Source organism: Trematomus bernacchii, unplaced genomic scaffold (genome assembly GCF_902827165.1).
Source record: "Trematomus bernacchii unplaced genomic scaffold, fTreBer1.1, whole genome shotgun sequence".
NCBI classification, from domain to species: Eukaryota; Metazoa; Chordata; class Actinopteri; order Perciformes; family Nototheniidae; genus Trematomus; species Trematomus bernacchii.
Window position 1 is genome coordinate 2,191,628 of NW_022987370.1, and position 72,089 is coordinate 2,263,716.

General features: G+C 42.3%; 3 protein-coding genes and 1 long non-coding RNA gene across 9 annotated transcripts; 1 reads left to right on the top strand and 3 right to left on the bottom strand.

The window, feature by feature from the left end:
- The first annotated feature begins 2,588 nt into the window (after positions 1-2,588).
- On the top strand, positions 2,589-3,978 carry LOC117484253. Its single transcript, XR_004556096.1, has 2 exons — positions 2,589-2,953; positions 3,084-3,978. It is a non-coding gene; the product is annotated as an uncharacterized LOC117484253 (long non-coding RNA).
- Positions 3,979-5,619: 1,641 nt separating this feature from the next.
- On the bottom strand, positions 5,620-45,210 carry LOC117484088 (myelin-oligodendrocyte glycoprotein-like). 4 transcript variants are annotated; one of them, XM_034132544.1, is made up of 5 exons: positions 45,116-45,210; positions 14,935-14,990; positions 13,249-13,419; positions 6,981-7,172; positions 5,620-6,765 (listed from the first exon to the last, which is right to left on the bottom strand). In XM_034132544.1, the coding sequence occupies exons 1-5, from the start codon at positions 45,148-45,150 to the stop codon at positions 6,542-6,544; spliced, it is 678 nt and encodes a 225-aa protein (XP_033988435.1). In that variant the 5' UTR covers positions 45,151-45,210; the 3' UTR covers positions 5,620-6,541. The 4 variants fall into 4 exon arrangements, with proteins under 4 accessions (XP_033988435.1, XP_033988426.1, XP_033988443.1 ...); XM_034132535.1 differs by lacking the exons at positions 14,935-14,990; positions 45,116-45,210 and adding exons at positions 40,538-40,593; positions 41,543-41,746; XM_034132552.1 differs by lacking the exon at positions 45,116-45,210 and adding an exon at positions 18,073-18,230.
- LOC117484186 (myelin-oligodendrocyte glycoprotein-like) lies at positions 41,925-45,487 on the bottom strand. The gene is made up of 4 exons (XM_034132663.1): positions 45,394-45,487; positions 44,190-44,245; positions 43,511-43,873; positions 41,925-42,508 (listed from the first exon to the last, which is right to left on the bottom strand). Exons 2-4 carry the CDS (start codon positions 44,236-44,238, stop codon positions 42,255-42,257), a joined length of 666 nt encoding a protein of 221 aa, XP_033988554.1. The 5' UTR covers positions 44,239-44,245; positions 45,394-45,487; the 3' UTR covers positions 41,925-42,254.
- A 5,824-nt stretch (positions 45,488-51,311) lies between these two features.
- On the bottom strand, positions 51,312-59,449 carry LOC117484152 (butyrophilin-like protein 8). 3 transcript variants are annotated; one of them, XM_034132646.1, is made up of 6 exons: positions 59,270-59,449; positions 55,676-55,731; positions 53,984-54,346; positions 53,592-53,799; positions 53,430-53,513; positions 51,312-51,349 (listed from the first exon to the last, which is right to left on the bottom strand). In XM_034132646.1, the coding sequence occupies exons 2-5, from the start codon at positions 55,722-55,724 to the stop codon at positions 53,462-53,464; spliced, it is 672 nt and encodes a 223-aa protein (XP_033988537.1). In that variant the 5' UTR covers positions 55,725-55,731; positions 59,270-59,449; the 3' UTR covers positions 51,312-51,349; positions 53,430-53,461. The 3 variants fall into 3 exon arrangements, with proteins under 3 accessions (XP_033988537.1, XP_033988547.1, XP_033988531.1); XM_034132656.1 differs by lacking the exon at positions 51,312-51,349 and having other exon boundaries at positions 53,027-53,513; positions 55,676-55,724; XM_034132640.1 differs by lacking the exon at positions 51,312-51,349 and having other exon boundaries at positions 53,027-53,513.
- Positions 59,450-72,089: the final 12,640 nt, after the last annotated feature.

The following is a 72,089-nucleotide window of genomic DNA, read 5'->3' on the forward strand; positions in this document are numbered from 1 at the left end:
TCAAATCTGTTTCAGCTCTGTTGCAGCCCCGTTTTTAGAGATTTGGGTATGGAGGAAAAGAGAGAGGGTTGTGTTTTCTGACACTTGGCGAGTTCCCTGACACACCGGGGACACATATTCATGCAGTGCTTGAATTGGGCCGGTACTCACCGGTACGTAGTACCGGCACTTCAGATTTTTACCCATGTGGTTGCCGGTACTCAGTAAGATGCCGGTACTTAGCCGCCGGCATGACGCATGACAACAAATATGCCCAGCGTAGATGCACCTAGATGCGCCATGCGTCATGAGATGCCGCCGGTTGTCGCCGGACAAGGAGCCGACTGCTAATACAGAAATGCTGTACCTGTGTTAGAAATGTTGTCTGACGGGGAGCCTTCTCTGGTCGAGCCTCCTGCTCCAAGTTCTGTAGCACTAGCTCCCACAGAGCCTTCTCTCCCGTCTCTCATTGATTCCCTCTCTCCTTTCCTGCTGAAAGATGAGTGTACTCAGGGACGAGGAGTCATTTAACCAGCCGCCTGTAGGAGTCAGGCTTTACTTCTTTTATATCCATAAAGAAAAAGTAAATCTGTTTACAGTTCTGTTTCATGTGGATGTTGAGAGGTATCCATATATCTCTTAATTTTGCTCTCAAAGTGCACCAGATTGATGCATTTAACTTCAATATTTAAAACAAATCTTCCCGGGGGAGCATGCCCCCGAACCCCCCTAGAGGATGTCAGGTCCACTCCCCACTTATAAATGTAGCACTTTACCACTGCACCCCTCTAATCTCAGATGCACACTGAGTCATTTTGTTTAAGTACAGTGAGCCTTTCTAAAATATACCAGTAAAGAGACAAACCCACCAGCATTAGGATATACTATGACTTTGAGCCAAATACTTGTTTTTGGGCTGTATAAATAAATTGACTTGAAACAGTTGCTGATTTGGCACCTTTTTTTATTCCAATTCAAGCACTTGTATTCATGTATAAAAGACGTTACAAAGTGCATTTTGCAGATAGGTCCCCTTTAAGTATTTATCCCCATAGTTGCTTAGGTTTCTTTTTGTAACCAGATGTCCCTCTGTTGTTCTCGTCTTCTATAACCCTGAACAATGTGTACATATTATCTCAGGCTTTTATTTAAAACTGCAGCTACTTGCACACGTTATATGTTTACATGCTGTTTTTAGTAGTGTGTTTGTTAATTATAGTGTTTTCTAAATAATTCTGTATATTAGGACGTTGTGTAATTTTTATATGTATAAAATATAAGTTTATCTTTTAGTGTGTATATAAATATACTTTATTTTTGTTATTTATTAGTCATGTGCAATGTCGTTTTTTTTTTACTAGATGCTGCAACGAAAAAGTTTCCCAATTTGGAATTAATAAGTAATCTAATCTAAGTTTAAAATGGTTGTTGTTAGTTTGACAACATGAGGTTGTTTGTCTTCACTGTTTTCATATTGAGATGTCTACCCCTGAACAGCGCTGAAACAAAACTGAAGGGGGTTCAGTTCACAGAAATTAGCTGCAGTTTAAAGAGTCCCTCTGTGTCTCCTCCATCAGAGAACATAGCTGCAGTTTAAAGAGTCCCTCTGTGTCTCTTCCACAGGAACGTAGCTGCAGTTTAAAGAGTCCCTCTGTATCTCCTCCACAGGAACATAGCTGCAGTTTAAAGAGTCCCTCAGTGTCTCCTCCACAGGAACATAGCTGCAGTTTAAAGAGTCCCTCTGTATCTCCTCCACAGGAACATAGCTGCAGTTTAAAGAGTCCCTCTGTGTCTCCTCCACAGGAACATAGCTGCAGTTTAAAGAGTCCCTCTGTGTCTCCTCCACAGGAACATAGCTGCAGTTTAAAGAGTACCTCTGTGTCTCCTCCACAGGACCATAGCTGTAGTTTAAAGAGTCCCTCTGTGTCTCCTCCACAGGAACATAGCTGCAGTTTAAAGAGTACCTCTGTGTCTCCTCCACAGGAACATAGCTGTAGTTTAAAGAGTCCCTCTGTGTCTCCTCCACAGGAACATAGCTGCAGTTTAAAGAGTCCCTCTGTATCTCCTCCACAGGAACATAGCTGCAGTTTAAAGAGTACCTCTGTGTCTCCTCCACAGGAACATAGCTGTAGTTTAAAGAGTCCCTCTGTGTCTCCTCCACAGGAACATAGCTGCAGTTTAAAGAGTCCCTCTGTATCTCCTCCACAGGAACATAGCTGCAGTTTAAAGAGTCCCTCTGTATCTCCTCCACAGGAACATAGCTGCAGTTTAAAGAGTCCCTCTGTATCTCCTCCACAGGAACGTAGCTGCAGTTTAAAGAGTCCCTCTGTGTTTCCTCCACAGGAACATAGCTGCAGTTTAAAGAGTCCCTCTGTGTCTCCTCCACAGGAACATAGCTGCAGTTTAAAGAGTCCCTCTGTGTCTCCTCCACAGGAACATAGCTGCAGTTTAAAGAGTCCCTCTGTGTCTCCTCCACAGGAACATAGCTGCAGTTTAAAGAGTCCCTCTGTGTCTGCTCCACAGAAACATAGCTGCAGTTTAAAGAGTACCTCTGTGTCTCCTCCACAGGAACATAGCTGCAGTTTAAAGAGTCCCTGTTTCTCCTCCACAGGAACATTTGTAGTGAATGTGACTCAGACTTCCTATCAGGCAGAGGAGAACCAGAACATCACCCTGGAGTGGACCTTCAGCACCAGAACAGAAACTTCCCTCAGATCCATCTCTACCATCTGTCAGCTGTTAACTGAGACCAGACTCTACGTCCTGTTTCATCTAAATGAAGGCGTTGAATCCCCAGAGTCTCAGGATCCACAGTTTGCAGGACGAGTCCAGTGGGACAAAGACGTCCTCACAGAAGGACGCCTCACACTTCATGTCTCCAGACTCAGGACCAGTGACTCTGGGTTTTATGTGTGTGCCATACTCGTCAGACCTGATGGGACTAACTCTAGGAGATGCTGGCTCAACGTCACTGGTGAGTAACCCCCATTCATCTTTGTTATAATGTTAAACTCTCAGGGTGAGAACCTGAGAAATGTTGTAGATGTTTAGTTTTCTTTTTCAGGGAAATGTTTTTAAAACAGAGTTGTTTGGTGTTTTCACAGCAGCGACACATTGGAACAAACCTGAGACCCCCAACACAGGAAGAAGAGGAAGGATTGGCCTCTACTTTGTGTTAGCACTATTTGCTCTGTGTGGCTGTGTGCTTCTTAACTTCAGACGACAACCAGCCAGTGAAGAAGGTTCAGACTCAGGGACAGGTAACAGTTCAGCAGGTGGACCAATAGAAACAGTTTGACACTATCTGTTACATTAATGCTCATCTATAGACATTTTCACACTCCTGCACAATACTGACTCTTTAGATCTGCAGCGCTCTGACACTTTACTTCAGGTATACTGTACATCTTATCTTTCTTTCGTTGAGAGATAAACTAAAATGACCAAATGTGATTTCTGAGAGAATCTGTACCAACCAAAATTATTTATAATGTGATTTATTTATAGGCTGGAATCTCTGCTGCATTCTGACACATATTTAACAAATATTGCACCTCCTTTGATTTGGATAAGTCCATATTGCAGTTGTGTTGGATTGATCAGCCTTAGCCTCCATATGTATGTTTGTATAACGCTGTAGCTGTGAGGTCTAGAATCTATAAACAGCATTTGTTACGTTATACAGTATTTATCATTTACTGTAATCTTTCCTATCGGAGTTGCTCTCGGTCTCCGTTACGTTGCTTCAGTCCTGATGAAATATTTGTTCTGTTTTCTTGCACTTTGTATTGAAGTTAGACACCGTGACATGTTTTGCATAGTAAATATGTGAAGTTGTAGAAGAATGAGACAAAGAAATGTTGTTTTTAATAAGCTTTATTAGACGTCTGCAGGCAGACCTACCTGATGTTGTTTTCATTCTGAATGCCTATTTGTTTATTGTGAGATGTTTGAAAGCCATGTTGTTTTGTACATTTACAAATAAATATTTTGAATGTAGAGTGGTGTAATGTAACTTAGAACATAATAAGTACTGTACTTAAGTAAGAAATGTAGGTACTTGTACTTTGAGCATTTTCACATTATGCTATTTTATACTTTTACTCCACTACATTAATGTATCAGGCTCTAGAACAAATCGAATGGGGGGGCAATCATTTACCACGGGGGTCACAAACTGCCGTCAACAACCACAACACAAATACCAAGGCAACTTCCATTTCAAAACATGCTGTGAAGTCTCTGGTATTTCACACACAGCCTGTAATGGTTTGTTTGTAGTAATCCAGCAGACCATGCAGAATCAATGAGAGCAGCAGCTACAACATATGTACATTTATTTGATTTAATCAGGAAAAAACATGACAGGATTCCTCAAAATGAACTTACATTCTCACTGGATATACAAGTAAAAAACATTTTAAACATCACATTACATTCATGAAGGATTTATTTATCATTTATTTCAGATCTGTAGATGTTTCTGCTGATGCTTCTCTGTTGTTGTCGTTCTGCACCTGTCCACCAGGTGTCCTCGTTTCACATCCTGCAGTGGAGACAGTGATTGAACACTTTGTAATAATACCTGTCTCTACTGTGAAACTCACACTGCCTCAACAAACACGTGTTTCCAGTTCAATCTGCACCTTAGTCTCTATCTGTCTGTTCATATCTCACTTAAAGCTGAAACTCCTAATGTATGAAAGAAGTGAAACATGTAAAGGTTTGAGTGGAGTATCAATCAGAAGATCAAAGTTGAGTTCATTTCTGAAATCTCTGCTATTAATGAATATAGGAGTCAATGGGGCCGTTGGTTGGTACTCCTGTTACTGCGAGGCTCACAGCTCTGCATGTGTACGTCCCTTTGATTCCACAGAGCCATTGTTGGAGAGAGGACACCTTTTTATACGTTCTTCAGTAAAATGATGTACAAAAACTAACAAATGTGGAAGTTAGAGCAAATTAAAAATAAATGTGTAAGGCTATTTTCCAACCGCTCCACTCTGAACATTCAGCGCAATACACACCAATGTTAAAATCTGAAATGTGGCCTTTTTACTAAGAGTCAAACCAGGCTGAATATTTTGAGAAGCTTTAATGGGATTTGAATATTGTTTAAAAGTCAGAAGGTATGAAAGATGTGGAACGTTTTGAAGCCAGACTGGAGTCTCTACTTGAATGTATGAATGAGTAAAGAACAGCTGAAGATGGATCAAAAACGGTGAAATCGAGTCAGATTCGAACATTCCGTCCATTCATCTCAATGGAAAATGTTCTGAGAAAATATTGAGTATTTCAGAATTTTATGAAAGGTTTGAATTACAAAAGTAGTGAATGTTTAGATGTTTGAATGAAGTCTTACATTGAAAAATAAAAGCATATAACAGGATTAATGACTAGAAAAGCTTCATATATTATGGGATGTGGTCAATAGTACCTCCACAGAAAAGAAAAGAAATCTCAAAATAATGGAAACAAAAACTGCTTTTTATTTATTACAGAACGGGTTGTAACAGATTAAACGCAGTGGGGCTGAAATCCACACACACACACACACACACACACACACACACACACACACACACACACACACACACACACACACACACACACACACACACACACACACACACACACACACACAGTAATGCATCCTTTACTCCACCTTTAGAAACCCGTATGCATACATCGTCCAACAAAAATAGCAAAGTAACATTAGTATTTAACTCAAAATGAATATGTACATACATTTCATATCATTTAGCTGATGCTTTTGTCCAAAGCGACTTCCAATAAGTGCAAAAACCATAAAGAATCAAACTCCGAACAACAAGGAAAGTGCAGATATATTCACTTCAAGCAACAACATACCATAGGAAGTGCTGGTGAATCAGATGCAAGGCCTAAATTAACTCAACAAGCGCTTAGTTTTTTTTGGTTTAACAATCACATTCTCAGAAAATTCAGCTGCTACTGTACTAAACAAAAGAAAACATATATGTCTCTTCAAAATAAGCAGTAATGCACCAAATACAAAAACCCTGTTCTGCTCTGCACTGCAGAGACTTTACAAACCACATTTTGGATAACGGAGGGGAAAAAAAGTAATGTTTTTCTACTTTAACATATATTTATATAACTTCAGCTGCAATTCAGCAACACTTGAATTTCTTCGACTCCTACTAACTAGATGTAATGTTACTACATTCATTTCTTCCTACAAAGCATGTGTTGAAAATATACAATCAGCACGGATAAATCCAGTCAAGGATCAATTAGTTAAAACATGGTGGATACATCTGAATCATTTCCAGTGATCTTTTAAAGTGTCTTTCAAGTTTGTGTAGTGCTCACAGAATGTAATGTGATTACAGCAAACAGTGAATACATCAATAAACACTACGTATTACGCTTTGTGGTTCTTTTCATAATAGCTTCTGCATACAAATATACATTCTTCCATCATCAGTAGTTTTCTGACAGTTAGATCAGAAGATGATGAGAACCTTGAACTTTTCTTGTTTTATAACATTATGCTCCAACGATTCATTTGAAGAGGGTTTCAGACTCTTTGGGTTTGTTTCTCTGAGGAACTCATCGTCTGGAATCTACATTGAACTTTTTTCCTATAAGGAGATTTAGTAAGCCGAGCGTTGAGGACAAAGATAGCAGCAAAGAGAGACAGTAGAAATGCTGTAACTGGCAGTCCAACATAGATCCAGAAGTTTCTCCAGCTCTCTGGTTGTGGACTCTCTGTTGGTCTCTGAGTTTGGAGCTCAGCAGCAGCTGTAGAAAAGACACAGTTAGTAACATCATGTTGACATGGAGAAAACCTCTTTCCAGTGAAAATAAAGAGTTTATATAATACTTTTCTCCATCAGAGGTTGCAATGACCTTGCATCTTTATTTAACCTTAGAATAGACAATAGAGCTACTAGGATCTGCACATTAAAGAACCAAAGTTTTAATTGAACTTCCTGACTTCTACTGAGGTTACTCACCAGTGACGCTGAGCCAGCATCTCCTAGAGTTAATCCCATCAGGTCTGACGAGTATGGCACAAACATAAAACCCAGAGTCACTGGTCCTGAGTCTGGAGACATGAAGTGTGAGGCGTCCTTCTGTGAGGACGTCTTTGTCCCACTGGACTCGTCCTGCAAACTCTGGATCCTGAGACTCTGGGGATTCAACACCTCCAAGGAGATGAAACAGGAGGTAGGGTCTGCCATCAGTTAACAGCTGACAGATGGTAGAAATGGATCTGAGGGAAGTGTCTCTTCTGGAGCTGAAGGTCCACTCCAGGGTGATGTCCTGGTTCTCCTCTGCCTGATAGGAAGTCTGAGTCACATTCACTACAAATGTTCCTGTGGAGGAGACACAGAGGGACTCTTTAAACTGCAGCTATGTTTCTGTGGAGGAGACACAGAGGGACTCTTTAAACTGCAGCTATGTTTCTGTGGAGGAGACACAGAGGGACTCTTTAAACTGCAGCTATGTTCCTGTGGAGGAGACACAGAGGGACTCTTTAAACTGCAGCTATGTTCCTGTGGAGGAGACACAGAGGGACTCTTTAAACTGCAGCTATGTTCCTGTGGAGGAGACACAGAGGGACTCTTTAAACTGCAGCTATGTTTCTGTGGAGGAGACACAGAGGGACTCTTTAAACTGCAGCTATGTTCCTGTGGAGGAGACACAGGGACTCTTTAAACTGCAGCTATGTTCCTGTGGAGGAGACACAGAGGGACTCTTTAAACTGCAGCTATGTTCCTGTGGAGGAGGACAGCTTTAAAGAGACAAACTAACCAGAGACACAGGAGGTGAGGAAGAGGAGCAGCAGGATGAGGAAGATCATCTTCTTCCTGTGAGAGGACACACACACACACACACACACACACACACACACACACACACACACACACACACACATCATTCTATCTTTACCACATTACTTATTACACAGAGGACTGACACCAGGAACAGTAACAAAGGGCCCTCAAGTCCCATCTGTTTGCAAAGGCCCCTAATCGATCTGTTGTTGTGTCTGTCTGACTTTTGTTTTGTTATGTTTGTTCTTGCCCTATTACTTGTAAAGCGACCTTGGGTCCCTTGAAAGGCGCTATATAAATCGAAGCTATTATTATTATTATTATTATTATATGTCTGACACTAGGTGGCGCCAAATATCAACATTATATTTTATTTGAACTGAACCGGGAGATATTTCTGCTTTGAGATCAGACAACACAGCCGGCAGCTTTTGCATTAATGCAGAGTATAATAATATAGTTTTTAGTATTGCTGTGTGTGAGAGAGCTTTGTTCTGTCTCTACTTTCTGCACTATGATAACATTTCATACATCATCATGTTTTTCTGTATCAAAAATGCCCGTGAATGTTAAAACTCATGACCAGTTACAATATAAACAATGCGTCTATGTTTAACAGCCATGTTGTCACTGTTCCTCTTGACTGTGTTTGGTGTAAATAAAGTGGCAAACCGAGTCCAGTCTGCAGTATAGCTTCATATCAGCATCTCTAGAAAAAATAATAAAAACTGAAACTAAAATATGAAGTGGCATGTCTTTTTTGTAAACCTCTTATCATTTAAAAAAGAAATATATATAGGCCTATATATATTTCTTTTTTAAATGATATATATATATAGGATCACATATACCAATATCTAGTGTAGACGTGTTAATTAGTTTTGAACAGTACGTTCACAGGGACTGTAGAAAAAGCTGCATTTCATAAACGGGAGATTGTAATCGGTCCAGACTGAGACTTCCCGCATGACATTGAGGGTTATTATTTATTTCATTATAAATTATGTTATCCCATTATGTGTGTTATAACCAAACACCTTGATGTGTGAGGACATTTTGAACTGAATAGTGTGTTACTTTCACTTTCGACGTCCCCTTCTGTCTCACATACGATAAGACTGTTTTCCCAGCAGACACTACGCGCAGTTGTAGTAAAAAGCAGGCTTGGTTCCATCATGTATGAGTCAATATCTTGTATCATGTATCTTGAGGTATGTTGTGTGCTTGTTGTGTGTGAGTGTTTAAACTCGAGTGTAACAGGAATCAGAAAAAGGAATCAGCAGCGCGAGACATTTCCTCTCTAAAGAAAAAGGTGTGTTCTTCTTACCTTGAAACCTTTGGAAACTGTAGAGAAGTCACTGGACCGATTTTTTTCCACTGGTTAATTATTACCTACAGATGTAGTCACAAAAGTCCGTTATAACTTCGTGAAATGGAGAATGGACCGTCACCACCTTCACCCGTGTTGTCCTACCACGTGATTTATATCCTTATTTCTGATTGGCAAGTATACGTTTTGGGTTTTTCCTATGCGCTAACAAAACATAGAAATAACGGTGACACTGCCTCAACAAACACGTTTTCCAATTCAATCTGAACCTTAGTCTCTATCTGTCTGTTAATATAAAACGTACAGCTGTATAAAACTCCTAATGTATGAAAGGTGTGAAACATTTAAAGGTTTGAGTGGAGTCAGAGCCGGCCCTAGACATTTTGGTGCCCTCGGCGAGATTATGATTTGGTGCCCCCCCCCCCCCCCCCCTCCCAGCAATACACAATAGAATATATAAAGAATAAATGAAAAATCTCTACAAAAGACCAAAACACTACAAAAAATGAAACGTATTGACATGTTGGTTATATACATAAAGAAGGTTTCAAATGTATTCATTAATGTATGAACATGTTTTAATTTGCGGGTGGACGTCACATCCTCTAGGGGGGTCCGGGGGTATGCCCCCCCGGAAAGATTTGTTTTAACATTTTTAAGTAAAATGCTTCAATCTGGTGCACTTTGAGCAGAATTACTAGAGACTAGATCTAGGGGTACAACTCTAAAACACCCATATGAAAAAGATCGGTTTACATTTTAATAACCAAATAAGTATGTGAACATAACCAATAACCCATAGCCAATAACAAATACATGTAACTTATTTTATTTTTGTTGTTCATTCATATCTTATTTTACCTAGTTAACATTTATTTATTCATGCATATTTTTTAATATCTCCAGTTTTAAACGATATTTTTGGTTTACTGTCCTATAGGATACATTGAAATGATTTCAAACCTGTTTCTTTTTTTATCCCAAAAATTATAAAGGTGTGCCTTGGAAATATTTGTTTACATAAATTGTGACCAAACCTTTTGAGACCCACTGAGATAACTTAGACTAAAGTGAACTATCTAAACACTCAAGAGTCCTTTACCTCACTGAGCTGTAGTTATCAGCCTCAATCCAACAACAATCCGCTCGGAGGCTCGCTCGCACTTTGGCTGTGAGCTGCGGGCGTCAGATAAGTCAACATCCCCCACTTTCATCACTTACAGCGCACATCGTACAGGGCAAATGCAAAATGTTGCCGGCCCGGGGTGCAAATGGTGTTTACTTTATTAAATTATTAATGTAAATGTATTACATCAAGGGCAGAAAATTAGGAAGAATAAAAATTAAAAATTATTATTTATTTATTTATTTATTTTCTCGCAGCGCCCCTCCAGATCTGGCGCCCTAGGGCCGGCTCTGAGTGGAGTATCAATCAGTAGATCAAAGTTGAATTCACTTCTGAAATCTCTGCTATTAATGAATATACGTTAGTTGGTACTCCTGTTACTGCGAGGCTCACAGCTCTGCATGTGTACGTCCCTTTGATTCCACAGACACATTGTTGGAAAGAGGACACCTTTTTATACGTTCTTGGGTAAAAAGAAGTACAAAGAGTAACAATTGTGGAAGTTAGTTTTTATATTATTTATAAAATTTATTTAATTTTTATATTATTTATAAAATTTATTTAATTTTTATATTATTTAATTAATTCCCTTTTTAATTTAATTTAATTGTTATTAATAGTTTATTTCCTAATTAATATAAAATAAAAATAATATTGTAAAAAATATATTACATTTTGATTAAATATGTATTATTTAACAGGGACAGTTTACATAAATAAAAAATATCCAACCATCCTTTTACAGTTTGCATCAACATATAAATACACCAAGAATTAAATTATTTATTGTAATAATTATAACCAGAAACGCTGCACGGCTGAAGGAGGCAGCGATCAGTCTGATGAGGAGCGTGCACGAGGCGGGCGTGCACGTACTGTATGGACTACGTGGGGGTGGACCCCAAAAGGACGAAGGCCCTGAGGAGCACCAGAGAAGCATGACACACACACACACACACACACACACACACACACACACACACACACACACACACACACACACACACACACACACACACACACACACACACACACACACACACACACACACACACACACACACACACACACACACACACACACACACACACACACACACACACACACACACACACACACACACACACACACACACACACACACTTTACTCCACCTTTGGAAACACGTATGCATACACCTTGCAACAACAATAGCAAAAAGTAACATTAATATTTTAACTCAAAATGAATATTATCAGAATCCCTTTATTAGTCCCAGAGAGGGGAAATGTACATTGTTACAAAGACAGCTTAATATGACATACATTAAATATAATTTAGCTGATGCTTGTGTCCAAAGCGACTTCCAATAAGTGCAAAAACCGTAAAGAATCAAACTCCAAACAAGGAAAGTGCAGATATATTCACTTCAAACAAGAACATACCATAGGAAGTGCTGGTGAATCAGATACAAGTCCTACAATAAATCATCAAGTGCTTAGGTTTTTGTTTTGGTTTAACAATCAAATTCAGTGAGAGACATCAGTCTTTATCATCGCTGCTAGTGTACAAAAATAATACAAAAAAACATGTCTCTTGAAGATAAGCATCAACGCACCAAATACAAAAATCCTGACTCTTTACAAACCACATTTTGGATAATGGAGGAAAAAGAAAGTAAACTTTTTCTACACCTGTTCCCACATTAACATATTTTACATAACTTCAGCTGCAATTTAGCTACACTTGAATTCCTTCGACTCCACCTAACTAGATTTAATGCAAACATTCATTTCTTCCTACAAAGCATCTTTTCTTATAACGTAGTTTTCTGAGACTTATCTTAGACGATCTTTGACTGGAATTGTACTGGGAGTAGATTTTTAAGTTGCGTACGACTCCTATACTCCAACCCACAAGCTGACATCCTAACAAATGGACTTGTGTCATCTCCCGTTAAACTCAAGTGAGGAACAAGGCAGTCCCCTCTCTCCTCTCCTATTCACACCGGCCATTGAGCCATAGCTCGCACATGGGAGGAACCATCAACCTGTGGACTTTCTCAACGGCTGAAAGGGAGGACTTTCTACCTTGCTCTTGAAAGGATACGTGTTTTCCTTCAAAACAAACTAGCTGGAAAACCTTGTAGGACTTCCTGGAGCATACTGGTCTACAACATGATGGAGGATGAGGACACTTGAATATCATTTGGGCTGTGTTTCTATTTTCTATTCTTCTTACTTTCTTTTTCTGTTTTGTTAGTTTTGCTGATAGTATGTCAAGTCTGTCTTGTTTATGAAGTGTTATTTCTATGCAGAAAAAGTCTATAAAAACAATAAAAGAGAACAGGAACAAAAAAAAGAACAAACAAAGAAACAAACAAACAATATTAGAAACAAAAGGAGAATAAAAATGTGTTAAAGACAAAGAAACAAAGAAATTAAAAAAAACAAAATAAACAGACAAAGAAAAAGAAAATAAATAAACAATAAAACAATAAATTTTTGAAGAAGAAGGAACATAACAATGAATAAAGAAAAAATAAAGAATTACAAAATAAAAAACATATAACAGTATCAGTCCAACGTAGATCCAGAAGTTTCTCCGTCTCTCTGGTTGTGGACTCTCTGTTGTTCTCTGAGTTTGGAGCTCAGCAGCAGCTGTGGAAAATACACAGTTAGTAACATCATGTAGACATGGAGAAAACCTCTTTTCATACAATTCTGTATCAGATATTTTAATAACCTGCATGTTTATTTACCATTTCACATAGAGCTACCATCTGCATATTTAAAATGTTTTAATTTAAATACTCACCAGTGACGTTGAGCCAGCATCTCCTAGAGTTACTCCCATCAGGTCTGACGAGTATGTCACAAACATAAAACCCAGAGTCACTGGTCCTGAGTTTGGAGACATGAAGTGTGAGGCGTCCTTCTGTGAGGACGTCTTTGTCCCACTGGACTCGTCCTGCAAACTCTGGATCCTGAGACTCTGGGGATTCAACACCTTCACGTAGTTCAAACAGAACTGAGGTTCGGTCATTAGTATACAGGAAACAGATGGTAGAAATGGATCTGAAGTTAGTTTCTCTTCTGGTGCTGAAGGTCCACTCCAGGGTGATGTTCTGGTTCTCCTCTGCCTGATAGGAAGTCTGAGTCACATTCACTACAAATGTTCCTGTGGAGGAGACACAGAGGGACTCTTTAAACTGCAGCTATGTTTCTGTGGAGGAGACACAGAGGGACTCTTTAAACTGCAGCTTGGTTTTTGTGGAGGAGACACAGAGGGACTCTTTAAACTGCAGCTATGTTTCTGTGGAGGAAACACAGAGGGACTCTTTAAACTGCAGCTATGTTCCTGTGGAGGAGACACAGAGGGACTCTTTAAACTGCAGCTATGTTCCTGTGGAGGAGACACAGAGGGACTCTTTAAACTGCAGCTATGTTTCTGTGGAGGAGACACAGAGGGACTCTTTAAACTGCAGCTATGTTCCTGTGGAGGAGACACAGAGGGACACTTTAAACTGCAGCTATGTTCCTGTGGAGGAGACACAGAGGGACTCTTTAAACTGCAGCTATGTTGCTGTGGAAGAGACACAGAGGGACTCTTTAAAACTGCAGCTATGTTCCTGTGGAGGAGACACAGAGGGACTCTTTAAAACTGCAACTAAGTTTCTGTGGAGGAGACACAGAGGGACTCTTTAAACTGCAGCTATGTTTCTGTGGAAGAGACACAGAGGGACTCTTTAAAACTGCAGCTATGTTCCTGTGGAGGAGACACAGAGGGACTCTTTAAAACTGCAACTAAGTTTCTGTGGAGGAGACACAGAGGGACTCTTTAAACTGCAGCTATGTTTCTGTAGAGGAGACATAGCGGGACTCTTTAAACTGCAGCTTGGTTTTTGTGGAGGAGACACAGAGGGACTCTTTAAACTGCAGCTATGTTTCTGTGGAGGAAACACAGAGGGACTCTTTAAACTGCAGCTATGTTCCTGTGGAGGAGACACAGAGGGACTCTTTAAACTGCAGCTATGTTTCTTGTGGAGGAGACACAGAGGGACTCTTTAAACTGCAGCTATGTTCTTGTGGAGGAGACACAGAGGGACTCTTTAAACTGCAGCTATGTTCTTGTGGAGGTGTCACAGAGGGACTCTTTAAACTGCAGCTATGTTTCTGTGCTGCTTTACTGAGAACAGCTTTAAAGAGACTAACTGAAGCTAACCAGAGACAGAGGTCTCCTCAGGTGAGGAAGAGTATTAGGGTATGAGGGGAATAAAGAAGAAAAGGACTATTTTACTTTTTTATTTAGCATGTTAAGAAAAAAGCCAAAATGTTGAGTAAAATATCAATCTTTCAATTTGAGTGCAGTTATTAGGAAAAATGTATCAGAAAAAACAGTTAGGCGCTTTAAAAGTTTAATTATTGAGAATAAACATTGAACTTTAAAGAATAAATTACTTGTAATAAACTACTTTTGTTGGAGAATATACTGAAAGCTCCACTTCTTGACATTTTAAAAAAGCTAAATCAAATCAGAATCCCCCTCCTCAGTTTTGACCCTCTTGCCTTGCACTAATAGTGTTCCATACCAAAGAGCTCTAAGATGCTTCTTTGTGAAAAGGTAAAACGTGACACAAAAGATTTTTCAATAATATTCATTCTGTCTGAGTGGGAAATAAAGGAGTAAACTAACCAGAGACACAGGGGGTGAGGAAGAGGAGCAGCAGGATGAGGAAGATCATCTTCTCCCTGTGAGCGCACACACACACACACACACACACACACACACACACACACACACACACACACACACACACACACACACACACACACACACACACACACACACACACACACACACACACACACACACACAACACACACACACACACACACACACACACACACACACACACACACACACACACACACACACACACACACACACACACACACACACACACACACACACACACACACACACACACACACACACACACACAGTCTGTCTTTACCACATTACTTAGTACACAGAGGACTGACACCAGGAACAGTAACATATGTCTGTCACTAGGTGGCGCCAGATATCAACATTATATTTTCTTTAAACTGAATCAGGAAATACTTTCTGCTTTGAGATCAGTGAACACAGACTGAAACAGAGGACCCACTGAACCCCTTCAGTTTTGTTTCAGAATCTCTCTGAACAATAACAGTAATACAAATAATGAGGGCCCGAGCATGTAGCGCTAGGACCCAACCTATTCTTCAACATTCTTCAACAGGTCCCTGCTGCAGTCTGTAGTCCCCACATGTCTTAAACACTCCACCATCATTCCTGTCCCCAAAAAGACAATCATCACCTGCCCCAACGACTACCGCCCAGTAGCACTCACCTCCATCATAATGAAGTGCTTTGAGCGGTTAGTCAAATTATTCATCACCTCCTCCCTCCCTGAATCTCTGGACCCCCTGCAGTTTGCCTACAGAGCAAACAGGTCCACAGACGACGCCATAGCCCTCACCCTCCACACTGCCCTCTCACACCTGGACCCGAAGAAGAGGAACACATATGTGAGAATGCTGTTCATTGACTACAGTTCAGCATTCAACACCATTGTGCCCTCCAAGCTGGCCATCAAGCTCAGAGACCTCGGACTCAACAGCGCCCTCTGCGACTGGATCCTGAACTTCCTGACGGGCAGACCCCAGGCAGTGCGGGTGGGAAATATCACATCCTCCACCCTGATTCTCAACACCGGTGCCCCTCAAGGCTGCGTGCTCAGCCCTCTCCTCTACTCCCTGTTCACCCACGACTGCGTGGCCACACACAGCTCCAACACCATCGTGAAGTTTGCTGATGACACGACCGTCATCGGCCAGATCACAGACGATGACGAGACGGCATACAGAGAGGAGGTCGAAAACCTGACATCTTGGTGCCAGGAGAACAACCTCCATCTCAACATCAGCAAAACAAAGGAGCTGATTGTGGACTACAGGAAGCAGCAGGGAGAGGGACATGCCCCCATCGCCATCAATGGGACTACGGTGGAGAGAGTCAAAAGCTTCAGGTTCCTTGGGGTCCACATCACTGAGGACCTGACATGGTCTCTTCACACCACCACCATCACTAAGAAAGCTCGACAGCGGCTCTTCTTCCTCCGCAGGTTGAGGAGGTTCAAAATGGATTCCAGGATACTCTGCAACTTCTACAGGTGCACGATAGAGAGTATCCTCACTGGCAGCATGACGGCCTGGTACGGCAGCTGCACCGACCTCGATCGTAAGGCTTTACAGAGGGTGGTGAAAACTGCACAGCACATCACCAGGACGGAGCTGCCATCCATGGAGGACCTTTACTCCCAGCGGCTCAGGAAGAAATCACTACGGATTATCAAAGACCCCCATCACCCCAGCCACAAACTGTTCTTTCTGTTGCCGTCTGGCAGACTTTACCGCAGCATCCTGGCAAGGACAAGAAGATTCGGAGACAGTTTCTTCCCGCGGGCAGTGAGACTGTTAAAAAATTGAACTGTCGAAACAACTTCAAACATTCAACTGCTACTCAGTAGTATGTATCTAATACCTAATATATATATATCATTCCAATAACTTGTATATAGACTCATACTGCACTATTCCACATCATAACTTTATTTCATTTTTATAACTATTATTATTTTTGTATTGCTCTTGCTCTTATTGTTATTATGTTATGTTATTATGTTGCATTGTTGGAGAAGCCTGTGACATAAGATTTTCAACTGCATAATTACTCTGTAGCTATGTCAGATTGACAATAAAGAACCTTGAACCTTGAACCTTGATTGTCATTATTGTTATTATAATAGTGAATGTGTGCTTCCTGTGGAGAAAGAGACAGCTTTTGCATTCAGAAAAATTATAGTATAGTATAAGTGGCATGTCTTGTTTTATAAACCTCTTCTCATATTTTAAAATGTTAATTAAAAATGCTATTCGTGCTCATGATATAAAAATAGGAACCAATGTTTGCTTAAATTATAATAATATAATGTAACCTTTAAGTTACTTACATTTGTATGAATATATTCAATGCGCATATTATTCTTCAAACTGTAAACTGTTTAACTAAAATAGACAATTAATATAGTTGTATGTGAATAACCTGAAAATGAAGTAGTATTTGTATGTACATTTCTTATGATCACATACCGGTGTCTGTGTGTAGCAGAGTGTAGACGTGTTTATTAGTTGTGTGCACTTTGTTTACAGAAACGGCAGCAAAAGCAGATTAAACCGGGGGATTTGGAAAGAGCTTAATTTAAAAAAAAGCGAAATCTGGTAATATACGTTAGTCACAAAGTTAGGACATTGCTGTTTCTGGCAGAGACAGATGTTATCCTTCCTGCTGTAGGTACACGGTCGGAGTGTCTCCGGGAGGATTTGGTCATTTGAGCCGCCCACATGAATCTGAAATCTCTTTCCCTCACGAAGCACACATCCAAGTTTCTAGTTGTTTATCCACCAACAGAAAAAGGTCACCCTTGATTTGTAAAGTCCTTTTTGGCATTTAAATGTATAACAAAGCGTTAATTAAATATGTTTGAATTGATCTTTTGTGTCTCATGCGATTCAGACATTAGGCAGAGCTCGTTCTCTTTCTTTCAGGAGTGAATCAGAGGCACAGTTTGAGTTTGAACAAGGTTTCTGAGTCAATATCTTTCCAACTCGTTCTCTTATTTTAGTTTAATGTGGTGCCTGCTCTCTATAAGAGGTTCAACAGGAGAGCAACAGGAAGCAGCTGTAAGAGACATTTAATTAATAAAGTAGAAACATGTGTTCTTACCTGTAAATATTTGAGACTGTAGAGACCTCAGTGCTGACAGCTCTGTCTTCTAGATATCATGGTGAATGTGTCCGATGAAGCTAGTTGGTGTTTCAACGAGGCTGTCTTGATGCAGAATCAGAGAAGGGGAGTTTCTGCTGTCGGTTTTGTTACGACGCTGAAGTTGGCTTCCGATTCAGAGCTTCGGATTCGGCAGTTAAGGGGAAGGTTAAGGGACATTTAATTTACAGCGCTGAGCGAACAATCCTCCGTGTTTGAACCTCTTGAATCGCTGCATTGCCGATTTATTTGGACTGGATTATCCCAAAGAGGCTAAACATTCTTTATAACACAGTTTTAGATTTGTGAAACCTTAATTCTATTTGTGAACATTTAAAAAAGGGAGATTTCAGTGCTTTTTTCGCATCTTGACCACAGAAGACCAGGGGCCTCATTTATAACGCCTTGCGTAGGATTGACGTAGAAAGGTTGCTTACGTAGTACAAAGCACAAAAATAGGTACATACATTTTCCGCCATTTTCCGATTCACAAAACATTGCGTACCGGCGAAGGAAGGGCGTACGGCACTTCCTACGCCTGTTTCCCTTTATAAATCAAAATGTGCCTATACATAGTCAAAGAAACGCCCATTCATTCATTCATTCTGACTGACTGCATGAAGAAGATCGCGTGTCAGATTTTGGTTATTGTGGGGAGGTCGAGATAAATCATATTGTTTGGTGGATGCAGTTTGAACCAGAGTAGCAGCATGGAGGTCGGATCGTCACCAAAATAAATAAATAAGTGGTCCGAAAAAAGTGAATGACAAAAAAAATACACATAACCTTCCTTAGGCAGTGTGTTTGTCCCGGGGACAGGAGACACCCCCTTGATGAGAAACTGTAAGAAATGATGGGGGAATCCCTCCGGAGTGGAGTCATGACGACTGGATCTGAATTATTTTTGTTGTATTTGGTGGTTTGTGTTCCAGCTGTCGATCAGCAACTATATATCCATAATCCACCAGTTAAAGGAAATACAACTAATGTGTTGTGTTATATTAGCTGTACCATTTACCACATATGGTGTTCTTAGTTTCCATACCTCCTGTGTTTTACGAGCGACTTATCAAGTCTTGGCAAACGGCATAAAACACGATTAAACGTGATAGTGTAGTGACCACTATTTGACTAGGGTACATAATTCACGCATGGAACTACAGGTTGGGGGTATTGTAACGTCCGAGGTGTTAAGGCTTCAAGAATACTTCTGTGTAACAAGAACTCAGGAACTTAGTACTTTTTGGAGCGTCACAGATGCCTCCGTTTATTAACGTCGAGTCACACCCATGTCACACACCACTCTAGCCCCGACTGCGCATGCTCACAACACATGACCTCTCAACCCAATGCTTACATGCGTCCCCCCTTACTGAAAGAAATGTCCCCATTTCCACACACATGGTGAAAACACAACAAAACATAAAAAAACAATACAACCACGAAAAACCCCAAAAACATAACAAACCACACACTACCCCGCAGAATAATACATGCAGGCATGACGTACATTCGAAAAAAAATCTTTGAATAAAAACAATGACAAACAAAACACATCCACAGCCCAAATAAAACATCAAACTAGGTATGACATAACTTATTCCCCTGTCCTGCACACTCGAAACATGAAAAAAACCAATTATGCAGCATAGAATACACAGGAGAAAATAATCACACAAGCACGTAACCACCAGTCATTCAGCCCATAACAAAGTCCAAAAATCGGACAGGAGGCCGCGCTAACCTCCCAGCCCGGGACACCGTCGGTGCGGCTTGTTCGAGCTCAGGGGAATCACCAGCCCCAGAACCCGGCCCAAGATCACAGCCACTTTCCCCATCGGAAAACCTCAAGCGTCCAGAGCTCTGTGGGGAGACTGCATCTTGCAACGGAAGAGGCTGAGAAAGGTGTAAGAGAGACCTTGATGGTCCCTCCAAGGGAAAGGCTACCGGCAGGTTGTATCGCCGTAGTCTGTCGTAATGGACAGTTTGGAGAGAGGCTTCATCCCCAAACGGGCTACTTAGTTGGTACGTGACCCCCACTTCATCACCCCTATCCATTCGCCTCTGCACCAGATAAGGCCCCTTCCAGTGGGGAGCCAGTTTACGGCGGCTCTCAGTGGGATCATTTAACCACACCAAATCCCCGACTTCATACGGGTCGTGCCTCACTCTGGCGTCATAGTACGACTTCTGTTTGCTGCTTGCAGCAAAATTGTTATCCCTTGTCTGATCAAACGCCGTGTCCAAGCGTCTGAGAAGGGAACCAGCAAAGTCTTCCCGGGGACCCTGCACCAGATCATCCCGCTTTGGACCCAGTAAAACATCCACAGGAGTCCTGGCCTCCCTGCCATGCGTGAGAAAATACGGCGTGAAGCCTGTGCTGGAATGTACACTGGTATTGTACGCAAATGCGACCTGTGACAGAAAAGAGTCCCACTCCCCCTCACATGATAGAAGAGATTTCGCCAACTGATCGATAAGTGTCCTATTAAACCTCTCTACCATGCCATCAGACTTCGGATTGTAAGGCGTGGTGTGCGTCTTCTTCACACCTAACACGCCGCACAAATGCCTCACAACATCTGATTCGAACTGTCTGCCCATATCAGTGTGCAGAGTTTCCATTACCCCATGCTCCAAGATGTAGTTCTGGAAGAGACACTCCGCGACCGTCGGGGCTTTTTGATCGGGGATGGCATACAGATTTACAAATTTTGTGAAATAGTCCTCAACAACCAACACATACCGGTTGCCTTTTGATGTGACCGGCAACTCCAGTATGTCAGCCGCCACCCGCTGGAAAGGTCTAACTGCATGTGAAGTTCTCATGGGGGCATGGTGTTTAGGCACCGGGGACTTCCTTCTCTGACAGGCATAACATTGGTCACACCACGAACGAATGTCACTGTGCATGGAGGCCCAATAGCACACACTTCTTGCGCGTGCCAAAACGCGATCATACGCCAGGTGAGCAGTCAGTGGAGCACCATGCAAGTGTCCCAGGACCTCTGGAACTAAGACAGCAGGAACAACAACCTGAGTAGACTGCCCTGCCTCAGACAGCCAAACAACTCTACATAAAAGTCCCTCCACAAAAGTCAGCCGGGGAAACTCATGCCAAAGTCTCTTCACACCCCGACTAGCATCTTTTAACCTCCATCTAGGGGGCCGTTGGCCATGCTCCAGCCAGGCCAAAACTTGTCCGATGTCTGCATCCTTTTGCTGGAGCTCCCTAATACCGGAGCCATCATGTGACAGAGTGAAGATTAGGGTCTGGTCCACTGAAGACCCTGAGTCAGGAGAAGGAGGTCCTGAAATCGGTCCCTGGGCTTGGGCCGTGGCAGGAGTGCCCACAGCACACACATCACTAGGACCACTGTCCCCAGCGCCAGGGAGAATTGTACTCAAGGGAGCGGATGTGGCATCGAGACTGCCTGAGTTCTCCAAAGCTTCAGTGGTGTCAGGCCTGCGTGAAAGGGCATCTGCATTTGTGTGTTTGGCCCCACTCTTGTGCACAATCATCCAGTCGTATGGGTCCAGCTCCAGAGCCCAACGGCTACGACGCCCCGTCCTGTCATTGTCAACCTGAAGTCGTCGCAGACCCAACAAAGGTTGATGATCGGTGATAATTGTGAAGGGGAGAAGACCCAAGTAATGCCTGAAATTACGCACTGCCCACACTATCGCCCACAGCTCCCTGTCGTAGGTGGACCAACGCCGTTCAGCTGCTGTGAGGGAGCGACTAGCGTAGGCCACCACTCTCTCCAGGCCATCCACTTCTTGTGACAGCACAGCCCCCACAGCAATCTGCGAAGCATCTGTACCCAGCACGAAACTCTTGGTGAAGTCCGGGTGACACATGATAGGTTCGGCACAAAGACCATCCCGCAAAAACTCAAATGCCCCCTGGCAATCCGCCGTCCACTGAAAAGGGACATCCTTCCCTGTCAGATGGTTGAGGGGGGCAGCACGCTGGGCAAAACTCCTCACAAACCTCCTATAATAAGAGCAGAGACCCAGAAAAGCACGCACCTCTGTAGCGGACCGTGGAACTGGCCAAGTCTTCACCTTATCTGTGTTACGGGGGTCAGGACGAAGCCCCCCGGCGGAGACGACGTGACCAAGGAATACCACATGATCACGGGCAAGATGGCACTTCCTGGCGTTCAATCTAAGCCCAGCTGCCCCAATCCGAATGAAGACCTCCTCCAAAGCAGACATGTGGGCCTCAAACGAACTACTGTAAATTAGTATATCGTCAAGATACACCATGCAGATGTGCCATGGCAGCCCCCTTAACACCAGCTCCATAACCCTCTGGAAGGTAGCGGGTGCATTGGTTAGACCCATAGGCATGGATTTGAACTGGTATAGGCCCTGGCCAGTGGTGAATGCTGTCTTTTCGCGGTCCTCCTCAGCCATTTCCACCTGCCAGTAACCGTCAGAAAAGTCCAAGGTGCTGAACCAGGAGGCCCCCGCCAATGCGTCCAATGTGTCATCCACCCGTGGCAGTGGATGAGAATCCTTTATTGTCACAGAGTTGAGTCCCCTGTAATCCACGCAGAATCGCCATGTGTTGTTCTTTTTCCTGACGAGGACCACTGGGGCGGACCACGGGCTACAACTCTCTTCAATTATGTCATCCTCCAACAGGCGCTGAACCTGTCTGCCTATCTCCTTCCGTTTTTCTGGCGAAGTACGGTAGGCCCGACGCTTGACCGGGGAATGATCACCTGTCTGTATGCGGTGTTTGATCAGACCGGTGTTTCCTGTTCTGCCCTTCCCAGAGCCGAACACCCCTTGGTGTTTCCCCATCAAGGCCTGCAGCTGCAGTCTCTGTTCAGCAGACAACGGGAAACCAGCCACATCCGGCAGAGGGGTAGCCCCCTGCTGAGAGGGGAAAACCTCAGCGGGGGTGAGTAGATCACAGTCCTTAACATGGTGCAACACACCTAAATGGGAACCGGTGTGCAGCTTTAACTCCTTCTCTGTCGGGTTGAGCAGCCTTGCCACAGTGCATCCATTCTTCACCGGTGCAACTGTACGTGCAATCACAAGTCCCACGTTATCACGCACCTCAGGCTCCAGGTAGCCTAAGAAAGAGTCAATGGGCAGACCAGCAGTACGGGGAATATTCACATTAACTGGGACAATCATTTCACTGAAAGGGGGAATAATAGCATCAACAGACATAGAGATGTAACAACATTCTGGTATGAAATCTGTGGCATGCATGAGAGGAATATCAACATCCCCCAGGTGAAGCAGACCACGACCAACATCCATAACAGCTCGAGCCTGCAACATGAAATCAAACCCCAGCAGAATAGCTTGTGTTGCCCCTCGCACTACATGCACAGCCTGCTCCCAATGTTTGCCCCCCAACTGTATGGGAAGAGTCACAGTACCCAGAGTGTCCAACAATTGACCATTTACTGTGCGTGAAAAAGTGTACTGGGTATTTAGCACACGTTTACGTAAGGCAGACGTGGACATTCTGAAGTCCTCAGAAATAAGTGAAACATTGGACCCAGAGTCAATCAAAACAGTAACGTCAACACCCTCAACAAGTCCTCTAACATAGGCTGTGGGCTTAGACTCACCCACAGAACAAGAGTCCAATGCACGAGCAGGCGCTTTCCCAGCAGAATAGTCCATTTGACCCTGTAGTGGTGAAACCGGCATCTGGGTCTCGACGCCAGTCACTGGAAGTTTCCCTGCAGCCGTCCGTGTGAGGATGGAGATGGTGACCGCCGAGAGGGAGACAAAAACCTCACTCCACGCCCTGGCTGACGTTCCCCAGGGCTGTGTGGTCCTTGCGGGACATCGCTGCCCGGTCGTCGCGGTGAGAAGTCCGCAGAGGTGTCTCGGGTTCCCCGCTCACGTGGAGACCATTCCCTGGCACCAAAACCATCCTGCGGTCTGCGCTGAGGAGAACGGCCCCTGCTGCGGTCGTCCCTGTGGGAATCACCGGTGGTAGATCTGCAACCAAACCCGCCACAGTCACAGTGGCAGGCACGCCGGTGCACCCTCTGCTCCACTTGGTCCTGCTGACGATCCCAGGTCAAGGCGGAGCTCCCTCTGCCATTCTCAGCTCCACGGTTATGCGCTCTCAAGCCTTTTACCTCAGTCTGTAAGTTGTCCACCTTCAAGGTGAGGCGTTCAACCACATTTATGAGCTTATCCGTGGTATTAGCCTTACAGTCGAAAACACCAGCCGACGGTGAATTTAGGGCTGCAACAACAGCAGGATGCGGAGGACAGTAGGGCAAACCAGGCGTGTTCGACCTCATTGCCTGCCTGGCCCGCTCACAACGCCCAGCAATTATCAACGCCTCCTCCATATCAGTCGCCCCCTGTTCATGGCATTTTGCTTGAAGTGCAGGATCAAGGCCAGCCAAAAAACGTCTGAATTTCTCACCATTTACTGCAGCGCGGTCATAATCGGGAAACGCCTCAGCCACGAGTCTGGAAATGTCCGCCGCATACACCTCCAAACACTCGTTCGCCTGGCGGGGCCGTGCAGATACACACGTCTGGAAATAAAGCAGGAACTGTCTCTGGCCAAAAGCTGCCGCCAGCTTCTCCTTCACACGTTCGTAATCACCCTGCACATCTGCCGGTAAACTGTCCCACAGTAGGAAAGCTGCACTGTCCAGTCTGGTAGGTAGAATGTTCAGCAAGGTAGCTGCGTAGCTCGTGCCCCTCGCACCCCTCGTCTGAGCACGAACAGCGGCTTCAAACTGTCTTATCCACGTAGCGAACTGCCTCTGGCCGTCGCCCCTAAACATCGGCGGCAGCTCCACTCTAATATCACTACTCACAGAACCAGTCCAAGCAGCAGTACATCCGTTATAATCGTCTTCCATATCGCCGTCTCCCTTCATTCCTCCGAACATGACGCTTCGACGCTAGCACCGTTAGCACAGCTAGCCAGCAGAGCCGACCAGAAAGTCCAGTAAATGTCCACAGAAAAGAAAAATCCAAGAGCAGATAAAACACACTCCGATACCGCTGCCACCAATGTAACGTCCGAGGTGTTAAGGCTTCAAGAATACTTCTGTGTAACAAGAACTCAGGAACTTAGTACTTTTTGGAGCGTCACAGATGCCTCCGTTTATTAACGTCGAGTCACACCCATGTCACACACCACTCTAGCCCCGACTGCGCATGCTCACAACACATGACCTCTCAACCCAATGCTTACAGTATTGTTTCCGCCCGGACATATATGTTGACGGTACCTCCGGGGTACCTACAGTGTGTGTGTCCCTTTCACTTTCTCTTACTCTTCTCCTCTTTCCTGCAACCCGACAGCACGTCGATTTCTGCTCCCCAATAAAGAGAGATTTGCACCTCCGATGCACCGCCTCCGTCTCCCTTCTCTCGGCACCACAGTGGTGACCCCGACATAAGTCTCGCGAAGGATCCGAGACTGAATCGAACACGGCAAAAAGCACAGCTTTTCTCGGAATGCCGGAGATTCTTGGAGACGTCCGTGGCTGCCTCGTGCGCTCGGACTGAGGCTCGGTGCGCCCCACGGAATGGCTGGGAACGTCGCTCACCATTCCCGCTTCGTCTCGGCGCTGGAGGGCAGCAGGCCTTCCTACTACGAGGAGACGATGCACGACCTGCTAGGTATGGAGGGACCCGTCTTCTGCCTCGTGGAGCTGGTTCTTCGGGACATGCTGCATGTCCGGGCTGCGCTAGCTGACTCGGCTAGTGTTGAGCCCCGCGCTTTGGCCGAAGATGCTGGCCGGTTCCTCCTGGCCGCCCGGCGATTTACCCCTGAGGTGCTTGCCACTGCACGCTGCAGCGCCTTCCCTGGTAAGGGCACGCCGCCTAGCAGAGGCTCCGGGGCCGACGACGACGTCAGCGACTACCGGCCGTCGAGACCGGCTGGCCTCGACGGCTAACGACAGCTAGCCACGACAGCTAACGGCTAGCTGCTACCAACGGTTAGCGACGACTGCTAGCAACGGCTGACGATGTCTAGCAGCTACCAGCGGCTATCGACATCCGACTGTTTGTTTTTTTTGTCTTTGTTTTTTTGTGGTGCCGGAGAGGAGGTTCGATCACGTCTGGTCGGCCTCGTGTGGATCCTCTCACAATTTCGCCCACCTGTTTTTGATCGTGGACAGGACGACCTTTTGAGTTTTTTTTCTGGTGCCTGAGAGGAGGTTCGACCATGTCTGGTCGGCCTCGTGTGGACCCTCTCGCTGTTTCACCACCTCGACGGCGGTTTCGGACGTCACACACGCCTTCTTCGGCCCGTGGGTGGCGCGCTTCTGGACCCCGTCTCGCCTCTTCCCTCGCCTCGGCGGTTCCGGACGTCGCCCATGCCTTCATCGGCCCGTGGGTGGCGCGCTTCGGGACCCTGCCTGGCCTCACCTCTAACCGCGGCTCACGGTTCGCCTCGACGGCGCCCCGTCTGGCCTCTCCCCTGTCCACGGCTCCTTCCTCCCGGGGACACGGCTCCTTCCTCCCGAGGACTTTGTGCCCGCCGCCGCTGTGCCTTCGCCTGCGGCCGGGCAGCGCTCCTCCCTGCTGGGGACCACCGGGTTTTTCACGCCTGTCCCCTCGTCGCTACACGGCGACCCTGCTTTCTGCGGCCCCCTGACGTCGGCCCGTTCCGGCCCGCCCCCCACCCTCCGGTGGGGATGCCCTCGCCCTCGTTGGGGCCCCTACCCTCTTCTGCGGCCCCCTGACGACGGCCCGTTCCGGCCCGCCCCCCACCCTCCAGTGGGGATGCCCTCGCCCTCGTTGGGGCCCCTGCCCTCTCCTGCGGCCCCCCGACGATGGCCCGTTCCGGCCCGCCCTCCGGTGGGGCTGCCCTCGCCCTCGTTGGGGCCCCTGCTCTCTCCTGCGGCCCCCTTCCGACGGCCCTTTCCATGGCCCGGCCCTCGCCTGCGGCCCCGCCCTCCTCGGCCCCTGTGGTGCTTCCTCCCGGACGCGAGGATTGTGTCCATGGTTGAATTCTGGGGGGGCTTGTGTAGTGACCACTATTTGACTAGGGTACATAATTCACGCATGGAACTACAGTTTGGGGGTATTGTTTCCGCCTGGACATATATGTTGACGGTACCTCCGGGGTACCTACAGTGTGTGTGTCCCTTTCACTTTCTCTTACTCTTCTCCTCTTTCCTGCAAATGTTAGTTATTCTTGAACCCCAAGAGCAGGAGAGACTGAAAAGAGTCAAGGCAAGCTTATACAAGTTAACAGCATTTAATTACACAAAAGATGCGGTGGTTTACAAAAGAAATGTGCTCGTTGGTGGTTTTTTCCCTGCCAGCTGTTGGTCCCGTGCGTCCGGGTCAGCTGGGGGCAAGGAGAGAGAGAGATCCTTCTTGGGTCTCCCGGGTAAGACCTGTAGTCTTCTCCTATTGGCCGGCGTCGACGGGGGCGTGTCCAATGCAAATCCTGTCGGTTTCTGCTGCTAAATTACATCACTCTGATGTCTGTGGTCATCTAAACATTCCCTAATAAACCTCATTCCAGCGTCAATAAATGAGTGTTAAACTCAGGGTGTTTAGTGTACAACATCACGTTATTTCACCTTCAATTCACGGTTTGAAAACGTAGCATTTCGCCACAAGCTAATGCTAACCGGAAATGACGAAATTCACCAGCGGAAAACCGGAAGTCACATGTGAATCTTCGGTTTTCAGAATAAAACAGATTTAAATGAAATAGTGTATTTCATTCAAATTACGCCACATCAACATTGATTTTAATTTCTAACAATCCCTCCTTTCACACCTTTTAAGGTGTGAACACAATACTGGAATCAATGAGTTCTTCATAAAACTGCTTTTAAACTGACGGTATGTTTTAGACTAAATTATGCCATAAAACATTGATTTTAATTTCTAACAATCCCTCCTTTCACACCTTTTAAGGTGTGAACACAATACTGAAATCAATGAGTTCATCTGAACTTTGCATAGTACATAACTCATATAAAAAACATACTATAAAAATGGAATGGTTCAAATAACAGTCATCAAAAATACAAAAAATACTTCGGTTGGTCTTCAACATAAGTTTTCCTTTGTGCTTAAACTTCTAGTTTTAACATTCAATATCACTTTTCAAAATAGCAGTTAATCTTGTGGATTTTTACTTTCACCCAATCACCTGACCCAACAGAAATATTCGTCATGGACCTGGCATATGCTTCCGCCTCAATTTTCTTAATATCTAACACTGGTTCTCCTCTGTATTGTGAGGGGCTACATTGTGGTGGATATTGCTGAGTGGGGCAATCTCTGGCCAAATGTCTACAATCACCACATATGAAGCAGCCATCATCCCTTCTCCCTCTTGATCGTTGCTTTCCTCTCCATTGTCCCTTTTGTTGTATGGGAGGGTATACCTGTGCTTGCGGCTGTACTTGGGTAAGAGGATATGCAGGTGTTTGCTGTTGAAAATACTGTGGTGCTTGTGGCTGTACTTGGGTAGGAAGATACACAGGTGTTTGCTGTTGAAGATACTGTGGTGTTTGTGGCTGTACTTGGGTAGGAAGATACACAGGTGCTTGCTGTTGAAGATACTGTGGTGCTTGTGGCTGTACTTGGGTAGGAAGATACACAGGTGCTTGCTGTTGCTGGAGTTGTGTGGGACATTCATTGGACCAATGTGACGTCTGACCACATGTGTAGCAGCCACCATTTTGGAGACTTCTTCCTCCGCTTTGTTGGTTCTGCATTTGATTCTCTGGTTCTTCCTGAGTTTGAACTGTTGGAGGTGTTCGCCCTGCCTTCTCTGCTAGTATGGCCATCTGCTTTGTCGATTTCTTGTTTTTATTAGCTTCGGCCTCTTTCTCAGCTTTTGCATTTTTCTCAGCTTCTGCATCTTTCTCAGCTACTTGTATCTTCAAAAGTCTTAGTTTTAGTGCTTTCATCACTTCGTCATTTTCCCTCTGTGTTGCCTGGTATGTCATGTCGTGGTGAATGAGATTTTGTTTCCATTCTTCTGGGAGTTTAGCTTCTAATCCCACCACGGCTTCCAGGCATGCCTGAACTGATCGGGGAAGGGCTTTAATGACCGCGTTCTTCCACAACATTACGACAGCCGGAGAAACGTCATGTCGTTCTCCAGTGCAGTCCTCCCACACTCCTTCACATCTCTTCAGGAAGGTATGCATGTCCTCCCCCGGTTCTTTTCTCAGGCTGTTGAGGGCGTGTAAACTGCGTGTTGTCGGGTAGATGCTACGAATAGCAGCCCAATAGCTCGACCTGATATTGTTGAATGAAGTGTCATCTGGAGAGTTGGTGCATTTGGCCAAGAAATCTACTTCTCTTGCCTCTAGTCTGCCTTCTATCCGTCTAAGCAGTGCCCTCCTGTCTCCCAAGCACAGGTGGTCTTGGACAGTGTACTTCTCCAGATCTTTCACCCACTTCTGACCTCCTTGGGTGAGTGGAGGTAGCTTTGCCACTAATGATTCCATGTCCCTGTGAGCCCATGGTTGGTAGTCAAATCCTCCTCTCTCAGCCGCTATCAATGGCATGGAGGTATGTGCACTGGTCTTGGTTCTTCCAGCTTTGGGGCATGTCCCAGGGTATTCGTCCCTACTATTGTTCTCTGAGGGAGATGCAAATCTGCGTCGTTGCTGTGACTGTTCTTTGTAGGGGGAGTGTCTACTGGTTACAAACTGTGTACTGCCGTCGTCATCTTCATCTTCATCTCCTGTGGAATAGTCTTTGTCAGGAGAGTAATTTGTTCGGCGTTTTGTTTGAGATTCTCCCCATTTTTTAGTTATTTGTCGTTTTCTTTCTTCCTTAATTTCTTGGAATCTTTCGTCTGCAGAATGTGTTGGTTCAGGAGAGCAACCAGTTCGGTAATTTTTCTCTTCTTGCTCTTTTTCCCATATTTTCCTTTCTTCTTGTTCTTGTCTTTGTCTTTCTTCCATTCTTTTGATGAGTTCTGCTTCCATTCTGATGAGTTCTGCTTCCATTCTTCTTTTGAACTCTTCCTCTCCGATGAGTTCTGCTTCCATTCTTCTGTTGAACTCTTCCTCTCTGATGCGTTCTGCTTCCATTCTTCTTTTGAACTCTTCCTCTCTGATGAGTTCTGCTTCCATCAGCTGGTTGACACTGGATAGGATTCTTACCTCAAACGCCAATTCTGCTTGGTGAGAAGGGTTGTTCTCTGATATGTCGGGAGGAGGCACTTCGGTCAGGCTTGGATACTGCTTTGGAGTTTGGATAACTGGAGCCTCTTCTGTTATTTCTGCTGTGTCTTCATTTACTGGCAGATCTGCTGCTTCTACCAAATGTAAGCTTGTTGTCAATCCCTGGCTGGCATATTTTAGATGGAGTATCAGACTTGTAACTCTAGCTTTTCTTTCTTCAGCTTTGTTCATAGCGCTTTTTCCAGGTCCATACCACGAGGGTCGTCCAGCTTTGATCCATGCCTCTTGCTGTTGTAGGTATTCTCCATTCTCATATTCAACTACTGCTTTTCTATGGGCTTTCGTTGGTCCAGGTTTATCATCTGCTGGAATCAATCCTCTCGTTTGCCACTGCTCGAACAGTTTCTCTATTCTGTTCCATGTCTTCTGTCTATCTTTTGGCGCTGTCATAGCATCTGACCTGATGTTTACCCTCTCCTTAATATCTGCAGTTGAGCCTGGCATTGAGAATGCTCTTAACTTAGTGTCATTTAGTGACATATTTCTTAAGTAGTTGGATATAGTTATTAAATGTATCAAAGATGAATCACTAATCTACTGAATAGTACCTTCTGTCCTGATAAAAAATATCCTATGTCATCCGAACTTAACTTCAATATTTGGGATTCTTTTTTAGTTTTTTTTTTTTAAGTTTTTTTTTTTTTTAATAAAAAATTAATAAAGTAAATTAGAAATTATGCAAATTTTAAAATCAGAAATAAAAAAAATAAAAAATGTACAGTGTATGGTTTTGACCTTTAAAATATGAAAATTCAAATAAACTGTGTACAGTGTATTCTGAAGTTTATGAAATTATGCAAATGTCATAACTACAATACTTCAATTCAGAGAAACCACATGTAATCTGTATCTGTGTGTGGTGAAGAATGTATTGACTAACACTTATGTCCGCTAGGGGAGCTGTTTTATTTTTAACTCCTTTCAAATGTATCAACTAATACTTCCAGTTCATAAACCTACTTCCGGTTTATTTACCCAAATAAAGTTCAAATTACTTTCTTTGAAAAGCATGAAAAACAAAAACAACTTAATCTACTCTCAATGTTCATCTACACCATCCCTGTGTATCCACCATCCCAATAGTTACCAGTTGTATCACCTAGTAATGCCAACTGGCTAGCTAACTAGCTTAGCATTAACCTCATGTGACTGGGGGAAGGGGAGGGGAACAATGGGAACATTTGATGCAATTGAAAACCACACTGCTTGAAACACTCCAATACAAACTTCATTTATCTTAGCTCTAAATTCTATAGATGCTGACCTTAAAAGCTGATCTTATACCAATCTTGTACACAATCTTTCCGGCTTAGAACATCACACAAAAATATACTTTTCGGCTTAAGAACTCCACACAATATACTTTATTAAACGAGACTACGCCGGTTTAACACATCAAACATATAAACTAACATGAACGGACCCAGTCCAGTGCTAAACAGAGCATGGCTCGTACCTCCCCAGAGATCTTAACACTATTTGGAGCCAGTCCAATGTAAACCAGATAGCCTCTAGTGCCTCAAGATCTGTAGTCTTCTCCTATTGGCCGGCGTCGACGGGGGCGTGTCCAATGCAAATCCTGTCGGTTTCTGCTGCTAAATTACATCACTCTGATGTCTGTGGTCATCTAAACATTCCCTAATAAACCTCATTTCAGTGTTAATAAATGAGTGTTAAACTCAGGGTGTTTAGTGTACAACATCACGTTATTTCACCTTCAATTCACGGTTTGAAAACGTAGCATTTCGCCACAAGCTAATGCTAACCGGAAATGACGAAATTCACCAGCGGAAAACCGGAAGTCACATGTGAATCTTCGGTTTTCAGAATAAAACAGATTTAAATGAAATAGTGTATTTCATTCAAATTACGCCACATCAACATTGATTTTAATTTCTAACACAACCCGACAGCACGTCGATTTCTGCTCCCCAATAAAGAGAGATTTGCACCTCCGATGCACCGCCTCCGTCTCCCTTCTCTCGGCACTACAATAGGATATAAAACCATGCTCGTATCTACAACCTATAGAAATGCAAAACGGCGTCAGTTTAGACGTAATTCTGTCCTCCTGCTTACCGCATCATTTATGAGAAAACATTTCATAACATTAACACAACATATTCGAGGTGGTTTTAAATAGCATATCTGTATTTATTTATTTCTCCAAGTTATGTTTTTGTGTGCACTGAGGAGTAGGGTGACCAGATGTCCCGCTTTGCGCGGGACTGCACGGCATTTTCACGACTTTTGGTGCGTCCCGCAAATTGAGACGATGTCCCGCATATTTCATTTTGATTGGCTAAAACGCTTTTCTAAAATCAGATTTATCCAATGGCTGTTGAGAAAGCAGGGAAGGCTATCATCACGGAGCTGTGTTTGCTGTCAATCAAACTGTAAGACACGGCGGGTGCTGGTCAAGTGTTAACCAATGAGAGTAACTCACTCACACACACACCGCCGCGGCCCTGCCAAACAACAACAATGAAAGTCAATAACGCAGGCGACGCAGCAGGTTATGGAAAATGGAGGAAACTGAAACTACAGCTAAGAAAAGAAGAAGATGCACATACAACAAAGACTGGGAAGACATTTACCCGTGGGCAGCGGCGGACTGGGACTACAAATCAGCCCGGGACTCTCGACCGGCCCACCTCGGTACCGCAAATAATCACCGCTAGTACATTTTCAACGGGGGGGGTGTTGAGAGGGTGTCCCACATTGTCCCACACAAACATACTCCTTGTCCCACATTTGGTTTGTTGGGACCTGGTCACCCTACTGAGGAGTCTCAAACAGGCGTTTGTTTAATCATTTTAAGATTGGCTTTAATCAATGTTTGAAAATGAATTCTTCATATTTGATAAATGAGAGGTAACATTTTATTTATGGTATTATTTCCACATATTTCTCTCCATTCTTCCTTCTGCCAACGGTGTCGCAGTTTCTCGTCTCTCCCGTTTGTGTGCTTAGTGCGTACGCATGGGTTAGAGTTTGCGTGGAGGACAGCACATTTTCCCGTCAAGTTAGTATTTAATAAATCGCAAACATTGCGTAGAAACTGGCGTACGCCATTTTTTGAGCGTATATCCCTTTATAAATGAGGCCCCTGGTCCTGATCTAAAACCACTATACCTAGACTCATCAAATCTGGACTGGATTATCCCAGAGGGTCTAAAGATTCTTTATAACACAGTTTGAGATTTGTGAAACCTTTATTCTATTTGTGAAAATACAAAAAAGGGAGATTTCAGTGCTTTTTTCGCATTGTCTTGTCTTCCCCTGTGCTCCATGTCTTTTCGTCGTCGTTTCTCGTCTATGATACCTGTTAGTCTCTTTGCTCTTGTCCATGCTACCTGTCACGCTCCATGTTTGTTCCTGAGGTTTTTTGTCCTGATCCTTCCTCGTACTCCCCCGGTTTTGGTATGTTAAGTTGTTCCTTGTTTTCTTTTGTCATTCAGCTTTGGGAAATAAAGCTCGCTTTTTGTTACCTGACCTTTTAGTCCTTTTACTGCATTTGGGTCCTATTTTCCCCAACCCTGACACTGAGTCTGCTTCAAATTTAACTTATTATCCTCACAGGATCATTTTATTAAAGTTCAAGCAAAACTTACTAAAGCATTCTAACTGTTTATGCTTTAACAGCAATTAATAAATGATCCAGCTTTGCTTTTGGCTAACTGTTTTAGTTGTTCTGCTTTATGATTGTAATGCATGACTGTGCCAACATGTGTCTCCTCCTCCCTGCTCTTGTTTGTAGGCTGCACCTGCTTTTCAGGAGACCAGGCCTCGCAATTATGTTCTTTCTGCCAGTGCATCAGCGGTAAGAGTCCACCACAAACTGCAGGGTCTGTCACCCAGCAGGAGCTAGGCTAACATGCTATCAGGCACAGAGCCTAATGGCGCGTTTCCACTACAGCCCGCAGCCCGGTTTAAGAGGGCTGTGACGTCAGCGGCCCGTCTTTGGTTGCGTTTCCACTTGGCCTAGTACCGGCCGGCGGGTCCTAATTCACAGTTTTTCTGGCCTCATAAAATCGTGGGTCCAGGGCCAGAGACAACGAGGCTGAGTCGGGCTGAGTATGCTAAACTAGAGAGAGCGTCGCTGGCAAGGGGGCAACAACTACAACAAGATGGACATATTTGACCGTGATTTAATTGTAATACACGTTTCAAAATGATGCCGAAGTAACAACATACTGATACCGGTTAGTAAAAACCATGAATTAATGCTTTGTCAAGTCTGCAGACAGACGGCAGGCGAAAAACCTTTTAAAATGCTTGTTTTCTAAATGGAGATTGGCTAAGCTAACGCAGTATATGCTCCGACCGTCCACACTCACAACAACGGCCTATACAGACATAAATAAACCAGCGACTGTATTCACCATGACACAGGCAGTCTGTGGTTTGTACTTGTTTAAGTTTTGTCTAGTTTCTGAACATATATGAGGAGCTGTGAGCTCTGAGTGCTAACAGCTAACGGCTGTGTTGTTTTTCTGGGGTCCTCTGTAGTGATGGGAATTATGGCTCTTTGAAGGGAGCCGGATCTTATGGCTCCGTTCCTTTCAAAGAGCCGTTCAAAAGAGCCGTTCAAAAGAGCCGTTGTTTTAAAGGGGGCGGGGTTACTAGGTTTATCTGCGAAATAATCACCAGGATAATGATTGACTGCATTGCCAGACCTAATGTAAATAATCGGCATTGTAAACATGACACAAGGTGGCGCCATATCCATGTCATCATGTCAGTGAATATACTTTGAATTTACCCTCTGTATGTGATAAGTAAATAAAGTTGCCTTGCCTTGAATGAAATTCACGCAACTCTTAATATTAGATACTGTGTTTTTAAGTGGCGATGGAGATTATTTGTTGACCCTGCTTTAAAGGATATTTTGCCTTTACAAATGGTGCGCTTTATCACTGCCTGGGTTTTGGTTGAAGTGCATCCAAATGCTGCTGCGCTTTCACGTTTGGCTCATTTTCCATCCGAAAAACACGTGGTCTACCTGTCCTGTACCACTTGGTATGACTTCTCTCTCGCGCGTATTCCGTTAAGACCCACCCCATCTCACTCCTCGTGCTGAAACCTACCAATCAGAGTAGGGGCGGATCTTCACGGAATACGTTTGGGGAACAAAATCAAGCTTTTTAAAAGGCGAGTGAATTTTGGCAGGCAGTGAGTGCGGACCAACGATTGAACGATAACAAGAACGGCTCTCACCAAGTAGGACTCGGTTCCCCTCGTTCGTACCAAAGAGCCGTTCAAAAGAATCGGCTCGTTCGCGACCGACACATCACAAGTCCTCTGAAGATCACGTCACGGCTCCGCCTACACTGCGTTACTATAGATACTGCCCCAGTTCCTAAACTGTAATGGAAATGCGCCATAAAGTGAGCCAGTCCTAACGAGGCCCAGCCATACCGAGCGGGGCCGAGCGAGGCCGTGTAGTGGAAACGCGCCATTAGAACACCACATACTCCAAAAGACAGATGATGTAGCTCACATCAGGGCACAGAGCTGCTGCAGCCTCACCTGACCCAGCAGCTCGTTGGCTAAAGCTATTGAATGTTGTGTTGGAAGCATCCTGAGGCCACAGTGGCTTCAGAACATGTAAATAGTCTATCTTAAAAAATATCTTGAATTTATTCGTAGAAAGTTAGTTTGTTATTTAACAGGTATGGAGACTTTTTTTTGTTTCATACATTTTCAAAAATACATTGTTAGAATTTCTAAAAAGTACTCTTACTCAAACCACTAAAATAATGTAAATGAAGCAAAAGGCTCCTGAAATCCTTTCACATGTACTCACCAGTGTAATGCTGCCTTGCTGTGGTCCCAGTATATTTAAACTGCATGGGATGACGGCTACTAATGAGCACTGCACATGATATATATATTTGGAATGCTTTATGGATTGAAGTGGGGGCTGCATTTTGAATTCTTAAACAAGTTATGCTTGTCAGACTGTGGCATGACCTTTGCAACACAAATATAATAAAGACATGAGAATGTTTAGCAAGTTTTGATATTGTTGCATGCTGTTTATACTTTTTTTGACATAAAAAAACTATGATTACTAATGTATAGCTTTACACTGGTATGATCTGGAACTGTGACAGGCTCTGAAAGACTCCAATCCACTTCCGTAGTTGCATTTATAAAGGGAAACAATGGCCTTAATCCAACTGGTCACAAAAACCAAACATTTTTAGATTTTTAGGGTTTTAGATCAGGACCTGGTCTTATGTGGTCTAGATGCGAAAAAAGCACTGAAATCTCCCTTTTTTGTATTTTCACAAATAGAATAATGGTTTCACAAATCTAAAACGGTGTTATAAAGAATCTTTAGACTCTCTGGGGTAATCCAGTCCAAATAAATCGGCTATGCAGCGATCTAAGAGGTTCAAACCATAGACTGTATATATAAAGGTAGACTGTATATATAAAGGTTGAAACCTTTATATATACAGTCTATGGTTCAAACACGGAGGAGTGTTCGCTCAGCGCTGTAAATTAAATGTCCCTTAACTTTCCCCTTAACTGCCGAATCGGAAGCTCTGAATCGGAAGCCAACTTCAGCGTCGTTGAAAACATTTGAGATGCATTTGTTCAGCTTCTTGTTGAGGAAGTCAACAGACTAACCACAGCACTTTTTATAACACGTGACTCTTCCTCCCCAGTAAACATCAGCCTCAGTGTTGCTTAGTTTCTTTTGTAACCAATTTACCCTTACATTTTATATTAAACATTGTTTGTGGTTCGTGTCCTTGCCACTGTAGATATGTATGAACTGTTTGTATTGTTTTTATTTTATGATGTTTATACTTCTTTACACTTTTTAAAGATTGAAAGATGTTCATGCCGGAACACATTGCTGCTGTAACAACACCATTTCCCTCAATAAAGTATATCTTTCTCATACTCAGGCTGGACATCACTGTGAACCTTTATTGAACCTCTTAAATCGCTGCATAGCCGATTTATTTGGACTGGATTATCCCAGAGAGTCTAAAGATTCTTTATAACACAGTTTTAGATTTGTGAAACCTTAATTCTATTTGTGAAAATACAAAAAAGGAATATTTTGCTGCTTTTTCTACATCTAGACCACATTAGACCAGGTCCTGATCTAAAACCACTATACCTAGACTCATCAAATCTGGACTGGATTATCCCAGAGAGTCTAAACATTCTTTATAACACCGTTTTAGATTTGTGAAACCATTATTCTATTTGAGTGAAACATATTAAAATATAATATCTGGCGCCACCTAGTGTCAGAAGATTACTGTCCTCTGGTTACTCTGAGAGTAAGATGTAACCACACCCTATTTCTATACGAGTGGCTTTGACTCTTCTGAGTGAGTCATTTAAAACCAGGCAGATTCTATGGAAAGAAAGAGGAGAAACAGAAATGCACTTTTAATCTCTAGTCTCCATATGATGATTCTTAGTGGAGGTGCACATTCAGCTCTCTGTAACGCTGTGATCCGTTGATGGAAATACTGAACAACTAAAGAAAAACCCTAGTTGATGATTATTTCAAACCTTTATGAAACGTACCGGTTTTGTTCAGCAGGATAATCTCCACATATTAACACCACTTTATGATTGTTAGCGTAAAAGAGAGAACTATAAAGGAACTACAGCACGATCACATTTCATTTATGTTTGAGGAGCTTCAGGTGAGTCAACTTTATTCTGGTGGAGTTTACATGTCGGCTGTCGGGGAGGAATCTCTCCTGCTGATGTTCAGGTGTATATCAGTATGTAGTGTCTCTACTTTAAAGAGTCCTCTCCTGCTGATCTTCAGGTGTATATCAGTATGTAGTGTCTCTACTTTAAAGAGTCCTCTCCTGCTGATGTTCAGGTGTATATCAGTATGTAGTGTCTCTACTTTAAAGAGTCCTCTCCTGCTGATGTTCAGGTGTATATCAGTATGTAGTGTCTCTACTTTAAAGAGTCCTCTCCTGCTGATGTTCAGGTGTATATCAGTATGTAGTGTCTCTACTTTAAAGAGTCCTCTCCTGCTGATGTTCAGGTGTATATCAGTATGTAGTGTCTCTACTTTAAAGAGTCCTCTCCTACTGATGTTCAGGTGTATATCAGTATGTAGTGTCTCTACTTTAAAGAGTCCTCTCCTGCTGATGTTCAGGCGTATATCAGTATGTAGTGTCTCTACTTTAAAGAGTCCTCTCCTGCTGATGTTCAGGTGTATATCAGTATGTAGTGTCTCTACTTTAAAGAGTCCTCTCCTGCTGATGTTCAGGTGTATATCAGTATGTAGTGTCTCTACTTTAAAGAGTCCTCTCCTGTTGATGTTCAGGTGTATATCAGTATGTAGTGTCTCTACTTTAAAGAGTCCTCTCCTGCTGATGTTCAGGTGTATATCAGTATGTAGTGTCTCTACTTTAAAGAGTCCTCTCCTGCTGATGTTCAGGTGTATATCAGTATGTAATGTCTCTACTTTAAAGAGTCCTCTCCTGCTGATGTTCAGTTGTATATCAGTATGTATTGTCTCTACTTTAAAGAGTCCTCTCCTGTTGCAACACACTCTCACTCCCTAAGCGTCCAGGAGTGGCGCATCCATGAATATGGAGGGATGAAACCCTCTTTGATGGTCACACATGCAGAGCACACAGCACACACAGTGAAATTTGTATCTACAGATAAATATTAAGCCTGACAAAGTACTTAACGTCTAATATATTGCTTTCCTGCAATGTTAACTATGTTTAAGCACTTATTTTAACTGATATTATACATATGTATTATACTCTTATAAGATGTATGTAGATAGTATAAGAAATGTGCAGAATATGACAATGTAATGGTGGAGGTACACACATATTGATAGATGTCTTGTAATGCACTGTTGAGGAACCTGCAACCCAAGTTTTTCATTCATTGCATAACTACACCGTAGTTGTGTATAATATGATATGTCAATAAACCTTAGAAAATCTTGAAATCTTGAAAGGGATGTGCAAAATAGTAATTATATACAGTCTTTAATGAACTATTAGTAGAAAATAACGACGAGTAAAGAATATACTTCATAGGGATCCTATTAATATCTAATAATACAATTATAAAATGCAATAACGTGCTTTAACCAGTAGGTGTCCCTTTCTATCAGCTGTGCACCGTTATGGCGTAAATACAGCCTATCTACCAATTGGATCAAATATAAAAGTCAGCCGAATTAGTGTTGATACTGCAAGGAGACGTATTGTGTGAAAAGAAATGTAAGATGTTGTTTAATTGCTGATATATTTAAGATCCACGTCAAGTTTTCAGTTTTGGCGGCAGTTCCTGTTTGTCTAGAAGTCTTGTCATCAGGGCTCTATACATAGAGTTAACTACGGCAGATATTTCATATTTAATGCAGCCGAAACGTGTATTACAATGCCGTTATGTGATGACTTTCAAAGAGAAAAGCAAGCACACTCGGAATAATGTATTATTTTATTGTTTTATACAGTCTATGGTTGCTCCAGAGGATTGTGGGTAATGTAATGTCTTCGGCCATCCAAAACTCATAGAAAACGACTTGTTTGTCAGAATTGAAGGGGAAAACGTGACCAAAGCATTGTACACACACTAAAACCTATCAATGTCGTTTAATTAACAAGGATAATCTGGTGTTTTTGAGTTGATGAGTAGTGGAGATATCACTGTCAAATCAATCGACAGTAAGGGGAATACTTACTTCCGGGTGTACAATTCTCCATTATCCAATGGGAATGGACGCTCACATTGCCTTTAACAGCCTCCGACACAAACGAATGCCGTGCTTCCCTAAGCGTCAAATACCGCCGCCGATGGGAATACATTGCAATCAGTTGAAAGCTCTTTGCGTCCGTTTATGAAGCTGAAGGAGCCTCGGCGCGTCACAACTGGACACGACGGGACCCTGACCAAGCGTCGCTCCTGGACGCTTAGGGAGTGAGAGTGTGTTGTCCTGTGGAGGAGACACAGAGGGACTCTTTAAACTGCAGCTATGGTCCTGTGGAGGAGACACAGAGGGACTCTTTAAACTGCAGCTATGTTCCTGTGGAGGAGACACAGAGGGACTCTTTAAACTGCAGCTATGTTCCTGTGGAGGAGACACAGAGGGACTCTTTAAACTGCTGCTATGTTCCTGTGGAGGAGACACAGAGGGACTCTTTAAACTGCAGCTATGTTTCTGTGCTGCTTTACATAGAACAGCTTTAAAGAGACAAACTAACCAGAGACACAGGAGGCGAGGAAGAGGAGCTGCAGGATGAGGAAGATCATCTTCTCCCTGAGAGGACACACACACACACACACACACACACACACACACACACACACACACACACACGAAGACATACAGTCTGTCTGTAGTTATTATCACAATACTTCAGACTGACACCAGGAACAGTAATGAACTTCTGACACTAGGTGGCGCCAGATATCAATATTATCGTCTCTTTAAACTGAATCAGAACATAGGGTTTTATTTGTACCTCTTTTTTTTCACTTTAGCTGTAACAATGTACATGTCCCCTCTGTGGGACGAATACAGGTCTGATTTCTGATTCAATACAGCAGTCTGTCTTTGACTGTTATTATTATAATCTCTTTTATTATTTACTATTATTATTGGATTTTTGCTATTATTATTTTTATAATTTCTTTGTATTTATTATTGTTATTATTTTGTACTATAATTATCATCATTCTTATTTATTTTTTTAATAATCTTTCAATAATCTGAACTATTATTATTTCTTAAAATCTTTTATATACAATTCATCCTTCGTAATTTATTATTATAATTCATATTATTTACAAAATCATCATATTTATAATATCTTTTGTGCTATTTATTATGTTTTTAGAATGATTATTTATTTATTTTAGAATGACTAATATAGTTATCTGCCCCTCTATTGAGTGCAGTCGATGTTTGCTGTGTCACGGAGAGGAAGGGTGTGGTTGCTAATTGGATCAGCCTTCAGACAGAAACAGGGACTCTCATTAATAATGAAAACTGTATTCCTGTATTGTTCATGAAACTGGAAGCTCTTTCTCCACAAAATACTGTGTAAAAAGTATTTTCCCCAGATGTATTTTTTGTAGTTTAACCAATAGGATACCCCGGATGTTTCCAGTCGTTTTGGTAGCACTTTAATTTATAACCACGAGGTCATTGAGGCATGTCTTTTAGCTCCTTAGTTCCTAACAGGAGAACAAAGATGTGATCTTACCTGTAAACCTTTGGAAAGTGGAGAGATCTCATGAGTCTGGAGACAGCAGGATTCACAGCATCCCTCAATGATTGGTCCCTGAACTGCACTACCATATATGTTACATCTAGAAAACAGCTGTTCAGATCAACAAGCAGGCAGTGGATATCCTTCTCTCTGATTGGCTGATTGCAGTGGTTCAATATCAACAGTCCTCTTATTAATAAAGCAAAGGTTCCCATTGGTCGCCTTTCCCTGATGCATGCAAATTAGTAACCCCCCCCCCCAGTTTACTGCCTCCTGATTGGTCCGTGTGTTTTTAGTTTCACTTTCAAGACTTGGCAGGAATTCAAGGCAGCTGCAGTGTTCATGAAGCAGAGAGACATGAGGACGAACAATAGGGTGAAAGAATAAACACCTTTATTATAACATAAAGGAATAAAATATTTTAACACTTTGAAGTCGATCCAATACGACATTTCCAAATATTTCCTCCTGTAGAACATTCAATGCAGGTTGTGTCACTTTTAAGTCAAAAAGTAAATACAATTGATTTATTTATAATGTGTAACATTTGAGAATGACATTAAGTGCAGCATGGTAACAATATCCATGTACACAAAGGGTTTGATGACCTTACAGCTGAATGATAAAACTCAGTGAAAACTGAAATAAATAAATATAACAAATACACTTTACAGATGTTACACTGAGGTCCTTTCTGACTCTTAAATCAGATGTTGGAGAGTCTCACTTTATGCTCAGATTCAGACGGAGATATGTAAGTCCTGATGGTTTGTTTCTCTGATAAACTCCCCGTATGCATGGCTGCATTGTGGGTTCTTCTCTTATATCTTATTAAAACAATGCAGGCCATGCTGACAAAGAGAACCAGAACAGCTGCTGACACTCCAACGATAAGCCAGAGTCTTCTCCAACTCTGTGGTTGTGGACTCTCTGGTCTCTGAGGTTGGAGCTCTTCAGCAGCTGTGGAAAAGGACAGAATATAACATGAGGAACCATTTTAGTGTTAATATATAACAGGTTTAATCTAGAGTGAAAACATGACAATCTGCAACCTCCATTCTTCTGAAAAACCTCCTGTGGTTCCAGCTTCTCAGTTTCCCCTTTTCCACTAAAATGAGTTCTGTGTGGGGCTGGTTTGGATCACAGTTGGTTTGTGAGAAGAGTTTTATTTTAAAATGAGTTGTGCACATTTTAAACAGTTAAAACAAGCCGTTCTTAAGATTTGAGCAGCAGGACTCTTTTGGTCTTTCATTCATACTTTGTTGAGTATCTGCTATTTCCTTTTCCAACTGGTCCAGGGTATATGCAGGAATCCTGAAGTCAAATGTAAGACCTTTTAAGACCTTTTTTAAGACCCTTTCCATACATTTTAAGACCTCATCGCCACTTGGAGTTGTAACCGGTTACATTGGCGACACACTTTACCTGACATTGACTATATACAGTATTGATTGTCCTTCCTCCTTATCTTCCAACCATTTGGACGCAGACTTGCATTTCCCCATAACGATGTTGTTTAACAACCGGCGTAAACGGACCTTCACGCGCTATCAAGCAGTGAGCGTGCGATGTCCTGTTCAGATGACGTCAAATCCAACGGGATGCCATAAATAAACTACACAGAATCACACTACACACCTACACAATGATTACATTCAGGCAGACTGTAGAATACAACCTCTTTGGACAATTTATATACTTATTGAAAACAAGCTACAAAATGTAATACCTTGGAAAATGCCGTTTAATACTTTTTAATACTTTTTAATAGCCTTCATTTTCACTAAATTGATTTATAAACTTTTAATACTTTTTAAGAGCCCGCGGACACCCTGTGTTAACTGTTCAATTATTGGCGAATATGATCCAATATTTGAGACAACATACTGGATGTAGATGCATTAGTATTTAGCTCTATGGAGCCTCTAGACTTCTACTGACTTTACTACTGAGGTTACTCACCAGTGACGTTGAGCCAGCATCTCCTAGAGTTAGTCCCATCAGGTCTGACGAGTATGTCACACACATAAAACCCAGAGTCATTGGTCCTGAGTCTGGAGACATGAAGTGTGAGGCGTCCTTCTGTGAGGATGTCTTTGTCCCACTGGACTCGTCCTGAAAACTCTGGGTCCTGAGACTCTGGGGATTCAACACCTTCATTTAGATTAAACAGGACGTGGAGCCTGGTCTCAGCATACAGGAAACAGAGGGTAGAGATGGAGCTGAGGGAAGTGTCTGTTCTGGTGCTGAAGGTCCACTCCAGGGTGATGTCCTGGTTCTCCTCTGCCTGATAGGAAGTCTGAGTCACATTCACTACAAATGTTCCTGTGGAGGAGACACAGAGGGACTTTTTAAACTGCAGCTATGTTCCCGTGGAGGAGACACAGAGGGACTCTTTAAACTGCAGCTATGTTTCTGTGGAGGAGACACAGAGGGACTCTTTAAACTGCAGCTATGTTTCTGTGGAGGAGAAACAGAGGGACTCTTTAAACTGCAGCTATGTTCCCGTGGAGGAGACACAACAGAGGGACTCTTTAAACTGCAGCTATGTTTCTGTGGAGGAGACACAGAGGGACTCTTTAAACTGCAGCTATGTTTCTGTGCTGCTTTACAGAGAACAGCTTTAAAGAGACAAACTAACCAGAGACACAGGAGGTGAGGAAGAGGAGCAGCAGGATGAGGAAGACCATCTTCTTCCTGTGAGAGGACACACACACACACACACACACACACACACACACACACACACACACACACACACACACACACACACACACACACACACACACACACACACACACACACACACACACACACACACACACACACACACACACACACACACACACACACACACACACACACACACACACACACACACACACACACACACACACACACACACACACACACACACACACACACACACACACACACACACACACACACACACAGTCTGTCTTTACCACATGACTTAGTACACAGAGGACTGACACCAGGAACAGTAACATATGTCTGACACTAGGTGGCGCCAGATATCAACATTATATTTTATTTGAACTGAATCAGGAAATACTTTCTGCTTTGAGATCAGTGAACACAGACTGAAATACAGGACCAACTGAACCCCTTCAGTTTCGTTTCAGAATCTCTCTGAATAATAACAACAATAATTATTATTATTATTATAACAATAGTGAAGGTGTGGTTCGTGAGGTTAAAGGGACTTGAATGCATTCATGCAGAGTTCAATAATTTAATTGTTGTTATTGCTGGGTGAGGTGTCTCCACTTTCTGCAGTAAGATGACTCACTAAAATAACGCATTTTCTGAAGATAAAATCCAGCTTGAGTAAAACTGTTGAAACTCTGTCCAGATGCCAATACTAACCCTGCCACAGTCAACATTGTTCTCTCTGTTTATGTCAAGTGGAGGGAAATGCAAATACAGTGAGAAAGCCTCTCCAATCTCTAATCTATCGACCGTGGATTCGTAACATCATTTCTCGGGAGAGAAAAATTATGATATAAGCTCATGATATAAAAATAAGAACCAATATTTGCTTACCCTTCCAGCGAGACGAGCGAGACCAAAACAAACATTGGTTCCTGCTTTTATATCAAGAGCAGATGGTTCCTACAATAAAAACGTTCCTGTTTTCACAAACTAGACACTGATACCAAGTTACACAAATTATAATAATAATATAATGTAACCTTTAAGCTAAGTGAGGACATCTCCTGTTTCTTGCAGAGATAGAGATAAGAGGTTCATCTCAACAGGAGAGCAACAGAAAGCAGCAGTAAGATATATTTATTTAAAAAAGTAGAAACATGTGTTCTTACCTTTAAATAGTTGAGACTGCAGAGACCTCAGTGCTGACAGTTCTGTTTTCTGGTTTTCATGTCTGAATATGTCCGATTACAACAACAGGAGTAGTTCACACCTGAGGGGGCGTTTCCACTATGGGATCAACGGCTGATTGGTTAGCAGGAGCCAATGATATAAACGTCCTGATGTGAACCCTGTGAGTACGTGTATCTTCGGATCATTTGTTTTTCTTTATTAAACCAGTAAACGGAAGAGCGTCTGAGAGGCGTTTCTACTTTTTGCTTTTTACCTCACTAAATGGTCAAATTGTCATTGGAGCGAGGGGCGAGGCGAAACTCACAGAAGAATAAGATAATTCATTTCATAGTTAAATTAAATAAATAAATACTTTATTTAATGTCAAATTAAAATCTTAAAATATTGCATGATTTAATGCAGTTTTGTTTTATATGTTACACCAATGTGCAGAAGTGTTTGTGTTTTTTTAGTCTTAACTTTGGCCGATAGCCTCCTTCCCTCAGCCAGCAGTCAGGACAGTGAAAATGGGTCATGGAGGGGTCTTCCAGCAGGACAATGACCCTGAACATATGGCCAAGGCAACACAGGAGGGGCTAAAGGAGAAGCTCATTCAGGTGATGGAGTGGCCTTGTCAGTATCGGCCTCATGTAAATAATAGGGCTATACGCAAGAGAAACTATGCAGATACATACAAGCCGTTTTGTCCTCGTGTAAACGGCACCTTAATCCCATAGAAAATCTGTGGAGGGAGCTGAAGCTTCCAGATGCCAAACATCAGCCTCAAAACCTGAATGATTTGGAGAGGATCTTCAGAGAGGAGTGGACCAACATCCTTCCTGAGATGTTCTCAAACCTGGTGATCAACTACAAGAAGAGTCTGACCTCTGTCTGTCCAACCAGGGTTTCTCCACCAAGAACTAAGACATGTTTTGCAAGGGGGTCAAATAGTTATTTCACACAGTTAAATGCAAATCAATTTTCATCTTTTATATAATGTCAATTTTTGGATTTAAAAAAAAAAAAATTTCTCTCAGTGTTAAAATAATAGATTGTTATTTTCTTTGTAAGTGGGCACATTTACAAAATCTGCAAGGGATCAAATACTTATTTCCTCCACTGTATTTGGAAACATTGTTGAGTCCACCAGATGGCTGATAACTGGTGTTTCACTGAGGACAAAAACAGTAATGTGTGTGTGTGTGTGTGTGCGTGTGTGTGTGTGTGTGTGTGTGTGTGTGTGTGTGTGTGTGTGTGTGTGTGTGTGTGTGTGTGTGTGCACACCTCACAAAATGCTAAAACTAGCTCTCTGTGTTTCCACATGTATACAGCTTTTACTTGATTATAAAAGACATCATGTTTATCAGGAAGGTGAGCTAAGAAGAAGGGGAGGGGGAGACAGGAGAGGACAGATGGAGGAGCTTCAGGTGAGTCAACTTTATTCCGGTGGTGTTTTAATGGACTACACATGTTAGTGTATTCTGCGTATAGCTTCATACTATATTTATTTATTTAATTGATCCTTTTACTGCACTGTGTACAGTTTCTTTATTATGCTGCTGTGTTATATGTGTTTTTGTATTTTTGTAACTCTGGCACAACAATTTCCTTCGGGAGAAATAAAGTCCTATCTTATCTTATACAACTTAAAGGTGGGGTAGGTAAGTTTGAGAAACCGGCTCGAGATACACTTGTTGTTATATTCCATGGAATGCTCTTAACATCCCGATAGCAATGAATATCTGAAGTGCTTTGACAAAAAATACATAAAAAAATATCATCTGTGGAAGCCGTAGTACTGTACAAAGCACGGCCAATCATTTTAGCCGGCCCGGCTAAAATAACTGGATGGCCTACCTGCCTGTCAGCCTTCCATCTGTGCACAAACTTATCTCGTGCCCTCATTGGTCATGTGTGCGTTCGTGTGTGTTGGAGGAGGGGATTTATTTTATGTGTTGAGCAACGTCTCCTCCTTGTTAACCTTAAATACAGTCTTTAAAAAGCCTCTTGGATCAAATCTGAACACAGTTTTTCTGAGAAACTCATGAAAAGTTACTTTTTAAGGATACATGGTTCAGTGTTTAGTGGACTTAAAACAACTAAAGCAGTAACATAATATCCAATTGTACAGCAGTAAGTGCCGAGGAAAATGTGAGGAATATGAAAACATTTGGAAACATCAATTTGAGAAATTATAAAATGCTACTTGATAGAAATGTCACATGTAAATATCATTAAAGGCCATTCTCTGCACAACCATTACTTTTGCTTGTAATACTTTAGGTACATTTAGCTGATAATGCTTTTGTACTTTTACACAAGTAAGACTTTGAATGCAGGACTTTAACTTGTAATTAAGTATTTTGACAATAATGTATTGGTACTTTTACTTTGAAGTATATGAACACTTCTTCCACCACTGCAGCTACACACTCATTGAATCCACTGTGAAAATAACCACACAGCTCAGTTTTGACTTCTTCCTGATGAAGGACAGGTCAGGTCAGTAATATCTATTTTATCTATAAATGTCACAAATATGTATATAATTATACACACAAATAAAGGTAATTTTTCTGCACAATGATTACTTTTAATACTTTAGGCACATAATAATAATAATAATAATAATAATAATAATAATAATAATAATAATAATAATAATAATACTTTTGTACTTTTACTTGGGTACGACTTTGAATGCAGGACTTTAACTTGTGATGAAGTATTTTGACATGAATTTATTGGTACTTTTTCTCAAGTGAAGCATCTGAACACTTCTTTAACCTGTGCAGCTATACAACATGTGAAACCACAGTAAATATAACCACACAGCTGATCAGCACATGCTCAGTTTTTAGTTCTGCTTATTGATGAAGGTCAGGTCAGCCTAAACACTCAGCTTCTTTCTCCCTTGTAAGACTGTATTTATTTTCTCTATCAACTGAGAGCAGTGGACTTGAGACAAAAAACAACGGCATGCGGAAACTCCTCTGTGTGAAATGCAAATATAGAACTGAGGAAATAAAGTCACGTGTGTGTGTGTGTGTGTGTGTGTGTGTGTGTGTGTGTGTGTGTGTGTGTGTGTGTGTGTGTGTGTGTGTGTGTGTGTGTGTGTATGTGTGTGGAGCCGTCTATCTATTCCATTTAGGTATGTTCGAGCAACCTGCACATATTGTTATCTCATCAGAAGTTTGTTGTTGGTGACTGTGAACTGAAAATATTTGAGATGCATTTGTTCAGCTTCTTGTTGAGGAAGTCAACAGACTAACCACAGCACCTTTTTATAACACGTGACACTTGCTCCCCTTGTAAACATCAGCCTCAGTGTTGCTTAGTTTCTTTTGTAACCAACTTACATTGTTTGTGGTTCGTGTCCTTGCCACTGTAGATATGTATGAACTGTTTGTATTGTTTTTATTTTATGATGTTTATACTTCTTTCCACTTTTTAAAGATTGAAAGATGTTAATGCCTGAACACATTGCTGCTGTAACAACACCATTTCCCTCAATAAAGTATATCTTTCTCATACTCAGGCTGGACATCACTGCAATTACGTTTCCATTAAACACTGCAGCTCTATGCTGTGTTTACTTTCTGCTAAAGTGAAAGTATTTCCTGGTTCAGTTCAAAGAAAAGAAAATATTCATATCTGGCGCCACGTAGTGTCAGAAGATTTCTGTCCTCTGGTTACTCTGAGTAATAAGTAATGTGATGATGACTAAAGACAGACTGTATATTTTCTAATGTGTGACCTTTGACCTTGTGTGTGTGTGTGTGTGTGTGTGTGTGTGTGTGTGTGTGTGTGTGTGTGTGTGTTTCCTCTCACAGGGAGAAGATGATCTTCCTCCTCCTCCTCTTCCTCACCTCCTGTGTCTCTTAGTGTGTCTCTTTAAAGCTGTTCTCAGTAAAGCAGCACATAAAGAGGTACATTTTGTAAATGAATCCCTATTTCTATACGAGTGGCTTTGACTCTTCTGAGTGAGTCATTTCAAACCAGGCAGACTCTATGGAAAGAAAGAGGAGAAACAGAAATGCACTTTTAATCTCTAGTCTCCATATGATGATCCTTAGTGGAGGTGCACATTCAGCTCTCTGTAACGCTGTGATCCGTTGATGGAAATACTGAACAACTAAAGAAAAACCCTAGTTGATGATTATTTCAAACCTTTATGAAACTTACTGTTTTGTTCAGCAGGATAATCTCCACATATTAACACCACTTTATGATTGTTAGCGTAAAAGAGAGAACTACTGTATAAAGGAACTACAGCACGATCACATTTCATTTATGTTTGAGGAGCTTCAGGTGAGTCAACTTTATTCTGGAGTTTGAATGGACTACACATGTCGGCTGTCGGGGAGGAATCTCTCCTGCTGATGTTCAGGTGTATATCAGTATGTAGTGTCTCTACTTTAAAGAGTCCTCACCTGCTGATCTTCAGGTGTATATCAGTATGTAGTGTCTCTACTTTAAAGAGTCCTCTCCTGCTGATGTTCAGGTGTATATCAGTATGTAGTGTCTCTACTTTAAAGAGTCCTCTCCTGCTGATCTTCAGGTGTATATCAGTATGTAGTGTCTCTACTTTAAAGAGTCCTCTCCTGCTGATGTTCAGGTGTATATCAGTATGTAGTGTCTCTACTTTAAAGAGTCCTCTCCTGCTGATGTTCAGGTGTATATCAGTATGTAGTGTCTCTACTTTAAAGAGTCCTCTCCTGCTGATGTTCAGGTGTATATCAGTATGTAGTGTCTCTACTTTAAAGAGTCCTCTCCTGCTGATGTTCAGGTGTATATCAGTATGTAGTGTCTCTACTTTAAAGAGTCCTCTCCTGCTGATGTTCAGGTGTATATCAGTATGTAGTGTCTCTACTTTAAAGAGTCCTCTCCTGCTGATGTTCAGGTGTATATCAGTATGTAGTGTCTCTACTTTAAAGAGTCCTCTCCTGCTGATGTTCAGGTGTATATCAGTATGTAGTGTCTCTACTTTAAAGAGTCCTCTCCTGCTGATGTTCAGGTGTATATCAGTATGTAGTGTCTCTACTTTAAAGAGTCCTCTCCTGCTGATGTCCAGGTGTATATCAGTATGTAGTGTCTCTACTTTAAAGAGTCCTCTCCTGCTGATGTTCAGGTGTATATCAGTATGTAGTGTCTCTACTTTAAAGAGTCCTCTCCTGCTGATCTTCAGGTGTATATCAGTATGTAGTGTCTCTACTTTAAAGAGTATAGTATATCTTTAAAAACTAAGTCCCTTTCTATCAGCTGTGCACCGTTATGGTGTAAATATAACCTATCTACTAATTGGATCAAATATAAAAGTCAGCCGTATTAGTATTGATACTGCAAGGAGACGTTTTTTGTGAAAAGAAATGTAAGATATTGTGTAATTGTTGATATATTTATGATCCACGTCACGTATTCAGTTTTGGCGGCACTTCTTCCTGTTTGTCCAGAAGTCTTCTCATCAGGGCTCTATAAATAAAGAACTACGGCAGATGTGTAATATGTAATGCAGCCGAACCGTGTATTACAATGCCGTTATGTGATGACTTTCAAAGAGAAAAGCAAGAACACTCGGAATAAAGTATTATTTTATTTTTTAATGTTTTCGGATTTCACATCGCATAAACACCATCTCCCAACGTGCATTGCGGCTAAAACATCCAATCAGCGAGCTGAGGATCTTTCCTACATCTGTTTCCGGTATTGTTCCTGTAATGAGAGTTCACATTTATGCTACATTGAAGGGTGGAATCGACTACACATCTTCAGAAACATAATTTGCTTCAGATGTAACTCATAGCAATATTGTAACCATTAAGAAAAGCCAACTGCATTAAAAACCCAGTTAACAAACACAAGGTAAAGTATTTTTCCTTCAGTAATGAAGATGTAATTCCAATGTAGACACACCTGGGGTCGCTGTTCAGTCTGTTACGCTGAGCCATGCATTGTCTGGAACGTAAAAGGGACGAAGAAGACAAAGTGAAGTGACGTACTTCCGGTTCCACATGAAAACATTCCCAGTGCAAAAACAAATCGCTAAATAAAAACATAATAATTAAAATACCACAAACATGATATTGACCAGTATACAGATTATGCACATGATTTTGCAGATTTAGCGTTTTTGCGCCATGTCAGTTACCTGTGTTGTTGTGCGTCATGTTAAAAGTAGCCGACTAAAAACTAACAAAAAACGTTTTTTCCACATCTTTGTTATTTTTCTTCCCTGAAGCAAAATTATTTATTATATAGTTTTAAATTATCATTTGAATAATAACATATCATATAAAATATAATCTCAGGCACAATGAAATGAAATAAATATATATAAAATAAAAATAAAATAAATGTGCAGACAGGGGAGCTCCGTACCGCCTGCCTGCCGCTAGGGGGTGCTGCAGCGCCCTCAGCACCCCCCTTCCCGCGCCCCTGGGCGATTACCATTTTGTTCAGCAAAACGCCTCACAAACTTATTAAGATCAACAGATTTAGTGCGTTTTGATTCACAGCCAAACTTGACAGTCTCTTCTCTGTCTTTGTAGACCGCAAATACCTCATTCCTTCAGTACTTGGGTCCGAATGCTTCTCGTTTTGCGCCATCCCCCCGTTCAAATGAAATCGCCGCCAATCATATTTCCAAACTCGCGCTAGGGCCGGGGGAGTGGTTACAACATACAAGGCTCGCGTCTTGTGCTGCATTCACTTGCGCTCGGACATTAGAGATTTTCTCTCATAAATGTCCGATGAGCCACAACTTTTCTTTCAAAACAAAGATGCCAACCGGGGTGGCAGCTGGGGTGGCAAGGCTATTTTTTAGGGTGGCAGTTGCCACCCCGGTAGATCCACCCCTGAAGCTGGGCGAGGGGAAGGGATCCCGGCGAGAGTTTCCCAGAGCAGTCTTCGAGAGAGTCGCTTTAGATTGTGAATAGTGATGGGAATTATGGCTCTTTGAAGGGAGCCGGATCTTATGGCTCCGTTCCTTTCAAAGAGCCGTTCAAAAGAGCCGTTTTTTTAAAGGGGTCGGGGTGCTAGGTTTATCTGCGAAATAATCACCAGGATAATGATTGACTGTATTGCCAGACCTAATGTCAATAATCTGCATTGTAAACATGACACAAGGTGGCGCCATATCCATGTCATTCATGTCAGTAAATGTACTACTTTGAATTTACCCTCTGTATGTGTTAAGTCAATAAAGTTGCCTTGCATGAAATTCACGCAACTCTTAATATTAGATACTGTGTTTTTAAGTGGCGATGGAGATTATTTGTTGACCCTGCTTTAAAGGATATTTTGCCTTTACAAATGGTGCGCTTTATCACTGCCTGGGTTTTGTTTGAAGTGCATCCAAATGCTGCTGCGTTTTCGCGTTTGGCTCATTTTCCATCCGAAAAACACGTCGTCTACCTGTCCTGTTCCACTTGTTATGACTTCTCTCTCTCACGTATTCCCTTAAGACCCACCCCATCTCACTCCTCGTGCTGAAACCTACCAATCAGAGTAGGGGCGGGTCTTCACAGAATACGTTTGGGGAACAAAATCAAGCTTTTTAAGGCGAGTGGATTTTGGCAGGCAGTGAGTGCGGACCAACGATTGAACGATAAAAAGAACGGCTCTCACCAAGTACGATTCGGTTCCCCTCGTTCGTACCAAAGAGCCGTTCAAAAGAATCGGCTCGTTCGCGACCGACACATCACTAATTGTGAAAGCTATGTGTGGGAGAAAACCAGACGTGAAGTATCGTGGCAGTTACAGCCGTTACTGATAAAGCAGCCTCAAGATTAAAACCAAATCTTAGATAATACTGCAGGTGATGCTCGCGTTAATCGGTCATGCAAACTTTCCATTTTAGTCAGTCATAGACAGCACACATTCATTGAAGCTTCCACTTTTTAGCTTGAAAAATACTTTCACTACATACATTCCCCATGTCACTTCTTCTTTTGGGAAAAACTTCATGTATTTGTTTAGAAATAAACCAAATATAATTGTAAAGGCTGTTATCATAGGACATGACCATACACAGTACCTGGACAGCTGCACCTGCTTCCTAAGCAGGAGTCAGGAGGGAAACATGCCGAGGAGAGTCCATATGCACTCCATCCTGCTACTCCTATGGATTTTAGGAAGATCCCTATTATACATACTTTATCGACCTATTTAGACTGGATGTGATTCTTATAAAACTCGCCCCTCTTCAGGTGCAGGTGAATTCGTTGGGACCGGCTGCCTGTCTCCGCTCCATCGAATCCTTCCAGATTTATAAAGGTACCCTGCTGCAGCCACAGCAGCGACACTCGGGATGAACAAAAGGCTGAATAAGATCCAACAAGTAGTCTCAAGAATGGTCACTTCCATTGATGAAAAGTAGACCTGTATGGTGAAGGGCATCGTCATGGCTGCATGTTGACAGGGAGAAAACATATTTTCAGTGAAAATAAAGAGTTTATATAATACTTTTCTTCATCAGAGGTTGCAATGACGTTGCATCTTTGTTTACCATTAGAATAGATCTACTAGAATCTGCACATTAAAAAGGTGAAGTTGGACAGTAAATACTGCACTTCTTCTGAGTTTACTCACCAGTGATGTTGAGCCAGCATCTCCTAGAGTTACTCTCATCAGGTCTGACGAATATGTCACACCGATAACACCCAGAGTCATTGGTCCTGAGTCTGGAGACATGAAGTGTGAGGCGTCCTTCTGTGAGGACGTCTTTGTCCCACTGGACTCGTCCTGCAAACTGTGGATCCTGAGACTCTGGGGATTCAACACCTCCAAGGAGATGAAACAGGACGTAGGATCTGCCTTCAGTTAACAGCTGACAGATGGTAGAGATGGATCTGAGTGAAGTGTCTGTTCTGGTGCTGAAGGTCCACTCCAGGGTGATGTTCTGGTTCTCCTCTGCCTGATAGGAAGTCTGAGGCACATTCACTACAAATGTTCCTGTGGAGGAGACACAGAGGGACTCTTTAAACTGCAGCTATGTTCCTGTGGAGGAGACACAGAGGGACTCTTTAAACTGCAGCTATGTTCCTGTGGAGGAGACACAGAGGGACTCTTTAAACTGCAGCTATGTTCCTGTGGAGGAAACACAGAGGGACTCTTTAAATTGCAGCTATGTTGCTGTGGAGGAGACACTGAGGGACTCTTTAAACTGCAGCTATGTTCCTGTGGAGGAGACACAGAGGGACTCTTTAAACTGCAGCTATGTTCCTGTGGAGGAGACACAGAGGGACTCTTTAAACTGCAGCTATGTTTCTGTGGAGGAGACACAGAGGGACTCTTTAAACTGCAGCTATGTTTCTGTGGAGGAGACACAGAGGGACTCTTTAAACTGCAGCTATGTTACTGTGGAGGAGACACAGAGGGACTCTTTAAACTGCAGCTATGTTTCTGTGGAGGAGACACAGAGGGACTCTTTAAACTGCAGCTATGTTTCTGTGGAGGAGACACAGAGGGACTCTTTAAACTGCAGCTATGTTTCTGTGGAGGAGACACAGAGGGACTCTTTAAACTGCAGCTATGTTCCTGTGGAGGAGACACAGAGGGACTCTTTAAACTGCAGCTATGTTTCTGTGGAGGAGACACAGAGGGACTCTTTAAACTGCAGCTATGTTTCTGTGGAGGAGACACAGAGGGACTCTTTAAACTGCAGCTATGTTTCTGTGGAGGAGACACAGAGGGACTCTTTAAACTGCAGCTATGTTTCTGTGGAGGAGACACAGAGGGACTCTTTAAACTGCAGCTATGTTTCTGTGGAGGAGACACAGAGGGACTCTTTAAACTGCAGCTATGTTTCTGTGCTGCTTTACTGAGAACAGCTTTAAAGAGACTAACTGAAGCTAACCAGAGACAGAGGTCTCCTCAGGTGAGGAAGAGTATTAGGGTATGAGGGAAATAAAGAAGAAAAGGACTATTTTACTTTTTTATTTAGCATGTTAAGAAAAAAGCCAAGATGTCGAGTAAAATATCAATCTTTCAATTTGAGTGCAGGCATTAGGAAAAATGTATCAGAAAAAACTTTGCACTTTTAATAACAAACTACTTTTGTTAGAGAATATACTGAAAGCTCCACTTCTTGACATTTTGATTTAATAAAAGCTAACTCAAATCAGAATCCCCCTCCTCAGTTTTGACCCTCTTGCCTTGCACTAATAGTGTTCCATACCAAAGAGCTCTAAGATGCTTCTTTGTGAAAAGGTAAAACGTGACACAAAAAGTTTTTCAATAATATTCATTGTGTCTGAGTGGGAAATAAAGGAGTAAACTAACCAGAGACACAGGGGGTGAGGAAGAGGAGCAGCAGGAGGAGGAAGATCATCTTCTCCCTGTGAGAGGACACACACACACACACACACACGCACACACACACACACACACACGCACACACACACACACACACACACACGCACGCACACACACACACACACACACACACACACACACACACACACACACACACACACACACACACACACACTCTGTCTTTCCCACATTACTTATTACACAGAGGACTGACACCAGGAACAGTAACATATGTCTGTCACTAGGTGGCGCCAGATATCAACATTATATTTTCTTTGAACTGAATCAGGAAATACTTTCTGCTTTGAGATCAGAGAACACAGACTGAAACAGAGGACCAACTGAACCCCTTCAGTTTTGTTTCAGAATCTCTCTGAACAATAACAATAATAATACAAATAATTAGGGCCCGAGCACGTAGCGCTAGGACCCAACGGCGTCCTAGCGCTACGTGCGAGGAACCTATTGTTATTATTGTTATTATAATAGTGAATGTGTGCTTCGTGGGGAGAAAGAGACAGCTTTTGCATTCAGAACAATTATAGTAGGGAGACCAGGGACAGTTGCAACACGGGTCGGTTGTAACACCTTCAATATCTCCAATCACAAACAAGCTAGAGTGATGAAACTCACTCGGCACATGTGCAGATAGATGGTCAGATCGCTGAGGTAAAATATTAACTACAATTATATGATGTATTTTTTGGATACTGTCTTGAGTTCAAATGTCTAGGAATCCAAACTAGTATTATTAGAATCACTGTTTTGTAAGCTACAAATATAACTGAATATGGGTCAAGCTAGCAATCAGGCAGGTTCACAGGGTGGTCCTGGGACGGTTGTAACGGGACGGTTGTAACGGGACGGTTGTAACATGGCACATTTACAATGATGGCTCATTTGCTTGAATGATCAATTGTTCATTCAAGCATACAGTTGTATTGTTGATTGGTGCATTGTCCCTGTAAAAATAAACAGAATAAAATACTGTAGGCCTAAAGTGTGTGTGTGTGTTTACAGTATGCCAAATGTCAGAAAGAGGAAGACAGACAGGGGAGTGCCACTTGCTCTGCTGCAGAGGGCCTCAAATGAAGTTGAGAAGGGCAAATCATTCAGGGAAATGGCAAAGTCCCTGGATATATGCCATGTCACCCTGTACCGGTTCCATACAAAGAGGCTGAGGTTGGAGAGTCAGGGATCACAAACACCCCCAAGAGTAGGCTACTGGACACCAAAGAAGGTGTTCTCAACAGAGCAGGAGATGCTTTTGAGAGACTATCTGATGGAGGCAGCTGATTTATACTATGGTCTCAGCTCAAAGGAGGTAGGTCTACATACTGTAATTAAGGTAGAAGCACCTCGAGGCTTTCACACCAGCGCTTTTCCCTTTCTAGCTCCGAGCGAGAGCTTTTCCGGTTCAGCTCCGGTTTCCCTTTTCAGCTCCCGCTCTGTTCACACCGCCCAGAGCTGCCGCTGCTGCGTCATGACGTCACAGTTTACGTCGCTGATTTTCTCCCACAACAACAACGGGCCGGGGACTGCATCGGGTCGATGATCGTGTTGCTTTTAATCATACGAAGCCAGATTCAATTAAATAACGACTTCTCCAACCTTATACTTTTCTCCAGAGTGCCGTGGTTCATTGTTTATTAATGTGTTTCAGCGGCATTTACCGACCGCTGCAGTGCTGGCTGCTCTTCCACGGGAGTTTATTCTCCCGTTAGCTCCGGGTTAGCTCACACGGCTCTAAAGTATTCACTGTCTGACTGTCACACAAGCAGCTGATACATATCCCCAGTTCCCCTTAAGTGAATGTGTGTCAGTCTGAATTGATGCTGTTTGGCATCACAACGCTGTTATGAAAGTTTCTCTGGTATAACATGGGTGATGTTAGCATAGCAACCGAAGCTAAACTGACTACTTGCTAAGCCGTTTTCTACAGGCACTTTTTACCGGCGTATTTTTCATTATGATTCTACTTGTGATAGTCGGACATGACAACCTGTGCAGCCCATGTATTGATTCCATCCGATAGCTGCTATAATAACAAACAAAACGTCTGCCTGCTCTCCACAATGATCAATAACAGCGAACGGATGGTCAAAGTAAGGTTTCCTGCACGCCTCGACGTAAGAGACGCCGCATCATAGCTCCGGAGCTCTTGCCTCTGGACCGACAATTTTTTGGAGCTGGAAGTGAACCGCATTCCGGAGCTATGACGCGCCGCCGCTGCGGTGTGAACAGGAAAAACCGGCGCTTTTCCAGCTCCGAGCAGGAGCTGGAAAAGCGCCGGTTTGAAAGGGAGAACAGTTTAATCCTTCACAGAGGATGATGCTGTGTGTTATCTGTTATCCTGTTCATTGTTCATTGTTTGTTGGAGGATGTGTGAAACCCCATTCAAATCTTGTTGCCTTAGAATTTGACAGCTTTCCCTCTTTGTTGTCATGTAGTGTGAAAAAAGGTAACCGTTATTAACATGTTACAACCGTGCCTGGCATGTGCTACAACTGTCCCTGTACACAAGGACAGTTGTAACAGTTGAGTTTTTAAAAAAAAATACATTTTCCAACCTGTACTTATTTCATAAAAACATATTAAATACATTGTTTCAGTAGCTGACATATTGATAATGTATAATATAGCAAAATGGCTATCCTATTGTAAATGTTTTTTTACTTATTGGGGAAAAGCCCAAAAAGTGTTGCAACTGTCCCTGGTCTCCCTATAAGTGGCATGTCTTGTTTTATAAACCTCTTCTCATATTTTAAAATCTGAATTAAAAATGCTATTCGTGCTCATGATATAAAAATTGGAACCAATGTTTGCTTAAATAATAATAATATAATGTAACCTTTAAGTTACTTACATTTGTATGAATATATTCAATGCGCATATTATTCTTCAAACTGTAAACTGTTGAACTAAAATAGACAATTAAGATAGTTGCATGAGAATAACCTGAAAATGAAGTAGTATTTTTATACATTTCTTTATGATCACATATACCGGTGTGTAGCAGAGTGTTTTAGTTTTGTGCACACACAGACACTGCAGCAAAAGCAGATTAAACCGGAGGTTATATCCGTTAGTCACAAAGTTAGGACAGTTCCTGTTTCTGTCCTCTCTGCTGTAGTTACACGGTCGGAGTGTGTCGGAGAGGATTTGGTCATTTGAGACAACAGCCTTCACACATGGCTCTGAAATGTTTTCCCCTCACGAAGCACACATCCAAGTTTATAGTTGTTTATCCAACAACAACAAAAAAGGTCACCCTTAATTTGTAAAGTCCTTTTTGGCATTTAAATGTATAACAAGGCGTTAATTACACATGTTTTTTGTTTATCTTTTGGTCTCATGTGATTCAGACATTAGGCAGAGCTCGTTCTCTTATTTACAGAAAGGCACATTTTGTGTTTGAACAAGGAGTCAATATCTTTCCAACTCGTTCTCTTATTTTAGTTTAATGTGGTGCCTGTTCTCTTATAAGAGGTTCAACAGGAGAGCAACAGAAAGCAGCAGTAAGAGACATGTCCTTAATAAAGTAGAAATATGTGTTCTTACCGACTGCAGAGACCTCAGTGCTGACAGCTCTGTTTTCTGGATATCATGGTGAATATGTCCGATGAAGCTATAGTTGGTGTTTCAACGAAACTATCATTCTCAATACTGAATCTGTGAAAGGAGTGTTCCTGCTGTCGATTTTCTGTGGTTCTTCTGAGTATGTACACATCCCGTCCTGGTGTGAAGCATTCACTTTGAGTAGGCGTAGTTCAGGCTGAGGGGAGGAGAGAAAGTCCTCCGACACACCCTGTACCCCAGTGGTTTAAATAACGTTCAACACGTATCTTAGTTAAAGAAGAAGAAGAAGGATCAATGACCTTACAGCCAAATGATGAAACTCACAGTGACTGAAATACATAAATATAGATATAACACTTTACAGATGTTACATGGGGGATGTATGGAGTCTCATTTACTGATGTGACTGATAGATGTCATGTTTCTATCTCATTGGCCTCAGAGCTGTCTGTCTGCTGGAGTCCCTTATTAAAAACCTGCTGCTTTCTGTCTGAGTAGTGGACTGTAAGACCCTCGTTTATATATCAGTTTGATAAACTGCTATGTCCAAGAATGAAAGGCTACGGTTTCAAAGTCAACAAATACATTTATTAATGAGATAACTCAGATGAACATAGCACTATTAAAGCACTAAACTGTATTTAGTAAGCTGATAAAGATTTATTTCAAAGTGAAGCTATTGATTGTGCAGTAAAAACTAAAGAACTTAAAGTAAATATATTTTCCATTAAAATCTAGTTAGCGTACTGAAGGTCAAAGCATTGATTGTCCAGTAAAATATAGTAGTAGTAAAATGTAATAGTAGAATTACTTTTCTGTAAATGTATTTAAAGAAAAAGTACTGATCATGCAGTAAAATGTACTTCAAGTTTGTGCAGTCAAATGTAGTTAAATGACTCAAGTAAACTTACTTTATACCCTGTTGGCTATAGTTTGATCTGCAGCAGTGTTTCATATTCTTTAAGATCATCATATGTTTGTATCTCTAAAATTCAACTTTTCATGAGTTTCTCAGAAAACCTGTGTTCAGATTTGTGACGAGGCTGATCCAAGAGGCTTTTTAAGGTTAACAAGGAGAAGTTTCTCAACTCATGAAGCTCAGTGCAAGCTCAACCAGGAAGACGGTCTTTATAATCTGTCATTCACATATTTCCATTTGACTACGCTCACTTTCGTCTCTATTCAAAGCCACAGCACATCGTCAGACCTTCAGTCATTGCAGGTGACTCGACCGCTGCCGTGGTTTTTGTGGGTCCCGTTGACTCTGCACTGCCAGTCATTCATTTCATTTTTCCTTTTTTACCTGAATACAATGTTGAACTCCCTTGTGTGACCACATTTCACACCATCATGGAGTCACACAAGGGAGTTTGACTTTGTGTCCACTTTGTGCTCAAGCAGTGTTAGAAGCACATTAAAGCAAGTGACATTAAAGCACAGAAACATTTAGAATAATTGTTTTGGCCATGACGTTGGTGTAAAGTAACTAAGTGTATTTACTCAAGTGCTGCACTTACTGTAAGTGCAATTATTAAGTACTTAGTACCATGTTATGCTACTTTGTTCTTCTACTCCACTACAGTTCAGAGGTAAATGGTGTACTTTTACTCCACTACATGTATTTAATACCTTTAGTTACTTTACAGATGTGGATGAATGATGTGAAATATAATCAAGTGTTAAATCAGACTTTAGTTCCACCTGGAGTAAATCCACAAGCTACCCTGCAGTATACAAAGTCATTCAAACTAGCTGCACCTTTACCAGCTTCGATAGCACTTCATGTTAGAAGTGTCCGGTTGTTTCTCTGAGCTTCGGCTACTATTATTTATTTGTAACACTTTAAGTTTGAGTAAATTACCTGAATGAGGGTCACGTCTGTGATATTGCAAACCTCTCCCCGTATGTGACAGTCCACATAATATAAAGGCTCAAGGCTTTATATTGGAATGAACTGAAGACTTATGACCCGGCTTAAAGGACATGCATTCTTTAAATACCCATTTTAGCTACTTATACAGGGTGTTTTAAGGGTTCACCAAATTAAATGTTAATGTTGTATCAATTGATTGATTGATACAACTAATTGGTGTTAGCTTACAGCCTTCAATTATCTGTGATTATATCAATTTTGTTCAGTTTATTTGAGTATATAATTCTTATAATTATACTTAATTAGATTAAAGTGATCTGGACCAGGAAAAGTGACTTAAAATGGATGGATCAACAGATAAAAGTTAATGAATTGATTCAAGTTTCTTGAAGCTTTTGCTTGAATTTACATGAATCCCCTATTATAAGTCAATAAGCCTCTTAAGCTACTGTGGCAGTCAGGCTTTCCCAAACCATAACACTGAGGCCCCATTTACACGGGAACGGAAACGAAAACGAACAGCATTCGATATCAAAAAAGTATTCCGTTCACACGCAATCGGCTCAATAAACGTGTCCGTTCACACGAGACCGCTCGACCCGCTGGAGAGGTTGTAGTACATATGCCGGGCTTGTAAGTGGCGCTGTACTTCTGCCACAAAATACACCAAAAGCAGCGAAGAAGACCTCACGAGCATGGTTGCCATGGTTGCCTGGTTGCCCTTCTGTTTAATCTCCGCGGTGGATTTAGCAGCATGTAGTCAGTGGCCCAGCAAGACACTCTGGGGGACGCAGGCAGAAAAGACATGCCACCCAACACATCAATTACAACCGGCAGCAAATTGGTGGATAAATCAGAATAATTAGCAGTGATCTTTTGAATTTTCTGTGCACTTCTATGTGAAGTGATTGTTTCAAATGGAGATTGCAATGTGACTGCTGATTTCACCGACTGTGATTACAGCAAAAAGTGAATAAATAAATAAACGCTTTGGGTTTGTTGTGTGTTTTATTTTTCCCATCACATGACACAAAGACACGCAACCTGCTGTTAATCCAGTGGCATCTAGTGAGTTTCAAGGCTTTTATTGTCATGTGTGCATAGCTACGGTGTAGTTATGACAATGAAAATCTTAGGTCACAGTGAGTGTCTAAAATTTGAATATCTCACCAACACTCGGACCGTTTTACTTCTCGTTTGCCGTGTGTTTTGCTGAGTACACGATGGATTTATGGGCCCAGCTTGAGGCTATTTGGATCAGCGGTTCTGTAGAAACCTCAAGAAAAACAGTACGCCCAGCCAAACAGGTAACGCCTGAACTAAGCGGGAAAAGTGCTAATAGTCGCAAGTAAAATCCTTGCACGTTTATCCGCGATGTTATGAATACAAGTGCCTGGAGCGGACAAAAAGTGGTCCAGCCTTTTAACTGAAGACGTTTCTCTTACGTGTCGGTCAGTCTGAAATTGGACTTTCTTTTAAAGTGTTCTTCAAACCTTCACCAGAAAAATCCAATGGGAATTTTACTTAAAGTGGACCTATCATGCTTCATCACTCTCTTACTGCAAACTTACTTTCTGCAGGCGGGTAGCTTTGGTGCCAGAAATCCAAGCTCACTTGTTTATACGTGCCTGCTAAAGGTACTTTTGCAAGGTTGACTGGCAGCTGATCAAAGGACAAACAAGCTTTCCTTGTTGCAACCATGTTTCTCCCCTCAGCAGATTTCTCAATGTCCTTTCCCCATGCCTCAGGCATCTGCCTGCCACACTTAGTTCCTTCCACTTTTTCCACATGTTGAACCTGCCTTTGTTTGTGGCAGATACATGGCACACTTCCCTGCAAGCAACAGAGACAGTTACTTGACGTTTATTGTACAACTGCAGCAGAGTGCTGAAAACATCAAACATTTAATCTTGGAATCTTTTTCAAACCTTACCCTTTATAAGTCTTACAGCAAAATGTCAAAGCACAGGAGTCTGCAGACACACGCCTCTCAGTCGTGGGAAAAGTGTGACCTTATGCAGTTTATTGACAAAACAAAGATGTGTCAATGCAGTGCTGAGGGAAATATCGTACAGACCCTGATATAATTATTACTCAAAAGTAAGAGGATTAAAAAAAAGAAATGGGAATCTGTCAAAGATTTCATTCTGCAAATGGAAAGCAAATGACCTTGGGAGAAAAAATAATAGCTGACACTTCAAAACCTGATATCTGATTTGCATGTTGATTTACATTTACTGGAGTTGCATTTAATTATTTCTTCTCATCATGTGCATTTGTCTGTTCTTGCAGAAGCGTTGGCCTTTATATCTCCCTGTCCTGTGGGTACAGACAGTCAGCTGTTGGCTCAAATCAAGTACATTTAGCTCTAGTCCTATGGGTGTTTGACTGTATAAAAACCTCCACCTGGGTTTCTTGTGCAACCTGGAAACCACCAACATGCACCGTGAGAATTTTCTCAGCACCCAAGTCTACACATTCCAACCGCACAGACCGTGATCATGAGCAGTGCAGCCTGTTGAATCTAGTTCAGCCGTCAGACACACTAAATGACTCAGATCAAAAAAAGACACGCCCTATACGTATTTATCAAGGCGTCTGAGAGGACCTGTCCTCACACTGAAGAAGAATTTGCATGAAGAAGGACCGACTGCTGGTAATTACACATTAATCTCATGTTTGAACTCTTGTTTCTCACTCAGTAAAGAATAAGAAAAGAGAGGTCTGTGTGATGTCTAACATGGCTTTCTATTTACAGGGAGAAAATGACGTCCAAGATACTGCTGCTCATCAGCCTGCACTGCGTTATCTGTAGTGAGTTTACACCTCCACTTTATGACATGCAGAGAGACATTCTGACTTCACAAATACACTGAGGTTTTCTTTAGGGCGTGCAATGTCAGTCACTTTCATTCAAACATTTATTCACATCACCTTTTTTTGACATTTTGCTGAGAAATTCATGCACCTTCACAGGCTCTTTTTTAGTTCGTCCAATACTTTGATTCATGAACATAATATATGTGAAACTACTACATTAATAAGCTTCATTTGTGCTTTATTTTAAGTGCTACTTAGCTAATGTTAAACTAAAATAAGGTGGTAGCAGCATGCATTCAGCTTAAAGCCTATTACAGAGATGTTAGCATGTCTTTTTAGACTCAATTTACTCAACATGTATATCTTTATTTTGAGACATAAAATATACAAGATACTTTATACGTATTATAAAACTGTTGCCTGAATTAAAAACTTCAATTTTTGCTTCATTGAAAGTAGTCATACTCATGTCCTCATTACACGTCCATATATTGAATTCATTCAAAGTGTTTTCTGGTAAATGATACGAGCAGAGCATTACTCACTTTGTTATTCAAATGTTTCCCCCACGCGACTAACTGTGTCCTTCTTTGTTTACCCATCACTTGTCTTGTAACTTTACACTTTCCCAGGACTTAGAGGTGTGGCATGTACACACTACACAAACACCTTGTTAGCATGCTGGATAAGTGGCTATGACCGGCTTCTGGATGAACTCTTTCCTTCTCTTCCTCTCAGGGATGCCTAAACCTCTGCAGTTTCATGCCGAAGAGGGAGAAAACCTCACAGTGGAATGGAGGTTCTCGTCCGAAGCCAACATCCCCATCTCCTCTGTGAAGATCCACTGCCTGACTGTGTTGGGGCTGAAGGAGCTCTACCACCTGGACAACAGCGTGGAAGAGTCCCAGCATGAGCAGTTTGCAGGACGGGTGCAGAGCGACAAAGAGGCGCTCAGAGCAGGAAGTGTGAGGCTTCAGCTGTCCAGAGTCACGGTGAAGGACTCGGGCCGTTTCCTCTGCAGGATGCTCATTGCATCTGCCAGGAAGGTGCAAGAGTTTCACCTCAACATCACAGGTAAGACCCTGGACTTTGTTGTATGCAGAATGTATGATGTTCATGTATGATTTTGAATAGATGAATAAAAAAAGAACAAAATAAAAACAGATCTCGTGAGAGACACAAGCAAACAGATGGAAACAAGCCCACAAATCGATTTGGGAATAACCAAAACTCGTGTAAAAAATGTACAGGCTACGAATGCTTTTTCCTTGACTAATTAAAGAAGTGGAAAAAACGTAAAAAAAGGTCTCAGGTATGTCTGGAAATATGACGGTCAGGCCTTTGCTTGTTGCAGCATGCATGTAAAAACACTTCCGATTGTTGAACAATGAATGTATGAAGTGAGTTGGGTACAGTGTTGGAGAACGGCCCACATTCATTCCTGTGAGCATCACAAGGCTCCCTGGACTCAAAGCAAGGGGATTTTTCCATTGGATTATTGCAGAAAATAATCTCTGTGTCAGACAAATGTTTACGATTCTTACACGTTTAGTTCAGCAAGAAAATCTCCACATATAAACACCTCTTTGAGGTTTATGCAGCATAAAGGAATTAGCCAGCAGGGAAAAGCTAACATTAGCTAATGGCTATAAGCAAACTCAACCACGCTAAGCTAAAGGCGGCTAACATTGGGCTATAAAGGAACTACAGCACGGTCACGTGATAGCACAGGATAGCAGATAAATAACTTTGAATGCTCTTTACAGAAGCTGTTAAGCGCACCACAGTTGAACCAACACCAACAACCCTGAAGACCCCCAGCCCTCCAGCAGAGGGTCGATGGAGGCCTGGTCTTTATGTTGCTCTGCTAATGGCAGCAGCAGCAGCTTTAATGACCGCCTGTCGCTGCAATTGATCAAACAAGGCACTACAAAAAAAACAGGACCTAGAAATGGTGTCAAATGGCACATGTAGCATGTAGCCTCATAGATAAAATGCTTCTGATGCCCCCTGCTGCTCTGAAGAGGAACTCACCTGGAGAAAATGAAGTTATAAAGGTGTTGAAGGTTGCTGTGTGTAACTGTGACATCACATGCACTATAATGACAATTACTGCTGATGCAAAGGGCATAGACTATATATATTTATAATATGTGAAGCTTTTTTTACATTTCTTTATTTCAACTGTATTGTATATTCAGTATGTGCTGTTTGAGAAACTACATATTTGTACCTGAGCTACTGAAGAAGTACAACAGTGTAACATTCTAATTCAAACTGAAGTAAAAATAATAATTATGCATTTCAGAATAATTTACATTAATTTATTATATTACAATTATTGTTGCAATAATGTTATCCTCCATGTTATGTAACTGCTTGTGACTGTTGCAAATTAATAGATATCAAATGTATTTCATATATCTACTTCTTTTCTGAAAAAATAAAATAAACCTACATATTTTTTTGCTGCTGCTCTCATTGATTCATCCACTTCTGCATGGTCTGCTGAATGAGTAAAAATACATAATAAACTCCCACAACATACAGAGACTATACTGACCACCCCCCCCCCCCCCCCCCCTCCTTCAAAACACTGCTCTTTAAGAATAGCTTTTAACATGTGATTGATGCCGTGACGTTGCGATAAATGTGGTTTTATTGCTCGATTTTAATTAGACTTTTTATCTTATCTTATTATTTTTTTAACCTCTGTAAAGCGTATTTAAACACTTGATAAAGTGCTTGATAAATACAATGTATTATTATCATTATTTGTATTAAGTGTTATAATAAAAAGGGTGTTTATTCTTGTAGCCCTCTACCCACCCTCATCACCAGTCACAATGAAAGTGAAACTAAAACCCACGGACCAATGAGGAGGCAGTACAGTGAGGGGCTTTTTTCTGTAATGCATTATGGGAGGTGGATGTGAAAGGTGTGCCCACCTTTTAACTTTTTGAAACGGAAGAAGTGAACGATGATATTTTCGGTGTAAACATGATATCCAGAGGACACTAAGCTGAGGTCTCTCTGCAGGTTTACAGGTAAGAACAAGTCTTTCTACTTTATTAAGGAAACGTCTCTAACTGTTGCTTTCTGGTCAATCGTGTCGAAACAACTTCCTGTTACACTCCTGTCGAAAACAACAACAAACATCCCACAGAGCAGAAATACATCTTAATTCTTAGAGTTAATAAAGATGTATTTTAGATCTGTGGTGTTTTTAACCGAGTTTATGAGTCAATATCTGTACATATTGACTCATGAACTCGGTTAAAACACAAAGAGCTCCTCTGTGTACTCCTGTCTGATGAAACAATCTTCCCATCGGCATGTCTGAGACCATTCACACACATGCTCTCCTGGGAAGATGTTATTTATTTTGGAGTTAAATGCATCCATCTGGTGCATTTTGAGGGGGGGGGGAAACACCCATATGAAACAGAACTGTATACATTTCAATAATCATTAAATCGTAAGAACATGGCCACCATAACAACATACCATATCCAATATTAAAAACCATTGGAACTTGTTTGTTTTATTATTTGTGGTTAATCTATAGTTGTGAGTGTGTCTGGGATCCTATAATCATATATATAAAATAATGTATTATATTACATGATTGCCTCTGCATTGGGTTATTATGGGAAAGGGTAATCATTTCATAATTAACTAAGTCTGAAAGCAGAAGTCTAGGGCAAATATTTGAAAGTCTCTTCTTCAGTGAGAATGTCACAAAATGAGATGCATTGTGGGACATGTAGTTTATGGGCAACCTGCTTCTGTAAATCGGCATGTAACCGCATAATAAACATATTATATTCTTTGCAAGCTCTTGTGGGCCACATACAATGAAGTCGAGGGCCGGATTTGGCCCCCGGGCCTTGAGTTTGACACCCCTGAGAGAGTCCTCACTAAGCTGTAGATATCATCCTCTCACATTTGCGCAGCGTTGCGTTCACAATACATACAAATAAAAAACTCCTCAGGCCACTTAACAGGACTGGCCTATCACAGATAATAATAGTCCACCTATACTCAGCTAAACTGTAAACAAAAGTCATGTGCACGGAAATGCTGTTCAACAGTTGGTTACACATTAAGCGAGTAAAAACGCAAATCCTGCCAATTTTGTTAGCTACAACTTGCTAACTTCTCATCCAGTAACCAAAACAGGAAATGTCTGGTGAATACTACGCTTATATTGTTTTCGGTTTTTAACTCCACATTAGACTACTTAAGTGGGCTGCGAGGGAGTGCGGTCGTCTTATAACAAAAAGGTTGTGGGTTCGATCCCAGCCCATGCAGTCAACATGTCGATGTATCCTTGTGCAAGATACTGAACCCTGAGTTGCTCCCTATGGCATGGCCAACGGTGAATGTGTGTGAATGTTAGGTCCTAGAGTAAGGTACACTGCTCTGTATGAATGGGTGTGAATGGGTGAATGACATGTAGTATGTAAAGCGCTTTGAGGGGTCGTAAAGACTGGATAAAGCGCTATACAGTCCATTTACCATTTAAGTAGAAGTACAAAACGTTCATATTTTTCCTTTTTGATTATTATAGTGTTAAACGTTCAAAACAAAGCACTTTGGCAAGTTACAGCATTAGTTGTTAAATGTTTAATAAGCACATACTTACATGATACTAAATTCTCGGTCACGATCGGTTGTTTCCGTGAACGACTGAATGTTGTGTCATGGTCATAGGTCATGTTGCTGCAAGGCACTTTCCTTTCCTAAAGGAAGGTCCAGTGTTTCCTAAGCTAAAGGAGGTTATAAAGGAAGTTTGAAAGCTCCTTTCCTATCATCTAGAAAAAGGCCAACTTATCATGGCTGCCACTGAGGAACTTCCGGGTCATTTCACTCCGAGGGAACCTTCCTAAACTAAACTGACAATTCGACCGCAACCTATATTTTCTAATGTGTGACCTCTAACCTCTGATATGTGTTTCCTTTCACAGGGAGAAGATGATCTTCAAATTTCTGCTGCTCCTCTTCCTCGCCTGCTGTGTCTCTGGTCAGTTTCAGTTTGTTTCTTTAAAGCTCTTAAAAAATATTAACGTTATATATTTAAAGGATTACCTTTTTTAAACAGTAGCATGTTTAAGCTCTTTTGTACGGAAGAGTATTAGGGCCAAGCTCAATGGGGTAAAACCTTTTTATTTTGCATTTTGAGAATGTTGAAATGTTGTGAATAAACTGGAACTGTCAGTATATGCACACAAGCATGTGTAGCTGCAGTTTAAAGAGTCCCTCTGTGTCTCCTCCACAGTAACATAGCTGCAGTTTAAAGAGTCCCTCTGTGTCTACAGAAACATAGCTGCAGTTTAAAGAGTCCCTCTGCGTCTCCTCCACAGGAACATAGCTGCAGTTTAAAGAGTCCCTCTGTGTCTACAGAAACATAGCTGCAGTTTAAAGAGTCCCTCTGCGTCTCCTCCACAGGAACATCGCTGCAGTTTAAAGAGTCCCTCTGTGTCTCCTCCACAGGAACATAGCTGCAGTTTAAAGAGTCCCTCTGTGTCTACAGAAACATAGCTGCAGTTTAAAGAGTCCCTCTGTGTCTCCTGCACAGAAACATAGCTGCAGTTTAAAGAGTCCCTCTGTGTCTCCTCCACAGGAACATAGCTGCAGTTTAAAGAGTCCCTCTGTGTCTACAGAAACATAGCTGCAGTTTAAAGAGTCCCTCTGCGTCTCCTCCACAGGAACATAGCTGCAGTTTAAAGAGTCCCTCTGTGTCTCCTCCACAGGAACACAGCTGCAGTTTAAAGAGTCCCTCTGTGTCTCCTCCACAGGAACACAGCTGCAGTTTCAAGAGTCCCTCTGTGTCTCCTCCACAGGAACATAGCTGCAGTTTAAAGAGTCCCTCTGTGTCTCCTCCACAGGAACACAGCTGCAGTTTAAAGAGTCCCTCTGTGTCTCCTCCACAGGAATACAGCTGCAGTTTAAAGAGTCCCGCTGTGTCTCCTCCACAGGAACATAGCTGCAGTTTAAAGAGTCCCTCTGTGTCTCCTCCACAGGAACAGAGCTGCAGTTTAAAGAGTCCCTCTGTGTCTCCTCCACAGGAACATAGCTGCAGTTTAAAGAGTCCCTCTGTGTCTCCTCCACAGGAACATAGCTGCAGTTTAAAGAGTCCCTCTGTGTCTCCTCCACAGGAACATTTGTAGTGAATGTGACTCAGACTTCCTATCAGGCAGAGGAGAACCAGAACATCACCCTGGAGTGGACCTTCAGCACCAGAAGAGACACTTCCCTCAGCTCCATTTTTATCGTCTGTCAGCTGTTTACTGATATCAGGCCATCAGTCCTGTTTCATCTCCATGGAGGTGTTGAATCCCCAGAGTCTCAGGATCCAGAGTTTTCAGGACGAGTCCAGTGGGACAAAGACGTCCTCACAGAAGGACGCCTCACACTTCATGTCTCCAGACTCAGGACCAATGACTCTGGGTTTTATGTTTGTGACATACTCGTCAGACCTGATGGGAGTAACTATAGGAGATGCTGGCTCAACGTCACTGGTGAGTAAATTACCCTTAACTGTTCACCCCTAAGGGTGCCGCTTTGGATATATATATATATATATACAAAATCAACAGACACATGTATACATATGCACACATTAAGATAAAAGCACAACAAATAATATATACAAAATAACAACAGTCACTTCAATATCTTTGAACGTTGAACGTTTGTCCTGAGTCTCATGGCAATCCATCAAGTAGTTGTGGAGGAAATTTAGCTAAAAATCCCAAACCTTACTGGAGACGCTAGCGCAGGGGTCGGCAACCCCTGGCACGCGTGCCAACATTGGCACGCGGCACCGTAACCAGTGGCACACTAGGAATAAGTCGAATAAGTGTGCAAAATATTTAAATTGTATTTTCGGATCCTGAACGAGACCGCCGCCAGAGCGCATCTCCCCGTTACCTGCAGAAGGAAGCCATGCACGCAACGCAGCCCCGCTCTGTTTAACTCCAGGTGACTTTCTGCCGCTTTCCTCCGTGGTGCAGGGCTGATCGTTTCACCACAGAGGAAAGCACTTCACACATTGCAGTACCCATAAGGAGCTTTACAAATGCCACAGTTTTTGCGTGGCTGTGTCTTTAGTTGAAAGCCCAGTGGCGATCTGCTCATCTCTCATTGAAATAATATGCTACAAAGGGGCGGACTGGCCATCTGTGTGTTGAACTTTCCTGTCGGCTCCCAGACCGTAGTCGAGGAGGGCAGAAGCAACAAGCTTCAGGTTCAATAACCCACTTTAGCTTAAATGACTGGAGAGAGGCGAGCTCTTCTTGGGAGGCCATTGCATTTATTTAGCTGTTCTTCTGTTTCACAAAATACATCACAGACCTCTGTTTTTCTGCTGCCTCGTTTCACTTCCAGAAACATACACACGCTCGCTCACTGTCGCTCTACCATCCACACACACATGCACACGCCACACCCCTCTCTCTCTCTCTTAAAGGGACAGCGATCTCATCTCACTCTGCATGACCCTAATATCATAACATGTGTGTTCTGGAGAATCACAGAACGGACGATCGTCCTTATTATTATGCCGTTTAAACCAATTATTTAAATGGCATCATGTAAGTTGTGCTGACAGGTACACACACACACACACTGCTTCCGCGCAGCGAGGCTCCCCCCGCCCTCCTGTTGATAGTTCACCAGCGTCAAGTTCCTCCACCCCCCCCCCCCCCCCCCCCCCCCCGTTGATAAATCTCGATCGTTGGCACTCCGATAACAATTTTTTATTTTAATGGCACTTCATATCAAAAAGGTTGCCGACCCCTGCGCTAGCGGAAGAAATCAGCAGGATTCACCCTCTGGAGAACATGCATGTTTCTACAAATGTAAGGTTTTATCCCTGTTAATGTTCTGTGCTTATTTTGTGTCATTTCCCACAGCTGCTGCTGAGCCCAGACCTCTGACACAAACTGTGAAACCCCATCAGAAGATCCAGGGAATTATCGTGCTGTACATCGGACTGGGAATATCAGCAGTGGCTTTACTGGCTCTCTTTGTCTCTTTTACCCCTTTCACACCAACGCAACTCCGGTTCTAGCTCCGTGCTAGAGCTTTTCAGGTTCAGAACCG

Coding starts and splice junctions, on each gene's coding strand:
- LOC117484186 (XM_034132663.1), bottom strand. CDS start 44,238: ATGGTCTTCCTCATCCTGCTGCTCCTCTTCCTCACCTCCTGTGTCTCT. Junction 43,874..44,189: donor CCTCACCTCCTGTGTCTCTG/GTTAGTTTGTCT, acceptor TCTCCTCCACAG/GAACATTTGTAGTGAATGTG. Junction 42,509..43,510: donor ATGCTGGCTCAACGTCACTG/GTGAGTAACCTC, acceptor CCTTTTCCACAG/CTGCTGAAGAGCTCCAACCT.
- LOC117484088 (XM_034132535.1), bottom strand. CDS start 41,637: ATGGTAGTGCAGTTCAGGGACCAATCATTGAGGGATGCTGTGAATCCT. Junction 13,420..40,537: donor CCTCGCCTCCTGTGTCTCTG/GTTAGTTTGTCT, acceptor TCTCCTCCACAG/GAACATTTGTAGTGAATGTG. Junction 6,766..6,980: donor ATGCTGGCTCAGCGTCACTG/GTGAGTAACCTC, acceptor TCTTTTCTACAG/CTGCTGCTGAGCTCCAAACT.
- LOC117484152 (XM_034132646.1), bottom strand. CDS start 55,724: ATGATCTTCCTCCTCCTGCTGCTCCTCTTCCTCACCCCCTGTGTCTCT. Junction 54,347..55,675: donor CCTCACCCCCTGTGTCTCTG/GTTAGTTTACTC, acceptor TCTCCTCCACAG/GAACATTTGTAGTGAATGTG. Junction 53,800..53,983: donor ATGCTGGCTCAACATCACTG/GTGAGTAAACTC, acceptor GTCAACATGCAG/CCATGACGATGCCCTTCACC.